This window comes from Aulostomus chinensis, chromosome 13, assembly GCF_037954235.1.
Source record: "Aulostomus chinensis isolate RoL2024-O1b breed Wild chromosome 13, RoL_Achi_v1.0, whole genome shotgun sequence".
Taxonomy (NCBI): Eukaryota; Metazoa; Chordata; class Actinopteri; order Syngnathiformes; family Aulostomidae; genus Aulostomus; species Aulostomus chinensis.
Window position 1 is genome coordinate 1,681,442 of NC_141332.1, and position 72,089 is coordinate 1,753,530.

A 72,089-nucleotide genomic window follows, 5' to 3' on the forward strand; every position below is an offset into this window, starting at 1 on the left:
GGGGCCCTGGCCGGTGCTCTTTGGGGGGGGTGGTCCTCCTCCCGACATGGTGGTTGGGCTGGGGTTGGTCGCAAGCCTTGCTGTTGTGCGGTGGATCGCTTGCTGGCGGTTTCACTAAGTCTAAGGTGCCCTGGACCGTATCAGCATCTATGGAGTACTCAGCCACTGTATGGAGGAAGATGAGGGTATTGTTTTGTCTGGGGGTGGCGGTCCTGGGCGTGCGTGTCTTCGGCTCACCCCGGCGGGTGGGCTGGGCCTCTCTGGGGAGTGGGGGGTCCTGGCTGGCTGGCTGGCTGGTGGTGCCCTATAGCCTGAAGCCCACCTGCTCTGTGGGGAGGTGGAGATCAGGGGATGGGTGGAGGGGATGGGGATTGTGGGTTGGGGGGGATAGCTCTGTACAGGGGTGGTTGGCCTGGTCGTTGTGGTGGGCTGTGGTTGCCCCGCCTGGGTGTGGGATGTGGGTGGGTGTCGGCCTTGCCGCTGGCCCAAGACCTCTTGGGGGTTCTGGTCGGGTCTCGGGCCAGAGAGGCCCTGTGCCCCTGGGCTCTGCTCATGCTGTGGGTGGGGGGGGGGGGGTGCCCGGCGGGACCGGGGTCATCTCTGCCCCGTCTCTCTGTGGGTTGCTTCCGGGTGGGGGTTGCTGCTCCTATGCTTTCCTATGGGTCCTGGCATGGGTTGGACCTGTGGCTGTTTCCTGGGGGGAGGGGTGGCCTGGGGCTCCCCGTGTCCTGGGGGTTTCTGGGTGCTCTGGTGGCCTGGTCCTGACCTGCCTGCTATCCTGGACTGGGGGCGCGTTGTCCTGGCCCCCCCCACATCAGCTACAGCCAGCTACGCACACCATCTAAGACAAACCGTAGCACACACACATACACACGCGTATACACACATACACACATGCGGTGCACAATTGACCCATAAACACACACTCAGACATTTATCTAAAAGTTATATTAAACCAAATGGTAAGCCTGCACCGGAAATTCTGCAACCAATGTTTTTTCCTTTTTTTTTTCCTTTTGTCCTCTCTGTTGTTGTTGTTACTTTTCTTTGTTTGTTTGTTTTTTTCTGCTATTGCTGTTGTTGTTTTTGTCTCCCCCCTCCCCCTTGTCTTCCCTATCCTGTCCTTGTTCCCTTCCTATCCGCTCCTGAGCCTCAGTCCGGTAGCTTTATCAATGAACCAATACCATTCCTAATAAAATTAAGCATAAATGGGAGGAGTTTATCAGATTCCTCCTATGCAGAGTAAAACTGCTTCAGTACAACAAGGCACCAGGAACATTGATGCTGCTTGTCCCAGCTACTGAACAGGACAGGTTAAAAAAAAGAAAAAAAAAAACAAAAAAAACCCTTTTCATGTCAGGATCCCTGTCTTGTGCTTCCTGTTTTATTTTGTAGTCATGTCCTGTCTTCCTGACCTCCCTCCTGTGATTACCTTATGTGTCTCACCTGGGTGATTGCACCACCTGTCTTGTTTTCCCTTATGTATTAAACTTCTGTGTTTCCCTTGTTTCAGTGCTGGTCCACAGTTGTGTGTCACGTTGTTGCGTGCTGTTCTTCTGCGTCTTGTCGTTCACTTAGATGAGTGTTTATCACTAACTGTGCTTCTCAAGTCTCAAGTATCTGTCTCCAGTAATCAGTCTCAAGCCAGGTCATCAGTTCAAAGTCAAGTCATCAGTTTCAAGTACAGACATCAAGTCTCCAGCCTCACATCAAGTCTCCAAGTTTCCCCGTCTCAAGTTTCCCCATTATCAATAAACCTTTTTTGTGCACCATCCTACTGTCTGCACTTTGGGTCTACTTCCCCACTTTCCCCCTCACCCACTACTCATGACAGAATGGACCAGCCAAGACCCAGCGGACAAATTCCCCCCCACGCATGACGACTCTCCTTGAGTATTTTTGCTATTTGGCCAAGTAAACGGAGGAGAGACGGCCACAAAGCGTGGAGGACTTCAGGGGCACCTGGCTGGCCTTGGGAGGTCCTCGCTCGGTGCAGTGAGCCCTCGGGCCAGCTCGGCCACCAATCCGGGAGACCCAGGAGTTCCCGCCCTGTGGGCAACAGAAAGGATAGCCGCCCTCATGCTCAAAGGCGGTCAGATCAAGCCCTCGCCCCAGCTACGCAGCTGCCAACCACGGACACCATTCCTGTCTCGGTGCTGAGGGTTCTGTTCAGCGCTACTCCTGCTCCACCGCCAAGGGTCCTGGCGGGCGCCACTCCCGTCTCGGCGCCGAGGGTTCTGGCAGGCACCATCCCAATCCCAGCGGCTCCTACACCTTCCCCACCACCAAGGGTCCCGGCGGGCGTCGCTCCTGTCTTGGCGCCGGGGGTCCTGGCTGGTGATACCCCTGCTCCGCCGCCAAGGGTCCTGGCGGGCACCTCTCCTGTTCCCGGTCCAAGTGGATGCCTCTCCTGCTCCCGCAGCTTGTTTGTTTTGGCTGAACTAACTTTTGTTGCTTTTTATTCTTGCAAGAAGGAGAGACAGATGTAGAGTCAGTTGAACATTGGTGGTCATTGATCCATTGTTGTTCAACATTGGCAATTAGTAGTTTGTGTGTTTGTAAGGGACCAAGCTGGTAGACAAAGGAGACTTAGGTGGTTTTGAAAAAAAGGTTTTATTTTACCCAAAAATGAAAAAGGAAATACAAAATATATAACTAAGGTTCTGGGCCCATGAAAGATGTCAAAGAAACATAACTTAACTCTACAAACAGACCTAACAAAATGAACACAATGGAAAACATATATACTGGCAAATCAGGCCACACAGAAACAAAAAGGGATGACCACGACAAAAAAACACGACGAACTAAGCAATAACTAACAAACCTAATAACCCCCTTTTAACAAAGATTAACTCAACTAATTTTAACCAAACCAAGAATATCAAAACTAAGTATTCAGCAAAGAAATAAACAATGTAACTAAACTGAAAACAAACAGTTCCTCCCTATGAGGTTGCCAGGATTGGTATAACCCAATCGGCCACTTCCTGAATTTAGCTGCTCCTCTTCACTGATGCACATCCAATATCCTCCCGGATAAGCACCTCACACTGGTAGCTTAAAAATATACATTAGAACAACTTAAACAAGTGACTGTACAGTATTTTAAACAAAATCCAGTATGTTGTCATTTATTGTTTGTAATGTAAAATCTGATTAAGTTAACTAAATGGGGGGAAAAATAAACTGCTAATGCAAAGACACCAAAGTGTGAGTGCAGGCTCAGATACACACTTCATTGGAGCTGTGTGGCTGTAAGTGCGGCCATCACAGTGTTCTCTTGCTCAGCTGCTGAAATAGGCGCTGCTATGCTCACAACTATAGATGTGATGAGTCTCCATACAAAATGATGGTATGGGTCTTGGTCTAGACAGTTTTGGTCTGAAACGGAAGATGTTTCCTTTTAGGGATTGGACGGGCTTGCATCCATGTCATTTTTTTCAGAAACTGTCATAGCAGTATATGAAATGGGTGTCACAAGAACCCAAATGCAACCCAAAGTGAGACAGGTGCAGTTGGTAATAACTTAATATACTGATGAGCAGGCAATGAGAGATGCAAACAGCGAGTCTTTACAGTCCTTCAGCTCTGTGGCAGTCCAATTAAGCTTGAATCCAGAATCATAATGAGCTGGCTAAATCAGAACCACTCCCTCGCAGGAATGTACCAAGCAGCCCAGGTAAAAAGGAAGAAAGAACATAGGGAAAATGCTTGTGGTCAAGGACAGAAGGCTGAAGTGATTACCAGGGAGGGGATATGGAGGGATGGTTTGAGACAGGCAGAGTTGTACCTGGGAGAGCAGTTTGAAGCATGTGTGTGAATCTTGTATTAACATCTAAGAATAATTTGGAAATGAGTTACTAGTGAGTGGTAGTGTGTATGTATATCAAGTTGGTGATAAGGAAGAGCTGTGTGCACAGGTGAATGGAGTTGGCTGATGAGGAAGGAGTGGCTGGCAGACATCACCACAAGAGATGAGGTGAGTACACTGCAGACTGTTACATTATACGGTGTCAGTAGCACTTGGCAAGGAAATTTCTAGCGCTTTCCTCTCCAGTGCTTCAGGCAAATGACTTTTAGGCAAGGCAAGGCAAGGCAAGGCACACTTATTTGTATAGCACCATTCATACATAAGGCAATTCATAGTGCTTTACAGAGGTAAAGAGAGAATTGAAAGTTAAAAACAGTTTAAAATCCAATAAGAGAATTAAAACATTCAAAAGTCATTTAAAATCAATAAAACAAGCTTAAAATCAATTTGACAGCAGACAAATATATTAAATCAATCCATCATTACCAAATCAATACACGATAAGAAGGCTGCAGTAAACAGCCTTGTTTTCAGCCCTGATTTAAATGAGCTGACAGTTTGTGCACACCTCAGAGGTTCAAGGAGTTTGTTCCACAGGTGTGGACCACAGAAGCTGAAAGCAGCTTCACCCTGCTTGGTTCTGACCCTGGGGACGCTGAGTAGACCTGTCCCTGATGATCTGAGGGGTCTGGATGCTTCATACCCAGTCAGCAGCTCTGACATGTATTTAGGCTCAAGCCCATTCAGTGACTTATAGACCAGTAACAGGATTTTGAACTAAATCCTTTGACACACAGGGAGCCAGTTCAGTGATTTAAGGACAGGTGTAATGTGGTCCATTTTCTTACTGTTGGTCAGGACTTTGGCAGCAGCATTTTGGATGAGCTGCAGGTGCTTGATTGATTTTTTACTGAGACCTGTAAAGACACCGTTACAATAATCTAGCCTACTAAGAATAAATGCATGGACGAGTTTTTCCATGTCTTGTTTAGAGAGAAATCCTTTAATTCGTGCAATGTTTTTGAGATGATAGACCTGAATTTTAAGAGCCACATAAAAACTATCACTTAATCAGCCTGAGTCCATAACAACACCAAGGTTTCTAGCTTGGTCGGTGGTTTGTAGTGTCATTGAGTCAAGTTGGCTGCTGACCTCAAGCCTCGCGTTTTTTGGACCAAACAAAATGACTTCTGTCTTTTCTGCATTGAGCTGGAGAAAATTCTGGCCCATCCACTGATTGACCTGTAGGAAACAGTCACTCAGTGAATGCAGTGGACAGTAATCGCATGGTGACACTGTAATATGAAGTTGTGTGTCATCAGCCTACGAGTGGCAAGAGATGTTATAGTGCTCTATGACCTGGGCCAGTGGGAGCATATAAATGTTGAACAAAAGTGGCCCAAGAATAGAGCCTTGCGGGACCCCACATGTCATTTTGTTCGCTCAGATTCACAGTTCCCAAGCAAGACAAAGAAGTCACAATCTTCTAAGTAAGATCTGAGCCAATTTAGCATCGAACCAGAAAGTCCAACCCACTTCTCCAGTCTGTCAAGCAACAGGTTGTGATCGACTGTGTCGAATGCAGCACTGAGGTCTAGTAGTACCAATACTGATATTTTAGATGCATCAGTATTAAGGCGTATGTCATTTAACACCTTAAGTGCAGTTTCAGTGCTTTGGTGTGGTCAAAAACCTGACTGGAGAGCATTGAAGAGATTGTTTTGGGTCAAGCGAGTGAATTTGTTGATAGACAACTCTCTCAATGATCTTTAACAAGAACGCAAGGTTAGATATGGGTCTGTAGTTACTTATGACTGAAGCATCCAGATTAGGCTTTTTTAAGAGAGGTTTATTACTGGAGTTTTCAGTGCCCTGGGAAATTGACCTGATTGAAGAGAAGCATTTACTATCCTCAATACATCTGATGAAACACAATTACAAAACCTTTTCAGCAAGCTTGTAGGCATCATATCTTGGCAGCACGTCGTGGATTTTAAATTCTGACCTGTTTCTGTCAGAGTTGCATGGTCTATGGGTTGAAATGTTTCTAGATTTCTGAGAAACTGAGGAGGAACTGGTGACATAACTAAGTTGCTTTTGGAGGAGCCACATACTGTTTGTCTTATCTTCTGAATTTTATCTGTAAAAAAGGCTGCAAAGTCATTGCATGACTTGTTGGACACCAGTTCAGCAGGAATAGATGCCGAAGGATTTGTCAGTCCATCAACAAAAGTGAATAAGGTGCGGGCATTGTTGCTGTTATTTTTGATCATCTCAGAGAAAAAAGACTGTCTTGCCTTTTTCAAATCTTGGTTATAAATGTGAAGGCTCTCTTTATATATGTCATAGTATACCTGGAGTTTGTTTTTACGCCATCTGCGTTCAGCCTGCCTAAACTTTCTTTTTTGAGCTTTCACCAGAATGGTGTTCCTCCATGGTGACTTTTTTCTGCCAGATATAACTTTGGTCTTAATTGGAGCAATGGCATCCATAACAGTCATAACACTGAAGCTAAAACTATCAACAAGGTCATTGACTGAGGCTAAGGGCAGAGTTGGTGATGATGTAAAAGCCTGAGTGAATAATGTGCCAGTGCTGTTGTTAATAGACCGCTTTCTTATCACCTCTGCTTCACTTTTGCAAAGATTGGTAGGGATAGTCATTTTAAACTGAACACAATAATGATCAGAACGAGCAACATCACTCACCACAACGTCAGAAATGTTCAGACCCTTGGAGATAATTAGATCTAATATGTGGCCCTTGTTATGTGTTGGATCCGTTACATGCTGGGAGAGTCCAAAGATATCCAGAGAATTTAACAGTGCCTTTGCATATCCATCTTTCACATTATCAACATGAATGTTAAAATCCCCCACTAGAATAACACAGTCAAACTCAATGCAGATAATAGACAATAGTTTGGAAAACTCATCAAAAAACAGTGCATTATGTTTTGGGGGCCTGTAGATGGTTAATGATATTGCACGACAAGAGGCTCTCAACTGAATTGCAACATACTCAAAGGAGTTGAAACTTCCATATGACATCCTACTGCATTGGAAGGTTTCATTAAACAAAACTGAAACTCCACCTCCTTTCTTATCCACTCTAGCTTCACTTATGAAACTGAAGTTAGGGGGCGCTGATTCAGTGAGAACTGCTGCACTGTTATCTTGGCTTAACCACGTTTCAGTTAGGAACATGAAGTCCAGGTTGTGCTGTATAATGTAATCACTGATAAGAAATGATTTGCCTGCTAATGACCTGACATTTAATACTGCTAGCTTTGATATGTTAGAAGCAGTATCTATAGGACCGTGTACTGACTGTGGTTGACATGGAATGGATGTTAAATTTGACATTACCCTGTTTCTTGGCAATTTAAACATTCTTTTTCTATTGCCAGTCATAACGTGAACTGAGGAAGCTTCCAGTATGCTGGGCCCCGACTCTCGCTGGGAATAGTCAGGAGTGACATCATCGGAGCCTGGACCCAGAACACATCAGCAGTCAGGGACAGAAAGATCTAAGTGTGCTGAACTCTTATCAGCTTGCGGAGGATGAGTCTGATGCCTGTGTGTGGAGACGGTGGGGGTGGGGCACGTCTTAACTTCACAGAAGGCCGAGGGTGTTGCAGGGGAATGAGAGGAGAGAACATTGCAGTGGGGCGGGGGGTGAGTTGTGTCCCAGCAATGACCAGCTTGTTCATGTGGTCAGTGAAATCCATGAGGGGGGACGACAAGGGTGACAACGTGCTCACAGTGGATGGTGACCTGGGTGGAGTTTGGAGGGGTGTAGAAGGTGGACCCTAAAAGGCAGTTTTTGGTGCTGAAGGCAGAGAATCCTCTTCCTCTTCACCCTGACATGGGAAATTATCCGCCTGTTCACCCTTACGTCTCCCATCACTGGACCTCACGTCAGCTTGAGGTTGTGCTCCTTCCTGATGACATTTATCTCTTGTGTGTATCACCTTGTCCTTGGTGGAAGGAACAGATTGGTGACGCAGGCAGAAAGATATGTTGGACATACCGTAACTTCCAGATTGTAAACCGCTACTTTTTCCCCCTGCTTTGAACCCTGTGGCTTATACAACGGTGCGGCTATGTTTTTTCTACAGCTAACGGCCACTAGGGGGCCTTCTTTGGTTTGAGAGTGGCTGACAAAGCCATCCCGAGGCTGTTCCTTTCCGACACTGAAGATGAGGACTTTGGTGGTTTTAGTACGCAGGAAGAAGACGAAGATGAGAATGGTTGACTGACTTTTCTTGTTACAGCCGCATTACTGGATTGATGGATTAATAGATTAATGGACTGGACTTTTCTGGTAGGCTGGTTATATTTTAAGCAGACGTTACTCCATCTTTAGGCCTACTGCTGTGTTACAGGCACTTTTAATTTAGCACTTTTAAAAAACACATTTAATTTAGGCATTGCCTCGTCAAGCGCTGTAAGCTTTGTTTATGGTACGTGCGCTGAGAGTGCACCGTTTACTTCTGCACAGTAAATACGTTTCGAACGCTGTGAAAGTTTGTGTGTCTGAAACGCTATGTGTCATGTGATACAGTACAGTTTACACAGCACGGTACATGTTCCGTACTATTGCACTAAATGGTAACACTTGAATAAGTTATGCATATATGCAACTTGTTGTTTGTAGGACATGTTAATAAATGGGGAGCTTCCCCAAACAGCCATCGCTTTCCTGACAATCCCCTCTGTGCACGAACCCTTGCATATGGTAATTAAACATTAAAACACCTGCAGCTTATAGTCCAGTGCGGCTTGTATATGTACACATTTATTTTTTTTCCTAAATTTCGCTGTTGCGGCTTATATTCAGGTGCACTTTATAGTCCGGAAATTACGGTAAACAGTTTGACTCCTGACCTGTTTAGGAAGAGTACATCTCTCTTGAAAAGATGTCTGCGGTCCCAGAAGAAACTAAAATTGTCCAAAAAGTGCATGGAATGGACATCAGATGCTGCAGATAGCCATGTATTCAGAGCCATCAACCTGCTGAATCTCTCAGCACCTCTTCTGATAGATGGAAGGGGGCCACTGATAAAGACCTTGACACCCAGAGAGCTGACTGTGTTCTGCAGATAAGTGTGTTGTGCCAACTCAACCAGACCAAGAGATGAATTCAGAGATGTGACAATCAGTCCAGCTGAAGAAAGGCTTTCGGCCTGTGAGGCCTAACACCCCTTTTCAAAGCCTGAATTCAAGTGACCACATGTTCTTAGACAAGGGATCGTATAAGCGGGGGTTAGGACTCTGGCCACTGGCCCCCCTCTGAGAGCCTGGCCACTGACCACATCCAAGAACCTGTCAAATGCTATTGGATGAGAGCCAGTATCATCCCACAGGAAGTGACATCATCGGCCTCCACATATAAAACTTCAGCGTGAAGAAGACTCTCTCTCTCTCTCTGTGATTTTCGCCTCTCGGTGATCTTCTTCTCTCGGTGGTTATCTTCCCTTGGGTGGTTTGCAAGTCTTCAGAAGAGCCCACCCTCCGGTTCTCCACCTCGGACCTCGAGTACAGTGTAGCGACGACAGAGACCCCAGAAGGACAACTCTCTCCCTCCTGTCCACTCGTCCAGAGAAGCCACCTTGGAGCCACGCAACCCGCGTGAACTGGTCCCAGGTGAAGGAAAGCTCAACAGCTTCTTCATCCTTCCCACAGTAACTCCAGCAGACCCTGCAGGCTGCCCCGCCACCGCTCTGCTGCCTTCCGAGTCGAGCCGAACCGCGTTCCGGAACACAGAAACTGAATCCCTTACCGCTCCACCGGGTCAAGTAAGGATTCCTTTAACTAGGCATTTTCTGGGCAGAGAAATAGCTTAGTGTGTTGTATAATGTCTATGAATGCTCTGTTTATGTGACGAAGTCCTGTAATTAGCAGAAATTACATAGAATTATACGTTATTTATTGATGGGTGTTATTAATAACCGTGACCTCTCAAGAAGGTGTTACCGGTTATTAATACTGCACAAGTGTGTTAACACACATTTTTGGGTTCATCTTTGTTCTTCCCTCTCTCTCTCTCTCTCTCTCTCTCTCTCTCTCTCTCTCTCACTAAGTGCTCCGCTTAGTTATTAACATTCCGTAAGTTCTACCTCCACGGTGCTAACTAGCGGCTAGCTAGCCTCAGCTAACTAGCCTAGCTTTTAGCCCTGCTGCGACGCTAACTGGTTGCTAGGCAACCATACTCCCCCTCTCCTTCTTCACTCACACACACACACACGTTTACACACACACGCGCACACACACATATTATTACTTGTGTCTTTCGTTAAGATAACAGTTGTACCAACGTGTTGCTGATTGATTGATACACGGTGTTAATAAATATATTTTTATTATATGAGAGAAGTCGTAGTGTCTTTTGTGTACGAACTTGTGGTCACGTGTCTCAGCTATAGCCAGTGCTCGGATCTCATCCTTCAACATCAGAGCTGTCCCAGGTAGTTAATGTTCCAGAATATTGACTGTTTAGCAGATAAACTCTGTTAGAGACTGATAACTGTTACAAGTTTGGTCGTATTATAGTTTCCCTGAACTCATCAGGGTGGTGCCCCGTATAATTAATATTAATATTAATTATTAATTTATCATTATCTTTGACCAATTCGCTCTTCAGCGCACAACAAGTGAAATCTTGTTTAAGCACTTTAGACTGCCAATTCACAATGTCATTCATCCCCGCATGCAAAATAATCTTTTTAAGAGTCGTATTTGCTGCAACAATACCAGGGATTTTTGCTGTCAATCAGGAACCATATCTCTCGGAAAACAGAGAACTTTTGTGTTTTTACTGCACATGAATCTCAGATCTTTGACAGCGGCATCTCCCACAATCAGAGTTTGGGGCCCAGTTGTTAGCTTGGCCTGCGGCCTGCTAGCTTCTGATTTATGTTCAGATCTTACACTTCTCTGTGGTGATGAGAGGTTTTCCAGTTCATCAGATGGAGATGCAGAGTCTTGCAGTAGTGCAGCCTATCTGTTGTGGATCAGGACAGGCTGTTGTACGGGTTGCTTGCTTTTCATCTTTCCTTTAGCAGCTATCCATGGCTGTGTCCTGCTCTGCATCGGTGTTGATGAGGAGGAGGTAGATGGTAGTGCTGGCCAGCCGGTAGCATCAGAGATTTCTGGGTGGATGGTTCTGCCTGTTAAACGTCCTTCCATGTTCAAGGGAGCAGATTCCTTCTTTAGCTTCGCTCCTTGGCTGTTCCAGGGAGGACTTCCATGTGAAGATTTACTTCAGAGGTCATAACTCTCTGGCTTCTTTGCTGTCTTATCTGAGCTAAGTAGCTGTTTGATAGCATTCTCTTGTCCACTTGTTTGTGTAAAATGCAGAGTGGTTTCATTTCCACAGAGTCCGTTAACTTCCACATTTACTTCTAACCTATGGATTTTGGTTTCCAGCACAGTGATCTTCTGCTCAAGTTTGTGGAAATCATCGGCGGAGAAGGATGGCATCCTGATGCTAGTTAGCTTCGGCTGTATCCACTCACTGTAGTGTAGGCTTGAGTTGATGGTGGGCCGCGTTCACTCACTCAGTCGTAACCTTTGAAAATGGCCTCAGGCAACTTAACCCACAAATTCCAGATGATATACAGCTATCAAGTCCAGAATTCCATAAAAATGAAAAGATAGCAGCGAAAAAACAAATAAAGCAAAGCAGAGAGCAGGAGCAAAGCAAAAAAGTGTCTGGTGTCAGAAGACAGCAGAAGTAAAGAAAAAGACATTTTTTTACCACCACAAAGTCACCTGGTTTCAAGTCATGAAGTGGTCTGTCTGCTGGAGTGGGGAGGGGTGCTAAAAACCTGCTTTCTAATATCTGTCAGAGCATTAGAAAGGTTAATGCAATAAATCAGCATAGTATTACAATGTTGTACTCTAAGGTGGTGTCACTGGTGGGCTCACTCCCACTTGAAGCCATTCTTTAAAGAGACACTCATAGGGATCCTCATTCTACATCAAGACATTAAGCAGTGGTTATATCCAAGACAGTCGCATAGTTCACAGCATTTTACCAGTTTATGTTTCCAAGGAAAATTCTCTCTCTTCAAAGTTATGGATTACATCTAGTCCATTCTTTTGAAACATCTGGACCTATGTGAGGGCTAAGCAGGTGCCAAGAGGATACTTGGCCCTTTGATTGGGGAGCTTTGGGACTAATCCACAGAGGTAGAGCCTCTGGATTGTGGGGATCATCCACACTCAGGCAGAGTGACGATCCCTGCTGAGCTCCCAACAGACCTGCCTCAGTGCACACACACACACACACACACACACACACACACACACTCACATTGAGAGACAAATTCAGATAGCTTGCACATTCATTGGCAATGCAACACTTAAAAAGAAAGTGTCAGAATGTACCAGAAAATACATCATGCGCTGCAGTTTGTGAGGCACTGGTGGTACATTTACGTATCCAAGAAACTGTTCTCAAAAGATGCTCGGTCTATGCATGTTTGGTCAGCCAACACTCATACCCCATTCACATTGAAACATGCGTGTCAAAGCGGGTTTTTGTAACCGTGTTTGCTCGGCATTAGGGCGCATTCAAGCTTCTAGCAGATGCGGGGTCTGAGCTCCTGCTTTTAGGGCTGCGTGCCTGTGTTTTTCTCTCTCGTACGTCATCAAGCTGACAACATCATCATTACATATAAAAGTGCACTGTGTCCGTGATGGTTCCAGAAATGTGCTGCTGGATGTGCTCCTCTTCACCGCGGATGGCAAACAGCTTGCAGACTTCACGATCTTGCAAGTGCGCTGTCAAGATCGATAAAAAAGATGTGCAAGATCGCTATACAAGCTGTTTCTAAACACGGTCGTGCTTGCGCAGTTCATGTTAGGGTTCCCTGATTGGTGGGAGTTCCCAAGCATAGATTAATTCATGTAAGATCATACACATGTAAATTGTTTGAAAAAAAAGGAGTAAAATAGAGTCTCGGGGACATCAACAGGAAGACTGATCTTATGCCAGAGGACCAAAACTTTACTGAGAGATGAGTGAGCAGCTCTCGCAGCGCAGCCGAGTCCTATTTATTTATTTATTTATTTATTTCCAGAGCTTCCACAATGACAGCCTGACAGGCGGCACAGTAACAAAATCAGAATGCGACAGGAAGGTTGCGGGAAACCTGAGACAATGTGGGTTGCCTTTTTCACACTGCAGGTGAGCCAAGCAGAGCCGAGGTGGGCCGCTACACGCCTGGGTCGCTTGGAGGGTCGGTGGACGCGGGTTGAAATGCAGAGTCAACCCTTTCAGAGTGCCCAAACACCTAGGTTTACCTGCGTTCTTTGTGCAGTGTGAAGGGGGCTTTAGAGGTGTAATGGTACATGTAATCAACCTGAAATGTGGCTGTACCAATGTTCATGCAAGTCATTCAAAAATACTATGCTTATATTTGCAAGGGCAGGCTGTAGCAGTTCTGATCCACATTATGATCAAGATGGTGGCTTAACATTAGTAACTACCATCAAATAAAGAGAAGTTGAGCCAAAACAGGAGCGAGTGTCCTTGGCAAATTCAAATTACATAAAGGAGCTGAAAGTATTGCCTGCTTTATTCAACTCCGCACTGTGGGGAAATTTTGGGTTCCCACTGAACAGCAGCAGTGGAGACTGTACTAGACAATGACTTTACCTTCTGTTTTGATTTTCTCTGTCTTTTTTTGTTTGGTTTGGCTGACAGCAACCCTTCATCCTAAAGGCGTAAGTATTCACACCTTTACGGACCTGTTCTAAGCATGGCTCAAACTGGTGCTTTTCATTGCTGGTGTCAAGCTGGCACGTATAATGTTTTCACAACAAGCCCCCTCGCTCTTGAACTTGCAAATGATCTTGTGCTTAACCTGTCCTGACAGGTTCTCAAGTCTGGTAATGAAGTGTTGTCTAGCACAAACATGGCTTATTGCTATTTTGGGACATCAGAAAATATTTGTGGCATAGACCAAGAAGGCTGGTCTTTGGTCAGTGGCATTGGCCTTCATTTATCAAAAGAGCGTACACATCAAGTCACTGATTAAGATTTGTGTGTCACAACAAATCCTTATGGTAAATATGTTGGCCATTAATAATATTTTTTTTCGAAAATATCATTGTGCAGGCTACCCAGTCACCCTTTCAATTTGAATACTTGCATTGAACACTGCTTTAATTAGGCATAGGTTGACAATTCTGTAATTGAAAAGCAATTATTATATTAACAGATCTGTGATGTGATAGGTGGAACTTTTGTCAGTCATCTATTTAAATGACAGCTTGGGCTGTGATGTGCTTATGGCCCAATGACGGCAGATGAGGCTCTGTTAGAGGACCTTAATGCATGCATCAGGCGAGAGAGGGTTTTTGGGGACAGCCAAAATTCATTCGAGGACAGTGATGAGTGGCTCATGAGTCATTTCTGTCTCCCTAGGCATCTCCCTCTGAAGTTATGCCACAACCTGGAACCCTAATTAAGGAGAGAAACCAAGCGTTCCAACACCATACCTGTGCCAGTGAAGGTGCTATCCATCTTGGGGTTTTTGGCCACCAGGTACTTTCAGCGGGAGATCAGTGATAAGTCTGGAATAATCAAGCCGTCCCTCAGCTGAACTATGCCAGCAGTTTTGAGGGCAATCATTTCCCTCTCTGCTTAGTATATTCGAAGGGAATTTCATGAGATTTTCAACTGTGATTGGAGTGATTGATTGTACCCATGTGTGTATGACACCACCATCCATGAATGATTGTGCACCAATCACAAAAATTACCACTCAGTTAATGTTTAAGTGATCAGTGATGCCAGAATAAGTGTTCTGAATATGATAGCCCGGTGGCCTGGAGGCACGCACAACTCGCTCATTTTTCAAAACAGCCACGTAAGTGCTCTGTCACAAGATGGTGCACTGCATGGTCAACTCATCTGTGAGTTATGCGCAGTTATTATTGTAATTGTTGCACTATGTAACACATAGCATGGCATAACAATTCAATGTGATATATTTAGGTCAGACCATTTCCTCTTGACCTTATTGCAAATAAAACAGTTTTTTTTTTCTAAGTGGATAAAATTATTCATCCATCCATCCATTTTCTTCCGCTTATTCCTGTTAAGGGTCGTGGGGGGTTTGAGTCCTGGCTCGGGCAAGGGATCTTTCTGTGTGGAGTCTCCATGTTCTCCCTTTGCCTGCGTGGGTTCTGTCCAGGTACTCTGGCTTCCTCCCACAGTCCAAAGACATGCAAATGGGGACTAGGCTAATTGAGTACTCTAAATTGACCGTAGGTGTGGCTGTAAGTGTGAATGGTTGTCTGTCTCTATGTGTTGGCCCTGTGATGGACTGGTGACCTGTCCAGGGTGAACCCCGCCTCTCGCCCGAAAGCCGCTGGGATAGGCTCCAGCCCCCCCCCCCCCGTGACCCTTAACAGGATAAGCAGAAGAAAATGGATGGATAGATGGATGTTTTATTAACCATCACAGATGTAGAAATTTAAATATTCTATAGCAGCTGTAATTTCTCTCCACACCAATTTTTTTTGCTTGCCTTTTTTATACACAATTTCAGGCTGCAAAACAATACAAAATGGTGTGTGTCTACCAGACTCGTGAGTGTCTCCACTTCAGTCTTTGAAAAGTTTTTTTTTTCTGCTGGCTTACATCTCTCCACGTCATAAACACTAGGGGAGGTCCAGATGATAAGTGTTCAATTCTTCCAAACTAAGATGCATGGGCCACTGAAATACCAACATGCCAACTCCTGATGCACCCTGGGCTTTAAAGGGAGTGACTCAAGGCACTCTGACTGGTTTGATTGATGCCACACCTATGAGTAATTAGGTTTCTAATGACCACCTTACACTGTGCGTTGTGGTTATCCATCTCATTAAGCACCTTCTAAATTCCAAAATAAAGCAGAACACGCCCCGGATGCACGGCACACATCTATCGCTGTCCACCACCTGCCTGGCACCATAGATTGCTTGAATATGGCTGTAAGTGTTTGGAGCTCATGTGACTCCAGAATGCACAAAGAGCTGGTTTGGTGCTAGTTCATGTTAATGCCAAACTCTATGTATTAAAGTTTATTTTGAGCTCAAATCAGTGTGTTTGTGGATTACTGAACATACAGTTAGATAAAGACATGGGTTGTATCAGACAGTGCAATTGTGAATTTGTAAAGGGAAGTTTTTGAACATTTTTTTTTTTTGCTGTTGCTTTGTTACTGCATCTGTTACTGTTATTGGCCATACAATGTGATAGTCTATATGTCTGACACGTGCATGCTGGAACCTCAAAAAAGTAATGCAGGAGGAAAGACACCTTTTTGACCTCAGGCAATTATGAGTACTTGAAAGAAAAAAAAACACTTTTTAGATGAATTATTTCAATGTAGAATATAAAATATAGCTTAGGTAGAACAAATTGTAACACACGTCCCACAAATGGTTATCAGTTTTGTCATCTATATTGAACAAATTTTTAATCTACCCTCCATATAGAATAGGTCTTAGGCCTGAATGCATTGAGATCCCTATTTACTGCATTCTATCAGAGGCTGTGCAACCTCAGAGGGTAAATGCGACATGTCAGAGTACTCAGGGTACACGCTTTACCTTGTGTTCATCATAGATTTAAAGACATCTTGGCTTATGCATTTTGGATTTTTGTTGCATTGTTTCATTGCACTTAATTGTATCAATCCCTGATCCTAAAACCAAGGTGTGCACCATTAATACTTGCGAATTTTTACACACCTGCCAGTTTACATAAAATCTGAATTCTCTTATGTGACATTGTTTTTTATATCCTGTTGTAAAACTCTGAACTCTCATTTGAGATGGGGATGGAGACACCTTTGAACATGAGGCACAGGCAGAGCAGTCTGCTTGATCTCTTGGATGTCATTTAAGAGTTGATTCTGGTTATACCACAGAAACACATTTCTTTTGCTGTGGCTGCATTTGAATAAATTCATACAAACAATTTGGGTCAACATCTGCTGCTGAATAACCTGTTTACTATGACCTGTAGAAACCAGCCATACAAGTAGTAGCACACTGCACCAGAAGTGAGGACCACAAAGAGACAGTGGATTATTATAGCGAGAGCAGATGTGTAGGTCAGAGTAGTTCCAGAAATATTACTTTATATCAGTTTTCTGTTTGTCAGCTGTGGCAACTTTGAAATTTCCAAGAGAAATTAAGTGTGTGTGTGTGTGTCTTTGTGTGTTCATTGTATATCTTACTTATTGGCTCTTCATGAATGTGTGGATTTATGTGCATGCTTTCCGTGTCATAATGGCCTCGTCGGCTGCAGGGTCCTGGGTCTAGGTACAACAACATCCATCAAATCTGACATGCAATCCATGCAAAGAAATCACTGCCTTGTGCAGCAGGGATAACCTCGCCTGCTGTTTATACACACACACACAGCATTGGCATCATATTATCTCATTTGGAGGGCCCAGTAGTTTACTTGGGGACATCACTGGGGGGCAGTGAGCAGTAACTTCCATCTTTATTATCAACAGCATCATGGGATTATCAGAATGGAAGGGAACACTCATAGAGGAAACACACAAATATCAACACAAACAGCCAAGATCCCACTCAGATATAATGTGGTTGTGCATTATACACACAAACTCACACAATCATGTTCGAGCCCATACTTTATCATTTGGAAGCTATTTATATGGGGCCAGCCAGTATTCTGCAGTTAAACAGGATAAATGGTCAACTCATACATCAATATTCAAATACAAAATATCAGCCGAGGAAGGCAGGGACACAGACACACAAACACACACATGCTAAAGCTAATACATGCTAACGGTGATGATAAAGGTGTTAGGTCATCTGCTCAGTGTGAAGAATGTAAATAAATAGGACTTAGTGCATTCCTACGGTACAAAGCCAAAACACCCTCACATCTATTTGAGCCAAAAGTGGTGCTTTAAAGCGGTTAAATCATTTCATCCCTTGGATATCCTTCTATCATTCATGCTTTCAAACTAAACCTTAAGATTTAATGTTCCTCCACCAGTAGAGAGCATATTCCAATACCCGAGGCTCCCTGTGATGCCCTTTCAAAATTCTTCGAACAGTATCATAAATGCAGTGGCCTCCAGCTAAAACAAGGGTTCTAGAGATAAGAGGTTTTTACCTGACAGTGGTAAAGAGTTGCCTAGAGGAGTCCATGTACCTCTGTGCAGCTTCATAAAGTTTGAGTTGTTTTCCTCCTAAGTATCTCAAAGGTGATGTGGAAAATCTTTCGCTCTTTCTGATTATAACGCAGCATCAAGATCAGAGTCTTCTCTGATATGTTGCTGCTTCAGTCCATTTCAGTCTGTCTCTGTATATTTTTCCTCTTAATCTTTCCTTGAAGGATTGCTATGGCACAAAGATGTTCATGGTATGTTTAAGTTTTTCATGTGGTGCAATATGGGAGTCAGGTTGCCTGCAGGATTGCTGCAAGAGGCCTGATCAGGACATGGATTACAAATATCTGTCAAAGTCAAAAGACTAGAAGAAATTCAGATCTAAACATATAAGGTATTGTTAGCAAAGCTGACATCCATTGTGGACAACCCCATCACCCTCTGCATGAGACTGTGGATGCGCTGAGCAGCTCCTTCAGTCAGAGACTGAAACATCTTTGCTGCAGGAAGGCGCGCTTTCGCAGGTCATTCATCCGAACAGCAGTGAGACTCTACAACACTTCATGATGCTGAGAGTCACTCGGACACTTTTACCTCCTCCGTCAACCTCCCCCCACTGTAGTCACTTACGCACAAACAGTGCACCCCCCACGCATATATTTATTGTACATATACACACACATCTACAGCTGATGCGCACATATTTATTTATTTATTTATTATTTATCTAAATACCTCCAACACTCCACCCATAATTGCAAACCGTATATATTTTTGCGTCTTGTATATAGTGTTTTGTACATATGTAACTTTGTGTATAATGTTCTTCTTTTCTTTTTTTTGATATATTTTAATTGCTGTTTCTTTCTTTCTTGAAATTGAACTGTGGTAACACATAAATTTCCCCGTTGTGGGATCAGTAAAGTTTTATCTATCCATCTCTCTATCTACCTAAGTGTGTGTGTGTGTGTGTGTGGGTGATGGTGGATGGGGTAGTCAGCACGAGTGAAGACAAAGGGAAGCAGTTACTATCACTACTATAGCCACTGTAAAACTATTTGATGAAACAAACCTGGTTGCCACTTTAATGTGCTTTACAAAACACTGCACAAATACTATGATGTCTGACAGGTGGGAAGGAAATAGCAATAACTAATAAACCCCAAGAAGGTGCAAGTGGGTTTCTCGCACCCTGCCTGTTGTAGTCTGTTGCAATTCGGTGGACATCGCAGGCTGTGGAACCTGGGAACATTTTGATTTCCCGCAAAGGAGCAGGCTAATGTGTCCAGTGTGTGGTAAAAAAGACACTTCCGGCTTCCACCAGGCAGTGCTACAGATCGCTCACTGATCAACCTGCACCCTGGAACATTCTGCCCATTTGTACAGTGAAGTCACAGTCTATTGGCAGATGTTGCTGGTAATTACCCTTTTATGCTAGATGCATGGTAATGCCAATGCAGGTTGGTGGTAGTGGTAAATTATAATGGCGTTATTTATCAAATATACCAATAACACAAATTAACATGAAAATGCTATATGGTTCTTGTATGCAAAGCTAATGCTAATTAGCATTCTCATGATATTGGTCAGGATGTGATCATATTCCAAAGGCCTCCAAAAAATGCAAAATTAGCATTCGTATGCTAAGGCTAATACAAGCTAACGGTGATGATAAAGGTGTTAGGTAAGGCATCAAATACACCAAAATTAGATTTAACACTACATGCTAATGTAAACTAATATATGCTAGCAGAGGGTCATGTTTCTGGAGTGAAATACACCAAAAATCAGCATTGGCATGATAATGCAAAGCTAATGCTTGAGTAAGTTAATGCTTAGCATCATGGTCATGTTAATGTTCAGGATGTGAGTTCATTCCTCTGGTAACCAAAATTCTGAAAACCTAAATAAGCATTAGCATGGTAATGCTAACACACGCCAATGCTAGTTGTTGGTAATGATTCAGGCATCAAATCCATCAAAAGTTGAATTTAGCATTGGCATGCTGATGGTAGGGTAATGCCTGCATGGTCATAGAAATCCTCAGGGTGTGACATCTTTCCTCTGGCCTCCAAAAAATGGAGGAGAGAAAGAATAATAATCCTTAAAGTATGAGGGCGCTGCAAGTGCTTGGGCCCTAAACATCACATTGAAATTGTTAGAAATCCTGAAAAGCCTATTCAGTGGCTGCTCACTGCACCATAGAGGACAAGTTAGATGCAGAGGACAGATTTTGCTGTACATTGTATATGTGACAAATGAAGACCTCTCCTTCTTCTTCTTCCTTATTATATGACTATAAATACATGTCTCGTAACCCTTTATAAAGACTATTCTCAGTGTCTCTGCACTTGATGCTGCAAATTTACATATCACACATGGATATGTTGAGCTTTGGACAAAAATCAGCTGCAGTAGTTTTTTACTGACAAATTGTGCTTATGGGACCTTCTTAAAATCAGATTTTCACTGTGCGTGGAGAAAAGAGACACTTTTATCAATGAATGTGCAAATAAGACTCTAGTGTCGCACTGCACCAACATCATTCAACACACTGAAGCCAAATTGAACTGTGAGAAAGAAAAGAAAAACCCATTTTTGACTGGAAGGGAACTTAAATAGCAAAGCAAGTAGCAATATCAATGAAATCCTAAATATGGGATGGCAGTTTGTTTGTTTGCCAATACTCTTATCTTACAAACCAGACATGTCACTGTACCTGAATCAATATTTAGATTTTCAAACTAATTTCTTAATAGGAGATCACTCTAGTCAGAGACAGAGTAAAGCCTGATTGATGCTTCTGCGTCGTGGCGATGCCGTACCTACGCCGTACCTACGCCGTCAACGCAGACACCTACGCCGTAGCCCGACGTGCACCTCCAAAAAATCCTGACTACGCGTCGCTTCGTGTGTAGTAGTGACGTGAACGTCAACGGACTGTGATTGGTCCGCTCACACAACGTTTCCGGTTCAGCACAACAACACCGCCATTTTTAAAGTTTCTGTGGTGAGAGCAACACGCAAAAATAAAAATGGACCAAGCCGAAGAAAGAGTTATCGAGGAGGTTCGCAAGTATGACCACCTTTACAACTTCCATTGTTGTCTCTGTCTCTGACCCATGTGCTATGACCGGAAGAAAACTAAGGAATTCGACAAGAGTCCCCCAAAACCATACGAAGATAAAGCCACACCCCTCTAGTGGCTTGGCGGTGAATTACAGAGCAACGTGTTCCCTCGACGCAGAACTATAAATGCACAATGACGACGTAGGGGCTACGGCGTAGGTACGGCGTGGCCACGACGCAGAAGCATAAATCAGGCTTAATGCTGTCTTGCAGCCACAAAAGGGAAGCTGCCTATCAGATAGAGCTGCTCTGTCTGCAACCTCTGAGGAATACAGATAGCTCCAAAAAAATGTCATCAAGTTTGTAAGCTGCCTCCAATCAGCGGTTGCTATGTATGGCATCCCAAGCAATGGTGTACTTGACAGAGCAGCAGGTCTCTCAAGAAATAAACACTGCTGAATTGACCAAACATACCTGAAAATACAAGGGAGCTGTACAAATAAATAAATAGATATATTTGGTTTACTGAGTCCTTGTTCAAGCCTTTATTTTGAAACTTGACTGTCATCAAAGATTGGGAGATAAAGCTTGAACAGGCTGTTTGGCTTCTGTGGATGGAAATCACTTCTTGGCAGAGTCACATTTTGGCAGGAGACCTGCACACTAACACCAATGAGGAGTAAAACAAAAACACTGTTCACTCCAGGAAATGCCTCCAGTGCCATTCTTTGCTCTTCTTCAAGATAAAATTCCCAGCTCTGATAAACTGCATATTGCAGCATCCATGCCACTATTGTTTTCAAGCTCACAGGCACTAACCCTGTTTTCAAAAACAAATAAACCATGCCCTCAAAATCCTCAAAGGATGCTAATTAGTCTGCACACTCTCAGGACGATGAAAACGTTCTCCATGGGCAATTTCCCGGATGGAAATGTGGAATACATCCCCTTGGATGAATGCATTATTCTATCTAGCAAGCCAGGTTAGCTTCAGCAGCATCCTTGCTTCATCACCACCTGGATGCAGATGGACGCTGTAGGAATTTTTCAACAAGTCACCATTAATCAATCAGAAGGACCCACAGAGTATATATTGACAAGTTCTGGTTAGTTCACAAGAATTTATTCAGATCAACAGAAAAGAATGCAGAGCTCTGGAGATCGTCTTCCCCTATCCTGGAGTCAGCATAAGCAGTTGCGTCGTCCCTGGTGTTGGGGCAGGAAGTCCAACGATCTAACTATCTTCCAGTATTTATGTGTTACAGGGAGGTGCTTATGTGATCGCTTATGTGTGCAAGTGTGTATTTTTGATCTTTGTTGTCACCAGGCAGATTCTTCTATCTGGTTGGCGTGCCAGCATCATCTGTTCCTGTCCCACTTCTTCTGATAGTCTCTTTATCTGTTTTCCTTGTTTCATAACTCTACTCTGTCCTGTCTGTGTCTGACGCATTCTGTTGATTTCGCTCGCTCTGTCATGCTACTTCTGTAATTATTATGTCTTGTAAGCTGCAGGGGAGGGGTGATACCTGGGTCAGAACATCCCGTCCCGCTTGGTCGGCTTTATACTAGTTCATCTGGTTATACTGAGCTGAGCTGCTACTACGCCTTGCAAATGACAAATTTATGTACAACACACATGCTTCACCATGAAGGTCATGATCAAACATCAAACTCACATTTTTGGGGAGCCTGTCATATAATTGTGAGCAGTAAGGTGATAATTTACACATCATTCAAAGCCATTACAACATGATATGTTTATATTTTGTATATAGTTTTGGATTTAATTTTTGAAGTCACCCTGTTTGAAGCAGTGTTCTGATTCTGATTCCAAGATTACACGGATCCATTCATTCATTCATTGTCTTCCTCTTATTCCTTTCTATTAAGGGTCGCGGGGGGGGGGGGGCTGGAGCCTATCCCAGCGTCTACGGGCGAGAGGCGGGGTACACCCTGGACAGATCATCTCTGTATGTTGGCCCTGCGATGTACTGGCGAACAACCATTCACACTCACATTCATACCTACAGTCAATTTAGAGTGCCCAATTAGCCGAGTCCCCAATTGCATGTCTTTGGACGGTGGGAGGAAGTCGGATTACCCAGAGAGAACCCACGCAGGCATGGGGAGAACATGGAGACTCCACACAGAAAGATCCCGTGCCCGAGCTGGGACTCGAACCCCGAACCTTCTTGCTGTGAGGTGACAGTGCTAACCACTGCACCACCGTGCTGCCCTTACACGGATCTAAACTGGGAAAACTAAACAAACATGTATGAGCCAACACCTCAGGTCAAGACTCTGCTGACCATTTGAAGGAGAAGGGGCATTCCTTTGAGGACAGTTAGGTACACATCTTGGCCAGAGAAGACAGATGGTTTGGAAAGGGCAATCTACATCAAACAGGAATGGTCCTCCTTTAACAGAGGAGGTAGCCCTCGTCATTACCTGTCACTCATCGACAATTCCCTTGGAACTCAACAGCCATTTACACTTGGATTCCCCTGGCCCTGATGACCCACATGCATAACGGCTGGACCAAACACTCTCATGTGACCTCAATGACTCTGAAACCCGAAGCTCACATGCAACCAATGACTGAGGGTTACAGGTGCACAGCATTATAAAAGCCTCCCCACCAGTGACTTCGAACTGAAGAAGCCTTTTGGATGTGAGCTGAAACATTTTCAAGGAAACTAAAACAGTCCAGCTGACAATGACGCAGCACTGATCTCAGTGTGATGTAGTGACAACTGCCGATAAAACTCGGATTGTGTCAGGACAACATATTTACCATGCATGATGGTGTACATGTAAAGGGCCCTTTTTTTATTGAATAATCAAGACAGTACAGGGAAAGTGTGATAGTTATCCAGCCTCCAGCTCAGCTCAAGTCGTGTTCATGCAAGTTCTCCTCCAGGTAGACCAGCAGATAGTGGGGTAGCAGATTATGTTGGAGAATCATGAGACTTCAAAAAACTCAGTCCAGCTGAGTTCAATTTAAGGAAATAAATCAACTACATCACTTCTGGAAGGTGTTGCTGAGGGAACAGATGATTAGATTAGATTTCATGTGATTTGACTGGGACAAAGCAATGCAAAAAAGCAAAAGGGAGCAGTGCAGTGCTTTGTATATATGTATCTAATATTTACAACCTAACTACCCTATGGTGGCCACACAAAATGACATAATTTCTTGCATAAATAATCAATCAACACCACCCTAAAAAAACGGAGACAGATAAATATTAAATGTGAAATTAATGTCCATTTCTTATTTTTATTTGCAAAGGTACATTTGAGATACTACTCAAAATACAGCAGTGATTAAGCTTGGCTGGCTAGAGTAGGAAATCTATTCAAAGGTATTCATTTTCCAATATTTACATTTCTGGGATCCATGACATATCTTCACATGAGGAGTCGGGCAGTCCCTGCTCGAGATTTATATCAAAACACAGACAGTGAGAATTTGTTTAATGTAAACAAAAATAAAAGGATAAAGGAAATTAGAGATACCACTTTCCCTAAAGCTGTTATTTGGCTTTTACAGTTTATTTTGGTTGCTTCACAAAGACAGACAACTGACAAATCAAACATATTCAATCAAAATCATTAAAATTCTGATATATTTTGGAGCTGTCCCTTGTTTTGGATCTTTCTTTTTCTCTTCTTCTTTTTTTTTTTTTTACTCCTGTTTGTTTTCTACTCAGGTTGAGAAAGTCTGAATCACTTTCTTATTCAGAGATTGAAGTATAATTTTTTTGTTTGAAATTTTACCTTTCATATTTAATTGTTGTCTGAGACATAAATGCAGCATAGTTATTACTTTGTGGAGTCGCAATCTGCAAAACAAAACCATTTTTTTAGTGCAGGTACATGCAACAGAAAGCTCTTTTTCACTGAAGGTGTAAATATTGTTGTAGCAGTTTGAGAAAGAAGTGAAAGCCTACAGTATATTACAACTTCAGAGCAGGAGATGACAGCCTGTCACACATCATTCCACTATTCTAACATACTTACTCCCTCAAGAGAGAGCATGAAACACCTACACGTACACACAGATACAATGCTACAAATCCAATGAAAAAATTAAATAGGGCAGAATACACGACACACACAAATGCTTACAGAAACTTTTCACAGTGGAGTCCAGATGGGTCCATGGAAAATCTTTGTTTGGCAAATTATAAATATTGTAGGACCCAGGAAACAACATTTGGGCACGGTCGTGACGCCAGACATAACATAGCACACCAAAACTATAAAAGCCATAGCTGAATTGCAGGAATACAGTCATGCTGTTTAACTAGATAGTTGAAAATGAACAAAAGATTTCCACAGTGATAAGCCTAAGTTTTATGATAATTAGTGCTATCTGATATGAATAGACTGGGTACAATTAACACTTTGAATTCCATAAAATTTCTAATTTGATGTGTTGAGTAACCTGAAGTGTTTGGGGAATCACGGTGATTTAAGTAAGCTCTTCATCAGACACACATCTGAGGCCTCATCAGCCCAATTCAAAAGATGCACTGCATGAAAAGTGGGATATTTGTCAGTATGTGGCACTGTAAATTGTTGTGGAAGTTCAGGTTTGGCAATTCACAGCAATTTGCAGGTGACACAGAAAACTATCAGAAATTGACGTGGGCCTTGTTTGCCCCCCCCCCCCCCCCCCAAAAAAAACCTCTGTAGGAGTACAGGGTCTTTCCCTGCCCTGTCACTGCAAGGTGATGCTGATGCAGCCCTCTGATCATTCAAGTGGACTTTTATTCAGTTCTTTTTCACTGTCCATATACATCATTTGTGTACACTTCTTTTTGTTAATATTGTTTAGTGCAGTCCAGGTGTGATGTTTTTGGGGTACTGGGACCTTGAAATTTACCATTGGGGACCAATAATCTATCTGTCTATCTATCTATCTATCTATCATCTATCTATCTATCCATCTATCTATCTATCTATCTATCATCTATCTATCTATCTATCTATCTATCTATCTATCTATCTATCTATCATCTATCTATCTATCTGTCCTTCTGTCTGTCTGTCTGTCTGTCTATCTATCTATCTATCATCTATCTATCTATCATCTATCTATTATCTATCTATCTATCTATCTATCTATCTATCTATCTATCTATCTATCATCTATCTATCATCTATCTATCTATCTATCATCTATCTATCTATCTATCTATCATCTATCTATCATCTATCTATCTATCTATCATCTATCTATTATCTATCTATCTATCTCTTTTTTATCTTGTTTTGAGAGCAATATACTATGCAAGCACAGAATGTGTAAGATTTTTATTTTTGTTTTGAGAATATTTGTCTTTTTATTTCTTAGTTAGTAAGTAGATCCTAATACTACATATTTTTCACTGAAAGTATGCGGAATTATGTCAGATACTCTTTCATGACCACTTCTTAGCTTAGAAAACTTGTTTCAAGACCTTCCAGTAAACATTCACACACACTCGGGCCACAGTTGTAACGTGTCTATTCACATTCCTTTCAATGTTTAAGCGCAGCAACATCACCAAGATAATATATTGTCAGAACATACGTGGTGTTTTTGAAACTGACAGGGTAATATGATGTATGATCCACTAGCTTTTCAGCATCGATGAACTCCGTTGCTTGAGCAAGATTAGGCACTGCAACTTCATAGGCTAAAAGATCTCTATTCCAACCCACTGTCTCATAAAGCTGGTACTCAAAACAATACAATGAACTGTCTACCATATAGATGTTTTTTATAAATCCGAAGACAGGCACTGTCTCATTTGCATTGGTGATTATTAGAGACCTGCCACTTATGTACTTGTTCCCATTGAGAATAAGCCACTTTACTTTGACTGTGTGTTGTATGCCATCAGTCCCCCAAAAATCTCTCATCTTTGTATTAACATACTCCACATTTGCTACTTGCTACTTCTGAGAAAGGACCCAATTCTTTCTCATGCAAAAAGATTGGATGCTCCACACCCATTTCATTTTGACAGCATTCAAAAAGCTGATTATGTTTCACAAGTGACTTACCGACATTTCTGAAGTTCAACTTAGATGACCACTGCTTGAAAAAACAGTGCTTTGACTCAAATCTCATGCACATATGTCTTATCATAGGGCCCAGAGAAAGAATTTGGGTAGGGAGATGCAGCAGGTAATGTTGCTTAGGAATTACATTGTTCTCAGGAAAAAGTTGCTTGAACTGTTTCAGATGCTGTTCAATCATACTTCTCAGTCACAATACAGTCTGCACAGATAAAACAGGAGCAAAAAGTATCTGAACTACCTCAATTAAGTCCAAATCAAACTGAACATACTCATTTTCATCTACAGTATTCATGTAGATAAAGGCATGATCTTCAGCAACATCAGCATTTGCCCTGAGGACTGTTTATGTTTGTTATCATTTGACACTTAATGGACAGGGTTTGTCACGTACATCTACTGGTGACAAAGGAAAACTCTGCATGGCTGAATTGAACACATCCAACTCCATCTGTCCAGAGAGAACGAGGTATTTTAACACACACTTCATTTCCATGGGTGCAACACCCTCAAGAATGATGTGCATTATGTCCTGTGGAGTTTGCTGAATGAGGTCAAAGGCTGGAAAATCAACCAGCTTGCTTCTTCTGTTTATACCATAGGGGGTTTTGAGGGATGATTTCAAGAAGTCTGTGCTGGCCTTTTCTATTTCACGGCACTGCTGTATATGTTTTTCCAATGTCCTTTTTGTAAAGCTGTCTTCATTAAAATTAATTTGCATTTCATCAAAGGTACATTCACAATGCCTACACTTACTGTATGCAAAACCAACTCCTTCCTTGAAACCAGCAAGCTCATGCTGCACAAGTGTGTCACCACACACTGAAACTACAGCACCAAATAACTCGAATTCACCAATCTGTGTTTGGACTGTGACACCATTATACAGCAACTTTAAGTCTTCATCAATTCTTTGTAACACAAAATCAACACCACACTTGTCAATATCATCAGCTTTTGCTATAGCAAGGAGTCTGATTGCAGCCAGTTTTGACCTAAACTTGGGGTCTATGTTTCCTAGAGTATAATATACCATCAGTAATTTATTTACTGAAGCATGTGACCCGAGGGGATTGCAGATCTCTATTTCGTCAGTGTATAAAATAACCTGTAAAGCAGAAGATTTCACTGAAAACAGTGGGTGGGATTTGAAAGGACTCCCATCAACAATATCATACAAAAATCCATCTTTGTGGCAACTCTGTGGTGTGGTGCGGATCATATCAAAAATCCTTGAATTGGACAACAGCTGTTCAAGACTCTTAACCAGGGATATATAGTAAAAACTTCTGTTTTTAATTCCAAGAACTCTTGATTGTCCTTTCTTAACTCGACAAACCCTCTGAGACATAACTACCTCCTCTGGTTTAACAGGGTTAAAAAGCCTCTGGATGGTGCTGTCTTGCATGTATGTAGTGGCCATCAAGGAGACAGGATCTTGAAAATTGTCTAACGTTGCCAGTACTTCCTCTTGTAGCTGCTTCACGCTGTCTGACTGTCTTTCAAAGATCCTCTTCATTGTGTCCCTCAGGGTGCTCAGAAGAGTAGGTTGATACTGCTGGACAGTTGTACGTTTCAGATAGTCTGTGACCGCAGCTCTGTGTGTTGATGAGAGGGAGGCCTGCATGATGCCACGTAGTAGATAAACCTGGTGAACAAGCAGTGAAAGATAACCTCTTCCACTCACAGCATATTTTCAGGAAAAAAACGCCTAAAAAGACATACCCATACTAAATGTGTAATTACTACACTTTACTAAAGGTTATATGCATGTTCTTTGTGTCCTTGGACATCTAGGGACTTCACAGACTGTGTTCCAAGTGTCATAAGTGTTGTATCCGTCATTAAGCCTGAGTAAACTGGAATAAACCAGAGGAAATATTAAGTTTTTTTAGTCTCGCCAAAATATTTTATTTTTTTGACAGAGGAAAACACTATGCCAGCAATGAGGATGAGAATGCCACTTTACCAGACAAAGCTGGTCCTGGTGAAACAGGAACTGTGTCATCACTTCAAGGATCACCTCCAGTATCCCCCAGCAACACTGGCACAAGATTCTTCAACAGATTGTATTCCAGGCTTAAAGGTGTTCACTGGACCAGAGTGTCGTCTGTATTTATGACTTCTGAAGTTCTCATAGACATTAGTTTTATAATCACAGTTTTCAAACACACATGTTACAGTCTCCTTATTTTTAAGATGCTGATAGATATGTTGGACAAATTCCCTTTCTGTGGAGAGTTGATTTTGGCCACAAATATGGCATGTGAACGTGGACACAGCTTTGGTGACTGCTTGTTGAGCAGGGTGACTTCTGGATAGATGGCTCAGTGGAGCATTCCAAGTCTTAAAACCACATGCACAATTTAAATAAGTGCATGGATAGGGATGGCCCCAGCCATAATATGAATCAGCTTGTAGTGTTTCAGCAGTTCAGACCTTTTGGTTATTGTTGTCCCATAGTCCTTGCATCGCCACATGAGGCAGGACACTAGAAAACAAAGAGATGTGCTTTTCTAGGCTTAAAAATAAATCTGGAAAAATATACAGTAGGGTTGGGTAATACTGCAATATAAATATGGTGATATGAGACCAGATCTCGTGTCAACTTTTGGATATCATTAAAAAGATTTTGTTTTCCAAATTGCCCAACACAAAGTAAATAATTAAAATACAAATTTCATTATGTAGTGACTGAATTATACTGATCAAGTAGGATCATGTTGTAGTCACTGTTACTCCTGAAATAGAGACTTTTTTTGTCCACATCACCACCAAATCTGAAGTAACCATCACCAGTCATGAAAAAACAGGCCTGTAAGAAAATAAGTAAAGAATTAATAGTAGAGAAAATCATTAGCTCCCATCTAGCTGATTTAGGACAGGGAAGACAGGAAACACACAAGCTGGGAAACACACCAAAACAATCATAATGCCCAGCATCAATGCGGAGGCAGCCCGTTCGCTGATCTGTGCGTGACCCTTTGTCGGGTCCTGATTTGGTTGACCTGCACTGGGTTGGAGCTCTCCTTTTCAGCGTTTTACGATTGAAGTATGATGCGTGTAGCTCGCAGATTAACTGGCAGCTGGGCAGGAAGCAGAAAGACGTATGGTGACAGCACTGTCAGGTCAGCCATCACCCCCCCCCCCCCATGCCCCCCTCCCACCACTACCACAATGACGGAAACGTATGACATCTTGTGCTTGAAATGTTGCATGATAAGCTAGCAGCCGAACAGGGAGCAGACAGCAATGGCTGGACGGCGCTTTCGGCCGTCACCATCCATACTGAAGAAAGGTCATGGTGCGCACACCTTTCGTAGTCCGAAGGAAACCGCGGACCAGCTGGCCCTAATAATGTGCTCATGCTAATGAATATCTGTCAACAGTCACTAAGCCGACTCCAACACACTGCATGGATACACAATTTATGTTACCATATTAAAAGAAGAGAGTCTTACCGGGAAACTGTCAGAGCACAACTTTGCTAATATTAGCAAGACTTAATTCAGGTTTGGCTGAGTCTGTTTGAATACTAAAAAACTTAAACAATATAGTTGGACCATTTTTATTGAAAATATGTAAATAATTTTTTCTACATTTGACTTACCTTCAAAAAACAGTGGAGAGAGTCCAAAGAGAAAGTAGTTGTCGTAGTTGTTGTAGTTGTCGTAGTTGTTGTAGTTGTCGTAGTTGTTGTATTTGTTCAATATTCCCGCTTTGCAGAGGCGGAAAAATGGCATCTCAATGGCGAGGAGAAAATTTAAGAGGAGGCGGAAACGTCATGACGTCAGACGCAGTTTACTGTCGCAGTGGTCACAGAAGCGCCCAGGTCTTCTCTTTGGTCTTGTGACCGTCATCGTTCAACTGACGAGTGAAGAAATAAACCCTGTTTTGGTTTAGAACCGTATCATAATGCTGATCTCACTATACAAGCTCGTCTTGTGAGTTCTTCCGGTGTAACGATGACCTCGGATGTGATTGTCCAATCACGTGTGAGGTCATTGTCGACCAATATGGAAGAACTTGCAGGAAGAAGATATAAACAGATGTTTGTACCTCTGTATTTTTCCCATTCTTTCATGCTTTTGCTGCTTTGTTTGGTGTTCTACAACAGTTGGACGGCATCTCACTTTCATCTCCCCATCGACTCCCCTGCATGCATGTGACCAACCTCCTTCAGCAATTCTGAAGGCCGATGAGAAAAAAACTGCTGAACAGCATCAGTGGGCTTAGTCACCAGTTTACCCGAGAGAGAGACAACGGGTGCACAATCCCAAAATTGCGGTAATTGCCCAGTCACCTTGTATAAGAAAAGGTGAGCAGAACCATCCATCCATCCATCCATTTTCTACCACTTATCCTGTTAACGGTTACGGGGGGGGGGGGGGGCTGGAGCCTATCCTAGCAGTCTTCAGGCGTGAGGCACGGCACCCTGGATTGGTCGCCAGTCCAATGCAAGGCTAACATTTATAGACAGACATCCATTCACACTCACACATTCAGTTTAGAGTATCAATCAGCCTCATCCCCTCTTGCATGTCTTTGGACTGTGGGAAGAAGCTGGAGTACCAGAGAGAACCCACGCAGGAACAGGGAGAACATGGAGACTCCACACAGACCCCTTGCTTGAGTAGGGGCTTGAACCCACAACCTTCTTGCTGTGAGGCAACAGTGCTAACCACTGCACCACTGTGCCGCCCTCTGCATATTTTCACCTTCTTACAATAATTGCCTAAGTAATTTTTGATACATTTTTTTTGCCCAAAACAACTTGTGATTTTTTTGTCTTCAGTTTTTTTGTGTTTTCTGAAAAACTTGAAAAATTGACTTGTGCCATTATTTTTAGAAAGTGATGACACTGACTTTGAAAGCAAAGTGAAAAAGTGAATGAAGGATAACAGTGGGCCAAGCTTCCCATGTGGACTGCTAGAACTTTTAGAAGGGCTGAAGAGAAGCACTTCAATTCATTCAGCATGCAGAACTTTTAGGTTATCCGGTCTTTCATGTCCTGGAAGTTGTCCAGTGGACTCTGTATCCCTCATCAGGTGCTTGATGTGGTGCAGCATCAGTTTTGAGCTTTTATTGCATTATTACTCCTCACCAGTTTGAGATTAAACTCAGATCATTAATGATGAGACATACCTTGTCTAGCTTTGCCCATTGAACAGTTGAACTGTTAATAAACTGTGTGCAATCAAAGAGTATTGCTAACTTGCAAATTTACAATGAAGCGAGTGGTGTGTGTGTGTGTGTGTGGGGGGGGGGGGGATCACAGACAGACATCAGTGCCTATGAAGTGGCAGACCAGCGTGATCCCAGTGTCTTAGAAGTGCTTGCAATATAAGATGATGCAAAGATGCAAACTAAAGTGAAATACCAGGAGAACCCACTGTGCACTATGGAATAGGCAGAGGAACAGAGAGCAAGAGAGAGACAGAGAGGCAGAAAACATGCAATATAGTTTCTCCTCATCTCCAACCAACCTTTAGTGCAGCACTACAGAGATGGATGATTTTTAGACTGGGCATCAAGAGGCATATTTCCATCCATGTTGCTATGTCTGGGAACGAAAGAAAAGTTGGTCTATCAACACAAAATGTAATGCAAACAAACACTTCATAAATAATGATAAGGCATATGACTTGAATTGTCCACTGAGGCTTCCATTGAAGAGAATTAAAAAAAAGAAGATATTAGATATGAGCGGCACAAGGAGGACACAAATCAAATGAATTCATACAACAAATACATCTGTGAGGTCCTCATTTTTCATGGCTCTTTTAATTGTAGTCTCAAGTGATTCTTCTTTCTATCTACAATGGTTTGATGGCAAAAAATCCAGTCACATTTGGATGACAACTTGGCTGTGCTTTCAGTGTTATTCAAATTTGATTCATACAGGGGTGGTGCAGTGGTCAGCACCACTGCCTCACAGCAAGAAGGTTCCAGGTTCAAGCCCTGGCTCCAGCACAGGATCTTTCTGTGTGGAGTCTGCATGTTCTCCCTGTTCCTGCTGGGTTCTCTCTGGTACTCCAGCTTCCTCCCACCGTCCAAAGACATCAAGAGGGGACGAGGCTGATTGATACTCTAAATTGACCGTAGGTATGAATGTGAGTGTGAATGGTTGTCTGTCTCTATGTGTTGGCCCTGTGATGGACTGGTGACCCGTCTAGGGTGTAACACGCCTCATGCCTGAATACTGCTGGGATAGGCTCCAGCCCCCCGCAACCCCTTAACAGGATAAGAGGTAGAAAATGGATGGATGGATGGATGGTTCTGCTCACCTTTTCTTTTACAAGGTCACTGGTCTAGCTTTAGCTTACTACAAGCTTACATTATGGCTACTTTAGCAGAACTCCTGATTCAACCTGGCAAACTTGGTCCCTAAAATATGAAGAGCCTGATTTCTATCTTGAATGACCTCCATAATCATGTTGTGCCTGCAGGGAAGAGAGGTCAAAGGACAGGAAACACAATATTTTTTGTTGTGTGGGATAATACTGCAGCAGTCACTGACTAGTTTTCAGCACATCCCAGGATGTTTGTACTTTTTTGCCTCTAAACTTCAAACTTACCCTTCCTAAACCCCATAGAACAGACTTTCTCTGCAGGGAGGTGGAAGGTTGATGACCACTTCCCCCATGACTAGCTATCCTTGCTTGATGCCTTGAATATAAGGTGTGAAGATATTTCTCCTGAAGCCTGTCATGGTGGGATAAGACATTCTGATAGGGTCTTCCCATGGTGCATTGCCAGAGAATACATAAGATGGGACACTGATGAAAACATGCCATGTGCAGAAGGAAGGGAGTGAATTTTATACATGTTTTTGGGTCCTCTTTTTATTTTTATTGTATCGATGGCATTCTGTGAAACTGCATTTTTTTCACAGTAAACCTTTTCTTTTTTTTAAGTAATGTAATTCACTATGCAAAGATATAGAAAAATAAATGTAATTAATGCATTGCTGGCTCATCCTCGTCTCAATGTAGAGTTCATTCATTGTGTACACTCGGTAAAGTAAAAACATCTTATTCTGTGACAAAATATTGAGTTATTTGAAAGAAATGATCGAACCTTAAAAATGCAGACTGTGTTTATAAATTTGTTTTTGAAAAATAGTTTCAGGACTGACTAATGCTTGTAATGTTTTTTTTTTTGTCAATTGCTAAGTCTCACACTTTGTGCACCGAGCCATCATTCCTTTACAGGAAAAAAAAGTCAGAGTACGAACCAACATCAGGGTCTTGTCACAACTCTTTTTCAATTTCCTGGCTTGACAGTTAAGCATCCAGGTAAATGGTTCTTATTTCTTACTCTTCTAAAGTTAATTTTCATTGGAAATGTGATCCCATTCACTCAGTCTCTCTAATGAGGCACGTGTGTGCGCGCATGTGTGCGTGCGCACTTGTGCATGTGTGAGCCGAGGGAAAAGGTTGTGTCTTTCTAAAGTCTTGTGCAGTAACCAGCCTGTTTTCAATAAAACTACAGTGGTAAAGAACAAAAGACAAGAAAAAGAAACTATGGATTGCCCAGCTGAAGGGACATCAGAGGAAAGGCTGGGACTCCTCTGGTTCACCCATGACTGGGAGCTTCTACACCCCTGCATTTACATGCAGCTGAAGCAGAGGTCATACTACAAAGCAGGATTAGAGGGTTAACCTGGTGTTTTCTGTACTACAAAGGTGGTTTGCTATTCACTGGAGAGTCTCACCACAGCAACTTTTTTTGAACAATGTCTTTGTTGGTTTTTCATTGTACAAACAGCATATTCATACTGACAAAGATTACAATGCAAGAGTTGTTTTTTGTAAACAATAATATGTATTCATTAATATTCTTATGATATGCTATGATATTTTTTTATCATGGAATTGTTATCCTGAGGACTACACTACTATTACCACAAAGGAGTTTATTGAGGCAAGGAACAGTGAACAAGTTTATGCAAAGAAAAAGGTTTATTGTCACAAACGCACAGAACTATGATCAACTATTTACAAACACTCAGCTTTTAATATAGGAACCCACACAACCTACTACACAAGAAGCCTAAAATTTTACAACACCGTAAACTTGCAGCCTTGAATGTGTCCATTTTGTCTGCACTCAGTCATCTGTGGTGCGTTGTGTTGTATTTTGGGTTTGCTTCCAACCTGGACTGCAGCCTAGAGCAGAGTTCAGATAGCTCCTTGCTCTGAGAGGATGGAGGTCGCACTATCCATCCCGGCAAACCACAAACAACGGCTTCTTCCTCATCCAACATTACATCCACGGTCGTGCACTTCCAGAGCTCCACCTAATCATCTGCTAGCACACTCCGTCTCATTTCCAGCAGCTGGAAAACAAATCGATAAATATAATCAGTTCTACACGATGCACTGTTTAGACACAACACATATTAATGCACCTGAATTGTCGTCACATTGACCGACAACCAATGTAATCTAATAAGTCTTACCCGCTGTCTTCTCAAAAGACTCCGACCTGAACTCCTCACAGCTTCTGCTTGCGCTGCCATTTATGGCTTACTGAACCTGAAACTCCTACGCACAGTCTCGTATTAGGTTTTACAGGCAGCTGGAAAACAATTAAATGGGAGGGGTATGAATTAAAATTGTAAAAGCCACAGTAAAATTAAACAAGGGATGAGGAAACAGTGAAAGCTACTTACACACGATGTCATCATTCTCTGTATCATCTAAATCTGGAATTGCCAACAGCGCTCCAAGCAAATACGAAGTCACTGCTTCTATATGAGGTGAGGTCAGGCTGTGAAAACAAAATGCACGGTTGAGATTGGCATCTATTAACGTACCTATTTCTTTATACAGCAGAATGAAAAGATAAATCTTACCCTTGCTCCAGTTCATAGGATTTATAATTTGTCGCCGCATTGTGTAGTAGACATACTGCTTCCTGTAAATTACAAGACTGAAAAAAAAAATTAAAATTCCCTTACATTGTTTCTGCTCAGAGGGCGGCACAGTAGTGCTGTGGTTAGCCTCGTTTGCACACAGCAATAAGGGTCCCGGTTCGAGCCCTAGCTCGAGCATGGGATCTTTCTGTGTGAGTCTCCATGTTCTCCCTGTGTGGGTTCTCTCTGGTACTCCAGCTTCCTCCACAGTCCAAAGACATCAAGAGAGGATGAGGCTGATTGATACTCTAAATTGACCGTAGGTGTGACTGTGAGAGTGAATGGATGTCTGTCTAAAAATGTTAGCCCTGCATTGGACTGGCGACCTGTCTAGGGTGAACCATGTCTCACGCCTGAAGACTGCTAGGATAGGCTCCAGCCCCACCGGGACCCTTAACAGGATCAGTGGTAGAAAATGGATGGATGGATGGTTCTGGTCACCTTTTCTTATACAAGGTCACGGAGCAAACTTTAGCTTATTACAACCTTATGTTATGGCTACTTTCGCTGAACTAGCCACCAAACACAGTCTTACTTCTAAAATAGCAAGCCACCAAACATTTCTTAGTTTAGTTAGTCACCAAACATATCCTTACCGCAATTTTGGGATTGTGCACCCGTTGTCTCTCTCTCGGGTAAACTGGTGACTAAGCCCACTGATGCTGTTCAGCAGTTTTTTTCTCATCGGCCTTCAGAATTGCTGAAGGAGGTTGGTCACGTGCATGCAGGGGAGTCGATGGGGAGATGAAAGTGAGATGCCGTCCAACTGTTGTAGAACACCAAACAAAGCAGCAAAAGCATGAAAGAATGGGAAAAATACAGAGGTACAAACGTCTGTTTATATCTTCTTCCTGCAAGTTCTTCCATATTGGTCGACAATGACCTCACACGTGATTGGACAATCACATCCGAGGTCATCGTTACACCGGAAGAACTCACAAGACGAGCTTGTATAGTGAGATCAGCATTATGATATGGTTCTAAACCAAAACAGGGTTTATTTCTTCACTCGTCAGTTGAACGATGACGGTCACAAGACCAAAGAGAAGACCTGGGCGCTTCTGTGACCACTGCGACAGTAAACTGCGCCATACACAGTACTTTGAGCATGGAAAGTGCTTTTTTTAAAACGTGCAATTTGCAGATTAATTCAGTGGTAAAGGCAGCCTTTACCATTTATGAGATTACATGAATGGTAAAGGCTGCCTTTACTTCATAACCCTTTGTTTTATTTGGAAATAAGGAAGTAGTAATCCATGCTTTTATTATCCCCCAGAATGAGTACAACAACTCTATGAGTGTGTGTGCTAGTCAGTCTGCTCTGTCTGCAGGATAAACCTGAGCTGCACCCATTGGCTCCCTCTCAGGTTTAAACCGTTTACACACCAGATGTATTTTTTGGGAAATTAATTTACATGTGAATACATTTTTCGAACTACTGTGTTAAGTCTTATTTTTTTGGAACAAGGTTTATTTTTCTGACTGTCAGTCACAATAACAACAAGGACGGACCTGTTGACAGACTGCTGGATTGCTGATCTGGGTCAACAGGATCCCAGTATTTGCTCTGCCTCCTCAGGCAGGAATGGAGCACATTGCTGCTGATAAACACAATCAACTGTTAGAAAATCCACATTTGCTTTATACTTTTGTGTGCACAGTACCATTTTTTTTAGCATTATTTAAAAGTATGCTAAAACAACATTAATGATTTATATATGGATAACAATGATCTTGAGCCTTTGAGAATTACCTAGGAGCACATCGTGACGGTAGCCTTTTGCTGTTTTTACCATGATGAAATCAGCCGGAAGAATTTAGTGACATTCCTGGGGTTCTGCACAATATTGCTCTAAACAGGGTGTTAGAATGACCGGCTTTAGCGGCCTAACTCCCCGGACAAGAGACTCTGAGATGAGGCACCGGTGTAACAAAATTAATTTATTTTAACAAAAAAAAAAACCAAAAAATACATGACAAAAAATAAAGGCTATTAAAATGAGCAACATGTGTGTGGGTATATCCTCTCCTAGATCCAACCGACAGCACTGTCCGAATGGAATTGGCGGCCTGGCGGAGTGCTGAGCTAATGATCCAGGGCTATCACATATCAGAGGGAAGCTATTGCAAAAGTCCCTTTAAAAGATGTATTGCACTTGACCCATCAAAATATGCTTATATCAAATCTTCTGTTTGCTCTTCTCAGGTGGAGTCATCAAAACATTCCCTCTCTTGCATGTGCTTTGACTGGCACAGCGAGAGTCAGTTACATCCACATTCAGTATGTCCTGTTAATACAAATGCAAGAAGATTTAACTTCTCAGTAAATAACAGTCACTTTATCACCACCTTCAATAACATCTTTTTGGTTGAGTTAGTCTGATCAAGGCCTGAGCACTGGGACAGAGGAGGCATTTCCATTTCACAGGATCAAACTGAGTAACTAGGTTAAAATCCAAACCACTGTCTGAGGATTTTATGAAATACATGAGAATATTACTGCTTGGAAACTAACTGAATAAAAAATGGAGAGATTGTATGATTTATATGAGATCTCCAAGTATTTGAAGGCAATTCTGAATCAGTCATCAAATCAATTTTTGCAATTTCAGTTTTTTTAGTAGCTTCAGGTATGTGATGATTATAAGAATGTACCCATTATTTTTCTCATGTTAGCAGTTAAAAGTGTCAAACAGTCTGTTAAAAGGCACCAGTATACAGGAAGTAGCAAGTTAGATGAAACATTCAACCTGCCTGAGACACTGACACTTAATTGTCAGTAAACAGGAAAGTGCAGGAACAAAAACTCTAATTGCCCCTATTTTACTATTTCCTCTAGTTCTGATGATCCAGACTTATAAGGCCATCCTGACTTTAAGGCTCAAATTTGAACGGAAACATAGGATCTTCAAGCTGCCTTAAATAATCGTCTTTCTCAGTTGATTCTATTTATATATTTGTTTACTTGAATCTCACCTGTCTACATATTGGAAGAGAAGAGAAAAAGAAAATGTCATTTTGGCTGAAATGATTCCACTTCAGTGAGTGTCTTTGTGGTCCATGGATTTCACCCCCATTATTGCTGTTAGCAGTCAGACTTCTGTCTTGTATGTGCATTCGAGGAGGCCTATTTGTTTGCTTGTGTGTGACTGTGTGTATGAAATGAGTGCCACCGAAGACTCAGGAGACACCAAAAACCTTTCAAGGGCCCTGAGTACTGCTGTTCAAAGGTCTCCATTACCTCCCTTTCTCTTTCTGTTTCAATCACATGATGTTTTTCATCTTCTAGCCTTTTCTTATTTGCTCTCTCTCCTGGGGCCTCTGTGCCCTTTCCACTCCGTCTCTCAGCCATCAACAACACCAACACTAAACAACAGTCACCTTTGTCTCCAACTGGCTTGAACTTAAAACACATCATGTGTCTGACAGGCCACAGTGAGCATGCAGCTAATGCTGCTGCAAGGCATGAGGAGGAACTAATTACATGGTAAAGTATAACTCATCCAACTGCAAACAAAGCACTACTCCAACTCCATTTTGATAAAATTAAGTTTCTTGTTGATTTTTCCTTTGCTCTCTTTATAACAGCAGTAATGCTATTGCATTTTTCACTACACATCTGATTATTAATTAATCAATAAGATTTTAAAAAGTATTTAATACAGAAGGTGTTTATACTTCTGTGTTGCTTGGAAACATGCAAAGTGGAGGTCATTTGTGATGACATGAATACATGTTATATCTCTTTTTCAGGCTTCATGAATATTTTCTCTTTATTCTTATCTGTTGTTGGCAATTCAAGAAGCATGACTCACGCCAGGTTACTCATTAGGCTGGGTACTTATCTGCATTCTGATGTAATGTCTCGTCCAGGTCCAGGTCGCAGGGGCAGAAGCCTCAGCAAGGAAACCTAGACTGCCCTCTCCCCAGCCACGTTCACCAGCACTTCCCAGGGAATCCCGAGGCATTCCCAAGCCATCCGATAGATATAAATCCTCCAGTGTGTCCTGGGGCGGCCCCAAGTATCCTCCCAGCAGGACATGCACAGAAAACCACCCGAGGGAGGCGTCCAGGAGGCCCCTAACCCTAACCACCAGAAGCCCGAACCACCTCAACTGACTCCTCTCAACATGGAGGAGCAGCAGCTCTACTCTGAGCACCTCCCGAATGACTGAGCTTCTCACCCTATCTCTAAGGGAGAGCCCAGCCATCCTGCGGAGGAAACACATTTCGAGCGCTTGTATTCGCAATCTTTTTCTTTCGGTCACTATGTTACGATCTGCTCTGGAGACAAAGGCCAGGACCCGGTAGGTAGAGACAGGAGTAACAAAGTTTATTCAGAAAAGTGCAAAACAAATAGTCACGTGGGACAAGTATCAAAACAAGACTGGAGAACTTCGCCTGGAAAAAGGTTAACATAAAGCACCTCACAAAAAGGTGAGGGAAAAGACAAAACCAAAAATACCTCTGAGGGATAACAAGACTCAGCAAAGTACCAAAGCAAAACTACTACCGGCAAGCACACAGCGAGTGGTAGGTACTGGTAAGAGGACTGGAGCCGAAAGCACAAGGAGATACGTGTAGTCAGGAGATGGAATCATCCGGCACTGAACCACTGGCAGCGCCGACAGATATAGGCTAGCCAAACGAGCCAAATGCAATCAGGTGTGAGCTCAGTGTCACCTGGCCCCGCCTCCTACCAGCCTCAGAACTGCAAGAAAAACAAACACTAACAGAAACACTGGATCAAAAAACACAACACTAACAAAACAAAACTTGGAACACAACACACTACCCAGAGCTCATGACCACAGGTGAGGGTTGGAACGTAGATTGACTGGTAAATCAAGAGCTTCGCATTTTGGCTTAGCTCCCTGTTTCCCACAACAGACCAGTTTAGCGCCCCCATCACTGTGGATGCCGCCCTAATCTGCCTGTCAATCTCCCGCTCCATCCTTCCCTCACTCATGAACAACATCCCCAGATACTTAAATTCCTCCACCTGAGGCAGGACTTCCCTTCCAACCTGGAGTAGGCAAGCCACCCTTTCCTGGCTGAGGACCATGGCCTCAGACTTGGAGGTGCTGATCCTCATCCCTGTTTTCCTTTTAGTATGATAATAGGCTAAGCTACAGACTTGACAATTCAAATGTGCAAGCCACAGGTGGGGAGTAAGGAGACCCTCCATCTTTCTAAAATAAACGAGTACATGGGTTCTGTTCTTGCAAAGAGAAGGCCCTCTCACAACACTAAAGTTGCCTTTGTAGTCATAATGCTCAGCCCTCTGAATTCATCACACAATTAAAACAATCACCCCATCACTATTATTTTCACTCATATATGAAATATATAAATTGACCTGTAAAAATGAGGGGTGCTTTATGTCTATAACAATGTTACATTAATATCCTGTATATCCACACCTTCATGTTATTTGCGACTACTTCACCATCAGTCTGCAGCCAAAGACACATGATGTGATGAGTGGAGGAACACATGTTCTCATTACATAACATTTTAAAATTCCTATTGTTCTATGTGTGTGCATTTTTGTGTCTTGTCACATCTAGGTTCTGTTTTTTGTGCTATTTCAGATGATAAAATGAGAAATCTTCCTCAGATATCTCCCCTGAGTGTAGACACAAAATGTAAGCAAGAGAAAACTTAATTTTTGATGATGTGTATGTGTTAAGTAGAGTCATAGTCATTTTTTTTGGCAACCTGAATTCCATATCTCTTTTACATGAGACACAATGATGGAGTGACCATAACATCACCACCCAGATATTAGAAGGAGCAGGTATCTTTGGTCATTGGTTGGAGTTTGCAACTTTGTAAATTGGAATATGAAATGTATATTCTACAAGAAACTCATGAAAATACCTTAATCCAAATGGGAGTACATGCGCTCCCACCAGTTTGAGAGTTGGTCTGCATGTGGTCCTCTCAGTTGGGCAGTTGGATCATTCATGAAACAAAAGAGGCTGCTGGAACACCTTTACATACTGCAGTCTTTATTCACATGCATAGCTGGTGTGTTGAAGCAACAGTGCATGTTCTTATGAGCATGTGTTCAATTTCAACCCAAATATTGTCTAATTTACAGTAAGGTTAATAATATATTGCCACTCATATAAATGTTGCCCAGGACTCGCTGCTGACCAGTTTAAAAAGGACCATCCTTTTCAAAGATTCTTCTGTTCTCTTCTAGAAGTGGGCTTAAGCCAAAAAGTAGTTTGTTGATACTGAGGAACACATTCTACTCAAATATGCCTTGATAATCTTCTGATTTCATCATTCCTTTGATACTTCTGGTGCATTCATCACCAGAGGCAACGGAGCAGCATCCCAGCATGATACCTCCACCATGTTTTAGTGGAGGTACAATACAGTGTTAGAAGTAATATACAGGCACCTTTGCGCGTGCATGTGAAGCACATGCGCCCTCATGCGCGCAGTCACGTGACTTGGGGGCGTGATGACGTCGCATTGTGCGTGTGATCAATTGACTTTGTCCATGTGATAACGTCACTTTGTGCGTGTCATCACGTGACTTCGTCCGTCTTTTGCGCGTGCGATCACATGATTTTGCGCATGTGACCAAAGGATTATGGGAGTCGGAAAGTTCGCTAGTGTTTGAGCGTAACTTTGGCTGCGTCCGAACTGCCAAGCAGGTCTGATCGTAGGTCTCAGAGTAGGTCGTAGGCTGTCTGAAACCACAACTGGCACAAGTAGCGACCTACTTCGCAACCTAAATTCCAGCCTAAACACGCCCACATCATAGATCGGTTCAGGTGCATCCTACGGAGCAACCTATGGCCCACAATGCACCGCGGACTTCTTCTTCGTCCCCGAAAAACTTGTGGACGCGCAAGCCAAGTTTGCACCACCAACAGTCTCCCATTCTGATGAAACACGAGCGTCAGCTGGTTGCAGTGCTAAAGCTATGGAGGAGCAGCAGGAGCAGGCAGGACCGCTACAGTACAGATGTAAGTTGCAACGAATTCACTCCCTTATCAATCTGCAGTCATGTCACAATTACTGGTTGTCATATATGCATAAGTCAAGAGTCAACTTACTTGGGTAGACATATGCCTACTCAGTGCACGCCAGTGCTTGGTAGCACAACTACCATGCTTTTTGATCACCACATGAGGGAACAATGCAAAAATATAATTGTACTGCCACGTGGCATCCTTGAATAGCATGACAGAAAGCTAATGATAAACAATCCATAACCCTTACAAACGCCATTCCAATTTTCCAGCGAACACCTGCACCACCTTTTTACAAAGTTTTCAATTCCAGTTACATGTGTGTTTCTTAGGGACAGATGAACAGACTGAGCACCTGATCAGGTGGCGCATCAGTCATGAGCGTCTCTTCACAGGAAGACGGAATACCCATTTCCTTGCTACCTTGTGTATTTTGGATGGAGGAAAGTGTAAATCACAGATGTACCGACCACACACAATCAGTGTCATATGTAATGGAAAAAGATAAATGCTGCCACAAATATGCACTGTTGCCCACACCGAGGTTGGCCCCACAAGGGTCAAAGGTCTTTACGGGCATTAAAACAGTTTGATTTCCCTTCTCTTAAGGCCTGAAATATGAAATGTTTTTACCGAACAGGTTTGGCTACCTTGCTTCTGCAGCCTTCATCAGAGGTGTCGTGTGATCTCATCTGTGGTGTGTTGTATATGGTTTTTCCATCCCACCTGAAATTGTGGGTCTTTACAGGCAATTTGCTCTTGATCATGTGATGAATATTTACAACCATGTGCATCAGCTACAAACTTGCAATAATTGTGATAACTTCTCTGGCCTTAGGAAGTTCTTGCAGGACAGCCCCAGCCTACCAAGGCACTTAACTGCTGAGATGGCCAAAAAAAATTGGACAACCTGCAGGAGAAATATAGGGTATGTTGGGCCAACATTTGTCATTAACATTCTGCTATCCTGTTAATCATTGAGGTTAATATCCATGTATGAATGTCCTACAGTGACTGAAGGCTCCCAGGACGGGTGTAAGCACTGAGGGAGGATACAGCAGCATCCTGGCCATGGTTCACGCTGATGGATGAGGCATTGGGGGAGAGGCCCAATGTCACACCACCATGCCTCATCACCTCAGCTGGCCAGGATGCTGCTGTACCCTTCAGCTCCACTCTGCCCTCCACATCCACACAACCCTCCACCTCCACCCCAGCCTCCACCTCCACCTCCACACCAGCCTCCATGTCACCGGCAGCTGACCCTCACTCCAGGGACTGGTCCCCACAGAGGCCAAAGAGGAGGAGAAGGAGGCCAAATATAGAAGACATTTGGCAGGAGCTGGAGGCCAGAATGGAGGAGCAGGAGAGGGAGGCACAAGCCAGGGAGGACAGAAGATGGAGAGAGCTGCTGGAGAGAGAAGAAAGAAGAGAGAGGGAAAGAGAGGAAAGAAGAGAGAAGGAGAGGATGGAGAGGGAAGCTAGAAGGGACAGGGAGGCAGCGGAAAGAGAGGAGCGTTTTTTTAAGAGTCCTAGAAATGTTAGGAAAAAGGTAAATGAGTAGGTGTTTTTCTGTTTATAGCATTTCTTTTATGCTTTCATTTATATTATGTGGGAAGCCAACATTAATGTTACGGTTTTTAGTTCACAAGTGCCTCTGTTGTGTTTGTATGCTTGAATGTAAAGCACGTTCTTACAATATGGCCCACTCTCCCCGTCCTGTGGAGCAGGGTTTTCAGACTGTTCATGACTGTTTTGAGAGCCTCAGCTCCTATTTAGTATTTCAAGATGAAAATAAACACTGCTCCAATTTTCTACGAGCCTGCTGTCCCCTCTTTCTGATAACCAAGCCACCTGATGTTCCATTGACCTCTGACTTGTTTTCTACCCCTCTTGCTGAGCATGTGTCCTTTACATACATGCCTTTTTGAGTTCAGATTTTCATGTTTTTCACTTTATGACTCTAGGAACGCGTTCTGTGCACTAGTGCTGAGAAACCCGCAATATGGCATATTCGTTAAGTCAATTTTACTTTCATACATCAGTAAGCAGTCTAAAGATAAATGGCAAAATTAAACATGCTTATACAAATGTCAAATGCAAATGTACAGGGCAAGACCAGGCCACCAAGATGATGTGAACGGTCGTATTTTTACGTCTCCATGTATCTTTGCTCATTGTGACTGTGGCTCCGCAAGGCTCCTGTCAGTCTGAGTCCAGCGATGCCAACAGTTTACCTTTGACCTGAATAAACTACTGTGTACTTTTGGAACTGAGATTCTCTGAAGAGTTTGTGTAACGCCAAGAAAGGAACCCAACATTAGAACCTTGTTAGGAAACATGCGTGAGAAAGAAACAATACTGTCAGATACAATTTTACATCACAGTTTATTCATTACAAGAACAAAAATTAAAATACAAACCAAAAAGAATTCAATCATAAAATGGCAAGCTGAACACCACCATGCCCAACATTCAGCAGTTAATGGATGACCCAGTGAACCTGAACCCCAATCTTCACCTCTAGCATCTCTCTCTTGCTACCTCAACTGCTGCCCTCGACCTCAACGTGACCCATGACTGGTCGAAAGACATTAAACAAAAAGACAAAATCAGTTAAAGCTGCAAGCAGCGTTGTTAGGGCCTGAGCCCCTGCGCGCCTGCAGCCGGGTGGGCACCGTCGGCCCGCAACCAACGGTGTAAGTGACAAATCCCTACGCCTTGTAGTTTAGGAGATACGAGCCTCAGTGCGCTGCACAGTGTGAGTGCTGAGCTGAGAGCTGGCCCTTTAAATAAACCCTCCCCCCCTGCTCTCTACCAGCTTTGTCAGACTGGAGAGCAGAAGAGGAGTGAGACAGTTTTACTGTTTCAAAGCCTAATAACTCCTCAGATCCTGTCATCAAATAGCACAGTCTTGTAGGCATGTTTGTCAGGAATCCAACGGTGTGTTTCTCTTAGCTATGGGACTTGTAGTTTAGATGTGATCAGTGATTGTTTGAGACTATGTACCTGAGAGGAGTTCTGCTCCCCATTGACTTCCATTATAAGTGAAAAAAAGTGTCCCAACTTTGAGGGCTTATAAAATGGGAACAGTGTGGGTTATGATGTAGCCTTTCTCAACTTTTGATCCTTAAAGTGTCTTGAGTCATGTGTTCAATTTTCGAAGCCATCATGTGAACGGTCTAGGAGGAGATAGATTTTGTTTGGGGAGTGTTATCGAAATCCAAAATTGGACCTTTGTGTCCAAATTGTGCAAATCTGGTTAGAGTTAGAGCAGTGGTACATGTGTGTGATTTTTCGGTCTCAGCGAGACGAATCCCACGTTGTAGGTCCCGTGTCTCTAGGACATTCCTACGGTGTGTTATGGTGTTTTTTGTGTCTCTAGGTGGCGCTATTGAGTTTTTCCAGATTTTTTTTCCAGAATATCAAATTTTTCACCGTCGCATGTGCCAAATTTCGCAAAATTCAGAGCATGTTTAGGGTGTCAAATTAAGGATCGAAGTGACGTAATAAGAAAGAATAATAAGAAAGAAACAAACAATTCCTTGCGAAACAGATCCTCTCTTGCCCCCCATTGAAACCAATGTTATACCTCACCCCCTCTCCTGTCCCCTGACCTGCCTGTGAAATTTGGTGAGATTTGGAGCTTTTTTAGTGTGATTTTTTTAGAGTTTTAGTGCTGACTCCGTGTTTCTCTGCCTTCGAAACATAATAGGGTCTTCGCCTTAAGTACCTTCTGGCTCAGGCCCTAACAATAATCATGATCCTGCAGGACAGCCACTGCAACGACTGGGGCAGAAACTGATGCAGCCAGTCTGTCTCCCCTGACGCCGCATCAGTACAAGGTGGCGGTCCATCTTCCTCAGGGGGAGGATCAGCCTCAAAGAGGTCACCGTTGTCCATGCAGATGTTGTGGAGGATAGTGCAACAGGTGACCACCTCCGATACAAACGCTGACTTCACCTCAAGGGCCCTGAGGAGGATGGACCGAAAACGGGCCTTCAGCATTCCAAATGCCCGTTCTATGACATTCCTGGCCTTCCAATGTGTGGCGTTGAACCTGGCCTGCACTGGGCTTGTCACAGGCTCCCGGTAAGGCGTCAGGAGGCAGATGGGTGCTGCCAAGTAGGGGTAGCCTCCATCCCCCAGAATGCACCAGCCCTCCGGAGGGTACAGCTGCCTGTAGTACACCGGGCTGTTCCGCAGCACACGGGAATCATGTGCAGACCCAGGGAAGCCCACACACACATCCAAAAACCTCCCCTGGTGGTCGCAGATGGCCTGGAGCTGGATTGAATAGAACAGCTTGTGGTTCAGGTAGTCCTGCCGATGTGCAGCTGGTGGCTTGACTCGCACATGGCAGCCATCAATTGCTCCGGCGACTGTCCCAAAAGCTGAATCCAGCGCCGATGTTCTCCAGCTGGTTGGGAGTGGGGAAGTGGATGATGTGGCCCAGGGTGGCAATGACAGCCTTGCTGACCCTGTGGACAATGTCGTGCACAGTAGATTTTGATATGTCAAAGGCCGCACACACCAACCTGTAGGATGTGGCGTGGGCCAGCCAAAAAACAAGAACTTCAATGTCCTTTGTCCAGCCACGGGTCATGTTGAGGTCAAGGGCAGCAGTCAATGCAGCAAGGGACTGACGAGAGAGGCAAAGGTTGGGCACAGGTCCACTGTGTCATCCAAAAATTGCCGAATGATGGGCACGGTGGTGTTCAGCTGGCAGTGTGGGCCGCGGGGTCCACGCTGGAATGTCAGTGGCAAGGAATAATATCATTATATTGAGTGAATGTTGTAAAGTCATTACATCAGCTGTGCTCTAGGCTACGTTGATGACAACATCTGGTTTGCAGGTGCCAAACCTCAGACACTCCAACACATCCTAAACATTATGTAGGGTTTTTTTTTTTTAATCCCTTGGGTGAAAAAGAAACATGGATAGGCTGTATTACTTGCAGGCTTGTGACAAGCTGCAGACATTTTTTGCTCTTGTCTGCGCAAACAGTTTTCATGAAGTTTAGAAGCCGGTCTCCCTTTTTTTCAACATTCCTGAAGAAAGTCTCCTTCAGTGGTACTCCAGTTAGCTCCTCAAAGAGGACTCCCATTTCAATCCCCTGGAACAAAAAGGGCCAATCTTCCAAGAGAGTTTGCAGATCGGTCCCCTTGTTTATTTCTTTCCGTTGGGTGTAGTAAGTGCTCTTCATGAGACTTCTCACCTCATTGGAACAAGGCTTTAACTGTTCACTAAGCATCTTCATTTCATCTTTCTTCTTTTGCTGGGTTTCTGCAGTTTCACTGACTGGAAGAAACTTCATGGCCCATTTAACGCAGCCGTAAATATCTTGAACTGCTGCTCTTTTCTCGGGTGGGATCTCCTCCGTGTCATACTCATCTGACCCTTTTTGTCGTTTAATCATCATTGGTGTTGAGGACCGCTTTACATTCTCAATCCTGGTTTGTAACTGCTTAACTAGGGAGTGATAGCCTGGTCCCACCACATCACCTTTGATGACATCTTGCAGTGACTTCGGATACTTTGCCAACATTTTCTTGGCAACCTCTACAGAGGCTTTCTTGCTCGGAGACGGACAGACCTTCATCATCTCAGAAATGACGATGCGAATCATTTCTCTACGCAACTTTTCTCTCTCTCAAAACACTGAATCAGTTCTTCAGGAAAATTCTTCCATGGAATCTCAAAGCAGTCAGTCCAGTCTGGACCAGAAGTCATGCAGCTGGGTGAAGCAGAGGCCAAGAATGAGGAGCACGTCAAGGAAGCTGGAGAGGATGATGGTGACTGGCTTTGGAATTCAGAGTTCTGTGCTGTAAAACAGAAATAATGACATTAACAAAATGTACTGAATGATGTTTTGTCCTTGGTTATGATAAAAAGTAAACTTTGTCAAAATGCACTTACTGGTTTGTTTCCAAGCAGACACCAATTTCCTCGCTTTAACTGGTCTGAGTACTGTCAGCAGACCGCTTTCCTGGATAAAGGTAAAATCCTCAGCTGTCTCCACCCCCCAAGTGATTGTAGGGTCTCCTCTAAAATATCTAGAACTGAGGTTGGGAGTTCTGGCAGCATACGGGTAATTGCACTGTGAATGCTGCTATGATGTGCATCATCCATTTCTGAGTATAAAACAATGAATAAAGCTCAGTTAACTCCAGAATGGCAGCCAAACACATCCTTTAGTGTGACACCACACTGTGTTTTAATGGAACCATTTGGTGTCCTTCCTTTATGTATGATGGCAAAGGACAGAAATCAATTAAGTCACTGATTTTCAGACATTTCATCTTTTCTGTGTCTTTCCTGACTGAGTACACACTCAGGATGGAGTTCTGCTTTGTACACTGACACCAGAAAATGAACAGTGTCATTTTTTATCAAAATAAGCACCAGTTCACCAAACTCAATGGATTCAATGCTCCCTGTGATAAGGAACTGTCTTTTCTTGTATGATGTTCCCTTATACAATATTTCTACCGTGACCTTTGTGTTGGTGTCAGTGAAGTCAAATTGTCTGACTGCATCTTGAATGCCTTTGCTGTACAGTACTGAGTAAAATGGAGAACTATTCTTAACTTGCAAGACAGCTCGACCCATTGATCCTGCTGAAAGATAAACCTGCAACATCTGATGTCTTTCAGAGAGTGTGTTGCAGAGGTTTTTAAAATTTTTCAAATTCTTTGCACATATCTTGAAGTAACTGTGCTTGCTTTCAAAGCACATTGTCCATAGCCTTATTAGAGGGCCAAATTTCAGAATTAGAGCTGGGTAATGACATACGTAGTGGTGCTTTGGTTTCAGGTTACTTTCTGGGAATAGAGCTTTTCTTGACTCTAAATATTCTTGAATAAGAACATCAAGATATGCAACCTGAGGCACAGAGATGGTCTGGGCACATATCATCTCCACGATGTCTTTTAGCATGCATGGTCAACTGCCACACATCATCTGTTGCATCTTTTACTCTGTCACCAATTATGAGAGGCAGCAGCCTGAGAAAATTCCAATTCTGGACAGCCTGTCCTGAGAGTTTAACTGCTTGAGGTCTGACCTCACATGGCTTTGTAGAAGCATCAGACTCACAGTATTTGAACTGTTTAATGCGCCGATTCAAAGTGGAGTTAGTGAACCATGCCTTTTTCTTGATAAAATATTTGAGATACAGTGCAACATCGTAAGACAAAATGACCTCGAAGATGTCATGTCCTAGACAAGGTGGTAATCCTGGCTGACAGACATTAAAGTGTTTCAAAGAGTTGAACACTGACCTGAACTGTACTCCATCCACAGCCTGAGTATCTTCAGTCTGGAGGCGATCAACAGCAGAATTGTAGTTCTCAGGCGTACGCTCTGGTCCGCAAAGATTTGGATCACCACCCTGAAATTCAGATAGGATTATCAGGCAATACCTCCAGAAGTACTCTGAGTGACTAAAATTTTCAGAGAAGCCTCCAATACAATGCGAGCCCAAATTATCTCTCACAATGCAATACAAGGTTCCTCTGATAACTGTTTCATCTGATACTACTATACCATTCTCCTCTAATTCCTTCAAGCCTGCGAGTAATTCAGAGAATACCTTCACATGCCCAAATTCTTTGAAGTCTTTCTCTCTGCACAGTAACACAAGAAACATATGATCTGTGTCTGACCGTACATGAAGTGCAGGTTAGCAACAGATACATAGACAGCTAACACCTTGTGTCTTGTCTTTGCAGAACCTAAAGGGTTTTCGACTTCAAAGGCATCCTGGTATAGTAATAGCTTAAGACATGATGGATTTTGAGCATAAAAATCAATTTGATTTGAATATCTGTCCATCGCTAATGTCACTCAGAACATCTGAGGGAGATTCAGCCGAGTGCCGAGAAATGAGACTCCAACAAACATTTCAAATTCTCTCTCACAGGCACATCATAGGCAAACCTATCTCTCCTGTTCTCATCTTTTCCTAAAAACATTTTCTTAGGCTCCACATAGTTAAACTTTTTTTTTTGAAAGTTTGAGCTCTTGAGTATATAGTCCTCATTGGCCCTGTATGACATGCAGTGAACAGATCAGATTGCCTGACAGACTCACAAACTTTGGTGATATCCTCATCTGATAATGATGTGTCATTTTTTAGCATTGCCATAAGTTTACTCAAACTAAATGCCTGACTCAACTCCTGTATGTTCTACATTTCCTCAACAATGACCTGAACGGTCGAAGCAGGTAGTAGAAACTGCCCCTGCAATTTCAAGTAGAATAAAGAGACGTTTCTTAGAAAAAGGTCATGGAAATCTTGTGTCATAGCCATGTCACCTTCATTCGTGCTTGTCTCCATACCCACCTCAGACACTTGAGGGCCAGAGTCAACTGAATCAGTTGGAGCAGATGATGACAGAGGAGCAGTATTTCTGTAAAAGTCACTGATACTGCTGTCTGCAAAATCTCTGTTTCCATGACATGTAGGCAGTAAATGTAGATTTGACCTTAAAAACATTTCTGCATCCTGTCACTGGACAACTCACAGCATGCCCTTCCATAAAATGATCCTTCAGATGAGCTATTAGAGCTCTCCCATCTGAACATTGTGGTGTACACAAAGCCACCATGCATTTAAATGCGGTAACGTTAACATCAGTGTTAACAGACATCCCGGCTGTAGCAGGTACATTATGCCTGCGGTAAAAATGAGCCTTAAATGTATGCTTTCAACCAGCTTTGATGCACTTAAATAAACAACGTGGCTCGTTTTGATGGAGTTTGCAATGAAGCAAGTAGCCTCTCAATGTCTTAACCGACTTGCCACAGAAAGTACAGCTATACATTTCCTAAGCTAAATGTTAGCTTAGTTCTTGTTCAACTCTGATTTATGCAAGAGCAAAACAAAACAACCTAGCAAATTGACGTAACTTTAATATTTCATAAACCCGAATGAACATTCAAGAAAGAGCTGACATTAACTAGAAACTTTTGTAGATGTGCTTACCTTAAGAACAGAGTTATATTTCCCCAATTCAGGACATGTGTAAGACTCTCATTGCTGGGTGCGCAGAAATGGCGCCTAGCTGTCAGTCAGAAGTATTCAAAGGTCAACACGTGTTTGTGAGGAGACGTGTCACGACAGCTCCTCTGTTAGCTAGCGGTGTCGAACGGCGGCTCGCGGAGGTAGCTGAAGTCACGTCGCGGCGGGACACGCACTCCCTCCCTCTCTCTCTCAAATTCTAATCCAAAAATCACAGAAGACTAATAGAATGGACATCGTAACGTCCAACGTGGTAGACTTAACAAAATAAAACTCAAGTGAAGTCCGACATTAACAAAGAATTAATGAAAACAAAACATAAACGAATCCAGTGAGCAAAAAGAATTTGCTCTACAAATTGCAGTAGTTTCACTGAAATTTGTTGCATAAGAAAGGTTCTGTTAGGGGATTTCAACAACCAAAACCACCCAGAATGCACTGTGCACCAACCAGAGGCAAGTAGATTCTAGGCTGTTTTAGCTCTGGGATGGATGTAATATGTCACTCCTTTTACTTCTTCCTCTTAAATTTAACCATAGAGATTCCCTAACGGCATAACAGTTCTTAAGATAGCCACATGAACATGAAAGACCTCCTTTTGTTTTTAAAAAATAAAAAAGGTTTGCTGTTTCGTTTTTTTTTTTTTAAACAGGATGTAGCTGCAATGCAGTCCCCCTTTCAAATTACTTCTAATTTGACAGAACTCCATCGATGTATTTTTCAGAATGGGACTTAAAATTCAGCCAAGTGGTCCCACTAGTAAAGTTAGCTTGTTTTAAGGGCTAATGAAGCAAAAATGTGCAAGAAGAAGAAGAAAAGAAAGAAAGAAAAAAACCTTAAACAAAATAATAATAATAATAATAATAATAATAATGTTGACCAGAGTACCTTGCAGTGAGATACAAGAAAGCGGCTCCTTGTAGGCTGTCCAGTAAGTGAACCCAGTAAGACAATAGCCTATGTGTATTGATAAGTAAAAGAGTTGCAGTTCTACCCCCTGCCACAAGATGGCTACAGATATGATGTACCCCCAGATTTGTGTCTGTGTGTTTAAAGTCATCAGTAGACGAATAATGGACATATCACGGTGTAGGCTACCTGTATCCTCCTGACTCACACTGTTAATAAATACGTTTAGTGAAGAACCCAAGTTTCTTATTTAAAATCAGAAACATTACATGTTACCAGGAGTGGTCCAACAGAAGTCATGGAAAGTGTACAGCTGCCTGAACCTCTGAATTGGACTGGAAATATGGACTGTGAATGGCGAACGTTCAAGCAACGTTTCAAGCTGTACCTGCAAGCACTGGATCTGGACAACAAGTCGGACGCGCGAAAAATAGCACTGCTTCTCACCGTGGCGGGACCGCAGGCTGTGGAGGTATTTAATAGGTTCGTGTTTGCTGAAAGGGATCACAAGGAACAGTTCGACAGAGTTGTGGAAAAGTTTGATGAACACTGTTCACCAAAGAAGAACGAGACCTTCAAACGGTATGTGTTTCGATCCTGCATGCAATTGCAAACTGAAAGTTTTGATGCTTTTGTGACGGACTTGAAATTGAAAGCAAGAACATGTAACTTCGGAGAACTGAAAGATTCAATGATTCGTGACCAAATTGTGTTCGGAGTGCACGACAAAAAAGTGAGAGAGAGGTTACTGAGAGAGCCCGAGCTAAAGCTAGCTGAAGCTATTAAAATTGGCAACGCCTGCGAACTTGCTAAGCAGCATGCAAAAACATTCTGTGGGCAGAAGGATCAGGAGAGCGCAACGGTGCCCGTGGCTGCAGTGAATAAGCAAATGAAAAAACATTGTATACAACAGAAAGACACGGAGAAGTTTTCATGCAAAAGATGTGGTAATCAGCATGGACCTAAACAATGTCCAGCATTTGGCAAATCATGTAGCAAATGTAAAGGGAAAAATCACTTTGCTAAGCAATGCTTTTCCAAAGGGAAACAGAGTGGCAGTGATCGAGTCCACACAGTGGAGGAAACAGAGCTTGCTGATTCGTTCTTTGTCGGCATGGTAGCGCAGGCTGAAGATAGCATGGCAGCACAGCCAAAAGACATTGAACAGTGCAAAAATGCAACCTGTGTAGGAAAGGACAAGTGGATTGTGCCACTGGAGATAAACGGTGCAGTTAGTCCACTAAAGTTAGACACAGGGGCAAAGGCCAATTTGATCAGCGAGTGTAACATCAGAGCAATGAGGGTGAAACCACGCATCCATCCCAGCTCAGTGAAGCTCAAAGCCTACAATGACACAACATTGACACAAAAGGCACATGCAAACTAAAAGTGAAAAATTAAAGGAAAAGAGCATCACCTTATGTTCGTAGTTGTTCTGGCTGGACATGACTCATTATGAGGTGACACTGCATGTGAAAATTTAGGCTTAGTGAAGAGGGTTTACTGCATTAACAATGTTAATAGCCAGACCAACGTGGAGTCAATAGTGAACCAATACCCAGACATCTTCAAGGGCTTTGGAGTCTTACCATTCACCTACAAGATACAACTGAAGGATGATGCACAGCCAGTCGTCCATGCTCCCAGGCGCGTTCCAGCTCCCCTACGAGAAAAGCTGAAACAAGAACTGGATAGAATGATGTCACTGGGCGTGATAAAGAAAGTGGAAGAGCCCACGGAATGGGTCAACTCGATGGTGTGTGTCAGAAAATCAAATGGAGACCTACGTGTGTGCATGGATCCAAAAGATCTGAACAACAACATAAAAAGAGAACATTATCAAATACCTACCAGAGATGAGATAACGAGTGAGATGGCCAGTGCCAAATACTTCAGTAAATTGGAAGCTTCTCAAGGCTTCTGGTAGTTAAAACTGCATGAGGACAGTACAAAGTACTGCACTTTCAATACACCGTACGGATGCTACTGCTTCCAGAGAATGCCTTTTGGCACATGCTCCACTCCAGAAGTATTCCACAGAACGATGGAGCACATCATAGAGGGCATTGAAGGTGTACGTGTGTATGTCGATGATCTGATCTTATGGGGATCTACTCTTGAGCAACACAATGAAAGGCTCATCAAAGTGCTTCAGAGAGTCCAGAAGTACCACCTGAAGCTGAACAGATCTAAGTGTCAGTTTGGTGTGAACGAAATCACCTTTCTTGGTGATAAGTTGTCAACAGCCGGTGTTGAGCCTGACAAAAGCAAGATCAAAGCAATAGTGGACATGCCAAGATCTGAAGACAAAAAAGGTGTGCTGCGTGCGTTAGGCATGATCAACTTCATTGGAAAATTCATACCAAACTTATCCTCCAAGACAGTGCACTTAAGAGAGCTACTGCGTGACAGGTGTGAGTTCAAGTGGACATCTGAACACGAGGCAGAATGGTCCCGTCTGAAAACAACTCTCACCACAGAGCCAGTGTTGACGTTTTTTGATCCATCTAAAAGGATAAAGATATCCACAGACTAATCAAAGGATGGTATTGGAGCTGTTCTGCTACAGGCAAGTGGAGAAGACTGGAAGCCTGTCGCCTATGCGTCGAGAACAATGACAAGTGCAGAGTGCCGCTACGCTCAATTTAAAAAAGAGTGTTTGGGGCTGGTGTACGGTTTCCAGAAGTTCCATGGCTATGTGGCCTGCCAAAGTTTGCAGCAGAGACAGACCACAAACCGTTAATAGCCATCATCAAGAAAAACCTCAGTGAAATGTCACCACGCATTCAAAGGCTCATGATGAAGCTACAACACTATGATTTCAACCTGATGTACACACCTGGAAAGCACATAGTGCTAGCTGATGCTCTGTCTAGAGCAACCACACAGAACGAGGAGCAGGCCGAGTGTTCCACTGAAAATGAAGTGAATCTTCATGTCAACCTGATCACTGTGACACTGCCCATGTCTGACATGAAATCCAGGCTGATCACTGATGAAACAAAGAAGGATGTCGTCCTGCAGAGAGTTGTCCAGCTGATGAATGAAGGTTGGCCACGGGGTTAGTGTCATCAATATTACAACATTAGAGGAGAGCTGAGTTTTGTTAATGGACTGCTGTTGCGAAAGAATAGAGTAGTCCTTCCTTCTGTCTCTGAGACCAGACATGCTTAAAAGATTACATGAAGGGCATCTGGGCATGGAAAAGTGCAAGAGAAGGGCTAGAACATCAGTCTATTGGTCAAGCATACATGCTGATATCGACAGGATGGTGTCAAGATGTGCCACGTGTCTAAAACATCAAGCAAAGCAGCCAAAAGGCCCATGGCAATCACAGGGATACCTGACGAGCCCTGGCAGAAAACTGGGACTGATTTATTCTACTTGGATGGAAAGAATTACCTGCTTGTAATCTACTACCTGTCCAACTATCCAGAGATTGCACTGCTCCCCAACATGTCAGCCGCCTGTGTGATTAAGCACATGAAATCTATCTTGGCCAGGCACGGGATTCCTCAAGTTGTCTACAGTGACAATGGTCCATCCTATAGCTGCAAAGAATTCCAGGAGTTTACACAAGAATATGACTTTTATCATGTGACATTTAGTCCCCTATATGCCCAATCACATGGAAAGGCAGAGAAAGGTGTGCACATAGTCAAACAGCTGCTCAAGAAAGCACAAGAAAGTCATTCAGATTCATATTTAGCTCTGCTGTGTTATCGAGCTTGGCCTCTTGAGCATGGCCTGTCCCCTGCAGAAATCCTTATGGGACGCAGACTACGCACCACACTTCCATACACCTCTGAACAGAAACGAAAGGAAGTGAAACAAAAACAAAAACAACTTCAAAAGAGACAAAAAGCAATTTATGACAAGTCAACAAAAAGCTTAGAACCACTGCCTAGGCATGACACAGTGAGAATACACGACTCCAACACCTGGAGCAAGAAAGCAACAGTTCTGGAGGAAGTGAGTCCAAGATCTTATAATGTTAAAACAGAAGATGGTCAAGTCCTCAGAAGAAATCGACAGAGTCTACTAAAAACACAAGACACCTGGCAAGAACAGACAGATTAAGATTCTTCAGGAGATCCACCAGCCACCACCGCATCAGATGATCCACCGCCTGATGATCACCAGAGAGCTGTAGAGACTGACTTGAGGAGATCAGCGCGCACTGTCAAAGCACCTGACAGGCTGAATCTATAAGGACTATGAGCTGTATCCTTTTCATTGAAATTTGAGTTTATGTTTATGTTTATTAAGTAATGTTAAGTTGAAAAGAAAAAAAAACAATGAGTTCATAGTCATATGTGGATGCTAAAAGAAATATAATAATACACAGATACAAATTGCTAGATAAAATTGCTAGTTATGAGATTGCTGGTAAAATAGTTTGTGTGTGATGTTTTCATCTCAAGAAAAAGGGGGATGATTGATAAGTAAAAGAGTTGCAGTTCTATCCCCTGCCACAAGATGGCTGCAGATATGATGTACCCCCAGATTTGTGTCTGTGTGTTTAAAGTCATCAGTAGGCGAATAATGGACATATCATGGTGGAGGCTACCTGTATCCTCCTGACTCACAGTGTTAATAAAAACGTTTAGTGAAGAACCCAAGTTTCTTATTTAAAATCAGAAACATTACACTATGAAAGACAATCTATAAGCTAATTTTCTATTGCATAACTAGATTCATCCTTACAAGGACATTAACATAAAATAACAGTAGCTGATATTATGTCATTGTAAAATATCGTTTTTCTTTAAATCAGCAATATATTGATCATTTTTTTAACATCTTGTTTCTGTAGAAATGATGGTATGTATTTTGCTGAATGGTTAATGGTTTTCTACTGTAAATTTAAATGTACACATCAGTGAAATCCATAATTTATACTGAATATCACTGTAAATTTTAGGATTATTACCCAATTTTGATTTTACGGTATTTTCTCATTCCTTTTACAATTTTTGGAAAAAAATCACAGTGAAATTGTACCTGTAAAAATTAGACTTGAAAGTGTTAATTAAGTTTTACTCTTTGAAGAAAGTGACACTGTTGGTGTTGCTTGTATTTAACACTAAGTGGTTTTAAGTGTTTATCAGAAATTACTCTTGTTTATTAACTCTTTCCAAGTGTTAAACTTAATTCACTCCAAGTATTGTTTGAGAAATGACTCTCTAGTGTTGTTATATAACCTTTTCCTACTGGTGTTAAATAGTTCCCCTCTATATATTTACTCCCTGTAAGTGTTACCCAACACCTTAAATATCAAAAATTACTTTTTCAGTACAGTGCAGACTTACAGTGGCAAATTGTGATTTTCTCCTTAACCATCCACATTTCAAGACTTTTAAAGGTGAAAAACATAAACACCACAACATATATTCTTCATAAAAATTTATTGAACATAAAACCTCAAGGTTTTAAGTTTTAAATGCAATACCTTCCAGAGACATTGTGTGCAATCTGCAAATCTTAAAATTTTGTCCCATCTCAACTTTGGAAATACATCAACTCCATTAAACATCGTTTACACTGCTTTTGATATGAAAACACTCATCTACACCTTCATAAGATGGCAGTAAGGAACGATAAAGAGGGAGGATTCTGTTTCTCCATATGCCATCTGAACATCCTCTGGTTTAAAGTAAAACAACTCTTTAACATCAAACACCCAAAGTGCCTGGAATGGCTTTAACAAGACTTTAAATGGATAATAATGTTCTACAAAACAAATAGTTTCCACACCTGAGCCAGTGAGTACAACATGTTCATCTTTTACAATAATATTATGAATCTTAAAAAAACTGGCATTTCATCAGCTACCTCAACACACACTAGTTAGCCAGGTCGGTATTCTGTGCCGAAGTGCTTTACCCAGTTCACCAACAGCACATTTGTAGATTGTGGAGCATTTAGTTTAGCAGCATGTGGTGAAGCATGTGACTATACCTTATGCCAAACACAAAGTGTGTCTTAAAGAGTTCATCAAACGCTCCAAGGGAACTGTTTGACTTGCATGGTAAGACCTGCTTATCCAGAATGATGAAGAACTCATGAATTGTGCTCCTTTTCATCCCAACAGCAAGTAGGTAGGGCTGAGTGCAGCTCTTGATGGCATCAACATGTTCCAGGAGGCTTGTCCTGGTCTGACAGAAAAAAATGAAACATGAATGCTGGATATCACAGATTAGGTGCTTTAAATCACAACAAAAGTTATCTCATGACACTTTACAGGTAGAGCAGGTCTAGTACCACGCTCCTTCAATGAATCTACACCCAACAATTCTCCATCAGCAAGCACATCCTGCAACAGTGGTGACGAAAACCTTCCTTTTAACAGACAGGAACGTCGAGCAGACCCAGGCTCAATGGGGACGGCCTTCTGCTTTGACCGGTTGGGGGGATTGAGAGCAGGAGAGCAGGGCAGAGACAAAGACAGATAATGGAGGAAGACATTCATGCAGAAGGAAAGAGTGGGACAGAGATAAAGAGAGAGAGAAGGGAAGAGACTGATGGACAGACGAGGACGTGAGCAGGTGGAGCTACGGGTGGTAGCTTGAGCCTCTTCAGGTCTGCAGCCTCCTCAGCAGCACCCGGGATCTGGGATGAGGGGAGCCCGAAGGCTCCGGAGAAGAAGATGAGTTAGTAATATGTATGAGTATGATTTATGTATGACAGAAGCCCAATGCACCATGGGAGATCCCTGGCAGTCTAAGCCTATAGCTGCATATCTAAGGGCCAGCCTAAGCAGCCCTAACCATAAGCCTGATCAAAAAGGAAGGTCTTTAGTCTGTTCTTAAAGGTCGAGAGGGTGCCTGCATCCCGGACCGAAACTGGGAGACGGATCCACAGGAGGGTAGCCTGACAGCTGAAGGCTCTGGCTCCCATTCTACTTTTAGAAATTCTAGGAACCACCAGTAACCCTGCATCCTGGGAGCGAAGGGTTCTAGCTGGATAATAGGGGACTAGGAGCTCTGACTTGGAGCTTGGTTGTTCCTTAAATTGACAATTTCTCTGATCTGAAAAAGGGGAACATCTCTGTTTTACTCCTGTGAAAGATCCAACACCTGACCTACTTATTAAAAACACCCATTATTTGAAATGTCTTAAACATAAAAACAGATTCCTGAAAACTAAATTGAGTTTCTTATATTTCATGAGCATCTTTGTTATTATGTTTTTTCCCTGAATAGTACAGAGAAGAAGAATGCAATAAAAACTACAACCTCCAACTCTCACTAGCCTGCGAGTTCTTTAACCACATATTGGTCCCCTCTTCCATTCATTTATTGATCAATTTATCTGTTATTTGCCTACTCTAAAGCTTGCTTGTGTACCTGGAAAATGTATCCTTCTATTCATTGGCAGTTTTGTTACATACATTTGTTAAGCAAATCCAAGAAAATTCCTAAAACTCTCTTCCTCTTATAATAATAATAATAATAATAATAATAATAAATAATAATAATCGTAAAGTAAAACATAGATGTTCCCCTTTTTCAGATCAGAGAAATTGTCAATTTAAGGAACAACTAATAATGTCAGTCTTCCCAAAAAGCATCAGAAAATGTCTAGTCAGAAGCATCATATATATGTATATGAATATATCTATATCTCTATCTATATCTATATATATATATAAATATATATATATATATATATATATATATATATATATATATACACAGTATATGTTTGTCATCTCAAAGCGCTTCTCAGAAAATCTTTACTACAATTTTAAAACCATCATTTCCTGAGGACCTCAAAAATGGCCACTAGAAGATGAGACCTCTACTGTCAGGCCCGAGGTGAAATGCCTGAGCAACATTTTGCTCTGAGACAGCAGAATGATGCTGGCCCTCAACCAAATATAAAGGGGATCCTGAAATGAAAGCAATTTCGTATGGCCTGAATGAGGAAATGAGACTGGCGTTATGAGCAGAGTGAGTAGGTGGTGAGATACGAAAAGAAAGTCAGCTGAGGTAGAGAGCAGCATTGTTGGTGGGTTTATGCTGAAATGCTTCTTAAGCCCTCACTCAACTCAGAAGATATTGCATCTGTATAAGGATGGCATTGCTGCTGCACTTGCTTGACTGATTTAGCTCTTCAGCACAGGTGCGGCAAAGCGGGAACATAAGCTTGGCGTGGGCCCTGTAAGGGAGGACGGGATGGAAAAGCCCTCGCGGTGGCAGCACAACGCATTTAATTAAACCGAAATATTTTTCAATGTCGTCGAAGTTGTTGTAAATTATTTGAGGATGGCCTGTAGAGTACTGTTTTTTAGACTGCACTGTAGAGTAGACGCTGGTGAAGTCATAGTCATGAATTTTTTCACCAGCTGTGCATTGATGGCACAGTTTCATCGCATTTGTGCAGCCGCCAAACAGTGCATCTCTAGGGTTTAGAAGTTCAGCTTTTTGTACGTGGATAGAAAGCCCATAACGGTCTGGTCAGATCTACAAAGAGCAGCCCACTCACACTCCCACATCACAACCACCCTCATGCCATGCTGCAACCTTATGGTTGACATGCATTCGGCAAACTGATGGAAGAGTTCCCCAAAAGAAATTTTGGATGCTGGGTTCCCCTCACTCTCCGGATAGCATTTGACACATCCGTGGTAAAAACACCCAGCAAAATTATAACACGTCTTTGTAGACTTTCAGAAGCCATCCACAAAGTATGGACCGATCTTCTGCTCGTCCCCGTTAAGAGCGTGTTGAATGTGTGTGTTCTCAGTGCGGGACACATACTCCATCCACTGAATGGATACGTTGGAGCAAGTCTTATTTTGTTGCACGTATGCTCCAACGTATGTAAGCGCCAGTGTGTCGCGGGGTAAAAAAAAGTCTTTTATAGACACCAATGCAACTGCCTGCTAGTGTGGTGAATCTGTAGGGGTCTATTTGCGTACAGTCTAAAAACACGTTGCGGTAGATTTTGCAGGCCTTTCTCAATACTTCCACATCATTAATGCAGTATTTGCGTCTATGTCCATTGCAGTATTTGCGTCTATGTCCATTGCACATACAAAACATGCCTCATGCTTCCCTTCATAGTAACGAGTCTCGAAATCATACAGGATGTATTTACTCTGGGGGGTCTTTTTTTCCCCCATAGGCTGTATATAGCACACATGCTCAGAGCTACCGTTAATAACACATTCATGACAGTGTTCACATTTTGATGGCTTGCAGACATGTTTTGTTTTTTTTACCAACTTTGTAAAATTTACCACACCTGCTGCAAAATTTTAGGTTGTGGCAGGGAATCAGGTTGTGTGTTTTCTCAGGCTCTTTGTGTGCTTTGTAACAAAACTCTGATTTACAGATGCGGCAACAGTCCGTGCATTTTAAAGTGGTCAACGCTCGTTCTTTGCCATATGTAAAGCATACATTGCACAAATATTTGCAGTTGTGCATTGGAGGAGCATCATAAGTGCTGTAGCAGTAATTACAGACATAAGCAGCACAGAAAAAGGGTTTTACATTGGTGATTAAGTAGTAATGATTATCGTGTAAATAAAGCCAGGTTGTGTTTGATTTTGGGGTGGTGAAAAGTTTACGATCCTCTGCGTGGTGGCAAATCACTATTCTGGCGTTTACTACGGATTCAAATCTGGACATGTGTGAATGAAACCGCTTGTGAGGGGTTGAGACCTACTGACGCATGCAGACGCTCAGCCCGCGCCAGTCTGTCTGGATCAGACGTCGAGGCATTGATGGCATGGGTAATGCATAAAGAAAAGCAAAGACTATTGTCCTCTATACGGTTGTTGGGGTTAAAGAGGGAATTTTCCTTTTTAGACAGAATCTCATCATAGAACACATTCCCCAATTTCAGACGCCCAGCCCCGGAGTGGTTCTGTGCAACTGTAACAATAAACTCCAATTCATCGTCAGTCATGGATGTGTCATTACTCTGAATAGCCTGAGCGACCGTTTCTATAAATATATCTTGGCTGTATTCGTCGTCGGATTGTAATACAGCTTGCACGTCGCTAGCCAGGGACGGCTCTCTCAAAACAACATTTAAAACACTGCCAGGTTGTGACATTTCGAATGCCTGGCCAATCACCCCGGATAGTTTATCTCTAACAATGGATGGCACATGGTCGGGGCTGTCGACAACTACATTCCTGAAATCAACCTTTTGACGCAGTTCTACAGCATTAAAAGGCCTGATTTCCCTCACATCCGCTTGACCATAGACACTTTGTCTGGCAACGCTTGTAGAAGGGATGTTTGGTGTGTTAATACTGCTACTAGCGATGATGAGTTCAAACCCCTGTGAAATGACAGCCTGTTCACCCTTGTGCTCCGGGCGTTTGTCTTCTCTTTAAACTGAGCCTGTTTTGGGCCGTGCTGCTTCTGCAGTGTCTGTTAGCAATTACTTTATTAATTAATTAATATAAGCCTTAAAAACCATATGGGAATGTTGGTTAAATTGTTTTACATGCATTGCTCCAGAAGGGGTTGTGGTTTTGGAGGTATGATTTCAACATCCGCAACTATAGTCATGACTTTTCCTTAACAAAAATGTTTAATAGCATACGAGTTATTTATCATGGGGGCGTGGTCAAGCGCAAAATCACGTGAGCGCAAAACACGGATGTAGTCACATGATCACACGCACAACGTGACGTCATCGCACGGACAAAATCAGGTGATCACATGCACAATGCGACATCATCGCGCCCCCAAGTCATGTGACCGCACGCATGGTGATGTCATCAGAGCGCGCTGCGTCACATGACCGTGCGCACGATTACTACTAGTGTTCTTTTCCTGAAGGCCTCCTTTAAGCACCTTATACACAAACGCATGTACTGCATTCCCATAGAGCTCTTTTTTCTGCTTCTCCCTCATGGTTTTTCCTCATGGTCCAGAACACTAAACCAGAAAGACTTTGGCTTACTTATCAAAAGTTAACAAACATTAGTCATACCTTTTTTGCCTCTCTTTAGTAACCCAAGTAAATTTGGAGTAGAACCACTACACATTACTCCATGATAGCCCGAAGCTCTTTGTGTCATGTTTTGCTAATGTATGCCCAAACCTTTACAGATTTCCCAAACTGAGTTTTTTCTTAAAAACATCCTTGATCTGTCTTAATTTAATCGTTGTGAAACTTCTTCTGATTATGAACTGTTCAAAAAGAGTCATTTCTCAAGATCATTTATGATGAATGACGTATTTATGGTGGTAATTGGTTCAAATTTATCACAATTCCAATCATCACACATACATGTTACGACCTGGCAAGTGATTTGATCACAAGTGGACAGACTTGGCTCAAAAAAGCATCTCTATTACTTGCTTTCAGATCTTAAGTATGTGTCTATATTATCCAAAGAAAAACTGACATTATCAATTTAGTTTTGAGCTGTTCCAGGCAAACTAAGAATTTTGATGTACTCCAAGTAAATCTCTATGAACATTTTAAATGTGTCACACTTTTTGAAACTATAAATTATTATTGTGGGATAGCACAAGGAAGCCAGACAGTGACTTTTGGGATATCTATTTTCCAACAAGATTCTGAACACCTGACACACAAATGCAAGACAAATGGTTGTCCAGCTGTGCATGTGGACAAATGAACAGAAAGTGTCTGTTCCCTCCAGTTAGCAGATAAGAAGGACTAGACCAACTTCCTCCAATCTAATTCCCTCCAGCATTCCTTCTAATCCATCCTTGTTCTCTCCTCCGCAGTCCTTGTCTCTGTCCTCAGTCACTCCCCCCCTTCTTACCCCCACCTCTTTCCTCCAGCATCCAAAAATGTCTTTCTTTTGAGTGGCTTAGAAAAGCCCAGGCTGGAATCACGGTGATGGTTACAGTGAGATTCTGGCAAATCCTGGTATGATACACCATTTTACCCCTCTTGAAAGACAAACTGTATAAAGCTGTTGAAAAGGGAGGGAGCAAAAAAGGGAGGAGGAGGGTTCGGAGAAGAAGTGAGACGGACTCAATCAATCAATATGTTTTTTGTGCAATTTGTAAACTAGGACAGATCAGGAATCCTCTCATAGTGCTCCAAACAGCAAACTACTCACCCACCAATGCAGCTGCCCACCCATCACTCTGAGGCTTCTGGTTTCCACCAGGGGGACACAACAAACCAGCAGCAAAACTGTTAGGAACCATATTCAATGGAAGGAAAGGGCAACTGCTGGATTTAGATCTCCAGGGATTGAAGAGGGAATTAAATGTTGAGTCATCTCCATATGGAGTGAAGTAACTCAGTGTGGGCTCAGTCTAATTACACTGTATCATCAAAAATATAACTAATGGTCATTCAAACAAATTCATTTAGTCATCTTTTCATCATTTAGTTAATCATTTTTTTTGTAAATTATATTTCAGTTTTGAAATTATTTTCTACCTTGAGTTGGGAGAAGGTTCACAGAGCAATTTTGTGAGCGAAGTCACAAAATGAATGCAACATATATATGTTCAGAAGAAAACAGAGCCCCTATCATTTGCTGCAAAGACGAGCTTCCCTCAGTATACAACACTGCTCACCAATCTCCATCCATCCATCCATTTTCTACTGTTTATTCTGTTAAGGGTCATGGGGGTACTGGAGCCTATCCCAGGAGCCTTCAGGCGAGAGGTGGGGTTCACCTTGGACAGGTCACCTGTCCATCGCAGGGCCAACACACATAGACAGACAACCATTCACACTCACAGCCATTCCTACAGTCAACTTAGAGTATCCAATCAGCCTAGTCCCCATTTACATGTCTTTGGACTGTGGAGGAAGCAGAGTACCCAGAGAGAACCCACGCAGGCACAGGGAGAACATGCAAACTCCACATAGAAAGATCCTGTGGCTGAGCCGGGGGTCAAACCTGTAGCCTTCTGCTGTGAGGCAACAGTGCTGACCACTGCACCACCGTGAAAGGAGTGAAATAGAGTCTCTGGGACATAAACAGGAAGACTGATCTCATGGCAGAGGCCAAAACTTTATTGAGAGATGAGTGAGCAGCTCTTGCAGCGCAGCCCAGCCCAGCCCAGCCCAGCCCAGCCCAATTTTATTTATTTATTTTCCGGAGCTTCCACAATGACAGCCTGACAGGTGGCACAGTGACAAAATCAGAATGAAACAGGAAAGTCACATGAAACCTGAGACTGCAGGCGAGCCGAGCAGAGCCGAGGCGAGCTACTAAACACGCGGGTCGCTTGGAGGGTCGGTGGATGTGGATCAAAATGCCGAGTCGACCCTTTCAGAGTGCCCAAACACCTGTTTTTTTGGTGCAGTGTGAAAGGGGCTTGAGAGACTGGTGTTGAGCCACCTGAAGGACATCACGAGACCCCTACTTGACCCCTGCAGTTTGCCCCACAGGGCAAACAGGTCGGTGGACGATGCAGTCAACATGGGATTGTATTTCACCCTGCATCGCCTCGACTCCCCAGGGACATACGCAAGGGTCTTATTTGTGGACTTCAGCTCAGCCTTCAACACCATCATCCCTGAAATCCTCTACCAAATGTTCGCCCAGCTCACAGTGCCTGCCTCCACCTGTCAGAGGATTACCAGCTTCCTGATTGACAGGCAGCAGCAGGCTGGCCGGCATTACATCGAGCATCCGGACCATCAGCACTGGCGCCCCCCAGGGGTGTGTCCTCTCCCCACTGCTCTTCTCCCTCTACACAAATGACTGCACATCAGGAGACCCTTCTGTGAAACTCCTGAAGTTTGTGGACGACACCACTGTCATTGGTCTGATCCGGGACGGTGACGAGTCTGCTTACAGATGGGAGGTGGAACAGCTTGTCCACTGGTGTCAGCAATAACCTGAGACTGATCGTTTGACAAAACTGAATTACAACGAGTGGTGCCCCCAGTAACAACTGTGTTAAACATCCTAAAGATATGCCATCATCGTCATCTTATCAAGTCACTACATTTCAAATGTATAAAATATTTCTGAATAAGAAATAAAGGTATACTTTTTCCAACAAAACCCTCTGGAGCTCTTGGTGCATTTGTTCTTGAATCTAATCACCTTATCGTCCTCATCATCCTCCTCTGTCTGGCTGGTCAGGTTGTAGGTTGCTACACACTTGCGACCCTTATCTAGACGTTAAACAAATCACCTAGAAACAAAAACAAAAACATCCTACAAAATTTTGACATGGACATGTATTTCATTTTCCACTCACCTACAAAAAACTTGTCTGAAGTAATCTTTATTTTGATCAAGGAGAAGGTCATCCAATTATCCCAGGGGTTAATTTTGTTCTTAATTGCTTTTTCTGTTTTTGTTATGCTCAATTTATGTGGCCATCTGACAGTTTTCATTTCGCTGTTGATACAACTGTCTGGAACGACGAACCCTCTCGGGTACCCTCCAAACAGCCCTTGTGTAGATGACCTGGAAGGGAAAGCATATGAGTGTTACTTTCAGCATATGAAGCTTCTTTTTGTTCAAAGTTCAAAAAGTTTGTGCATTTGGACATTCACAGAAGAATAATGAGTGTTATATTGGGAGTAGGATAATATGACAAGAGGACAGAGGCCAGGGGAGGATTATGGATGCAGTGACATGCAGGAGTCACAAAGCAAACAAATGGGTGGAAAAAGGTCATCAGCTATGATGATCCCTGATAGAATCTAGCTGAATGACTTAAAATTCACCCTTAATATGTGTGTTCCAGGCCCTGGTGAAGGGGTAGGAGGACGATGGTTGCGCCTCAGTGTCACCCCTTGTTCCGTCTCGAAGACTGTCTCCAGTGATGACACCAGGCGTGCTGGTGGTCCAACTTCACAAGAACGGGATCACCAGACGTAAGTAATGGCTGGGGCTTTGCTCCATGTCAAAGATTGAAGTAGAAAGCTTGTTTCTCCTTAGCATCCTTGTTCCTGACAGTTTTCAGGTTAGACCAATGAGAAAGAAGGTTTCTCTCAAGTGTTGGAAGTGTTGTCTTAATCTTGCAGCCCATAAGCATTTCAGCTGGGCTCACTCCAGTAGTGGAGCATGGTGTAGAGCGGTAACACATGAGAGTTACTAGAGGGTCTTTCTGTTGGAGAATCATCTTTGCGATTCTAACTCCTCTCTCTGCATGTCTATTTCCTTGCGGATTATGGGGACTTGATGTTACTTGCTGAAAGTCGTACTCTCTAGCGAAATCTCGGAACTTCTCACATGCAAATTGGGGCCCTTTGTCACTCACAACCTGATCCGGGTTACCAAATCTGGCAAAGACTGCTTTTAGCTCTAAGCACCACCTGCGAGGCAGTGTAGGCATGTGGAGTTTTGCAAGAAACCTGGAGAAGTAGCGTGACACAATGAGGTAAGTGTGCTTGTTATGATCACACAGGTCAATAACAATTGATGAGGGGCTCTTTTCGCTGCATGTATCTCATCTCGCAGCAAACCTGACAGGACAGAACTTTGATTTCAGATGAAATGCCAGGCCACCACACTGATGTGTTAGCCCACTCTCTGCATTTTGTCAGACCCTGATGTCCATCATGGATCCGAGCTTGGGATTACCACACGACATCCTCTTGTGACAATTCCATTGTACTCAGATAATTCACTCCGTAAAGGGAAATAGTCTCTGATGGCTACGGGAACATTGGCCACGTAGTCTGGCCATCCTGATTTGACATATTGCAGCACCGTTTGCAGGTTATTGTAAGCTGCTATGGCTGCTCTTATGGTCTCCAGCTTTTGTGGTGTAGCTGGCATGTTATTGACAAAGGCTGCAATGTAACATGCCGCATCTGAGTGCGAATGAATGAATGAATGAATATTTTGTTTTCATGTCTGGACATTGGCATGACCGCATAACCCATCCCATATGGGATTATACAGACACAAATCTAACCAAAAAATAAGGTACACATTCCGGAAAGTCCTCTTTACAAATACTCTTCCAGATATCAAAACACATGAGCACACAGCCACTTATTGTAACCTAGGGACAGAGAGAGGGTCCAGAGGTACAGAGGACACCATTTCAGTGCATGTCGGGCACCTCTGTCATGCACTGTAGTGGACTACTTTAAGCTGGTTGACTTAATCCTCTCCAGCACCTTACTCAGATACTGGTCATGCTTCCATACACCAAAATGCCGTCCATAAAAATGGCTACTCCATCAAGGTCGTTCAGAGTTTCAGCCATTTTCCACTGAAAGATTTCCAGAGTACTTGTAATGCCAAATCTGACCTGCTTGAAGGAGTATCCCCCAAATGGTGTTATGAAGGTGGTTAGCTTGCTGCTTTCTGGGTGTAGAGGTATCTGCCAAAACCCTGAGGCAGTGTCCAGTGACGTGAACATTGTTGTGCCACTCAGCTTTGCAGTTATCTCCTCAACAGTTGGGAGGATATACTTTTCTCTCCTTACAGCCTCATTTAACCTTTTCAGGACTTTGCCATTCTTTCTTGGAACTGGCACCATCGCTGCACACCAGTCAGGAGGCTCTGTCACCTTTTCAATGATTCTGTTTCCCTCCATACGCATGTAGCCCAGGCTTTGTGTAAGCGTCACAATTCATTAATTTGAATTCAGAGTTAAAATAATGCGTTGGAGGGGGAAAGAGCACCGAGAGCCATTCATTGAATCCGCGGTGAGTAAGAGTATGACCTTAGCTAGCTACAGGTCTAACTATTAGCCAGTCAGGTGTACATTCAGGTGGACTGGGAAAGCAGAGCTAAAATGCTAAATTATATTTTTCAATTGGGTGTGTGTTTATGCTTTATGTTTACTGTATCACTGTAAACGATTTATTGTCAAATTAACAGTAACTTATTGGCAACAATTAACCAGTAGTTGTTGTATTTCAGATTACAGTAACATTACTGTAAAAAAAAACTATAGTTTTTAACATACTGTAAAATAAAGTACAGTATTGTACTGTTACCCTTCTTAGCATATTATTAAAAAAGTACAGTATTATACTGTTTTTTTTAAAACACTGTAAAATAAAGTACAGTATTATACTGCTATGGAAATGTTACTGTAATTTATTTTACAGTGCAACTGTTTAACCTAAAGCATATACTACTGTATTTATTACAATCAACTACTGTTATTTAGCTGTTGGTGTAAAATAAGAAAAATGACATTTTAAGACTAACTATGAATAAACTTTATTGTGCAATACAGCACACAATACAATACAATTCAATACAACACAACCAGAATAATACAAAAATAAAAAACATCTGTTCACAAGACTAGCAATGGCAAGTCTGCTATCAAATTATCATTTGAAAATACTTGTAACAGGGACAGGTAAAAAAAAAGAGATTGGATAAAAGGTAAAACAATGGAATAGATGCATATTCATTCGAGTAAGCAATCTGTAATTAACCACGTTTTTTATTAACCATTAACTAAACAAGGGTTCTTTTCCTCGAAGAACAATTATTTAAAATTCAACAACAGCACATTTATGAAAGACATTGGAATATGCAGGGTGGTGGTGATGGTGGGGGCCAGATGAGGAGGGTGGTGGTGGCAGCGGCAAAGATATGAGTTGACAGCACTTGTGATAGTCCTGCAAAAGTGACAACACAAATCAATCACTGAGGCAGGAAATTAATCTAAAATGCTTAACATTATTAAAAAACCTTTGAGAGAATCTGCAAAGGCACAGGAGGGCTCTTCTGCACTCTGATTACACTAGACATAGGAATTTTTAAAAGGCTGAGTGTATGAAATATTACAACACAACCAACCCAATAGCAAAAAAACAAAAAATTATCTCTGAACTCAAGACTTACAGACTGCACTGTATTTACAGTAGCACTGTGAAATACAGGTTTTATTTTGGTTCCTCTGCAGGGTGGCTGGGTCAGCCTTAGAGATAGGGTGAGGAGCTCGGACATCCAGGAGGGGGTCAGAGTAGAGCTGCTGCTCCTCCACGTCAAGAGGAGTCAGCTGAGGTGGGTCGGGCATCTGGTCAGGATACCTTCTGGACGCCTCCCGTTAGAGGTGTTCCAGACAGGTCCCACTGGGAGGAGGCCTTGTGGCCGACCCAGGACAAGGTGGAGGGATTATATCTCTGGCCTAGCCAGGGAACGCCTGGGGATCCCCCTGGGGGAGCTGGTGGCAGTAGCTGGGGTGAGAGCCGTCTGGGCCTCCCTCCTGAAGCGCTGCCCCCCGGACCCGGATAAGCAGAAGACGATGGACAGACAGACATTTGCACCATTATTTAACCAGTGTAGTTGATTAAGTGCACATTCCTATCTACCCAGTTAATGCTCTTACAATTAATACTCTTACCTTAATGATTCTGCCAAAAATATTCAGTGAAGTTCCTGATGAATGAAGCGACGTGTGGATTCAGGGCCACTGTCTTCCTCTGTACCATTTTGAAACTGTGACGAAGTTGTATATTTGTCTCATTAAGAATAAATAAACTTTGGATCTAAATCCAAGTCTGATGTTGTGCAAAGAAACTATCGCATCTCTGTTTCTACGTAAACTTCTGGTATGTCAAGAAGGCTGACTAAGCTGAAACTAGAGCAGTGAATGTGAGTGTTCTGTTGAAGCGCATGTAGTCTCAATTAGCTCTGTACACATTTCCAGAACTTGATTAATTAATAGAAAAAATACATATTGTCACTTACATTCTCATGTGAGTTTGAGTCTGTGTCTGTCTCTTCATGTCCTAGTTTGGGATTAAATACATCTTGTGTTAATTGTGGAAGAAGTCAGGCGTTAGTCTGGTGCAAGTGCAAGTGCAAAATATCTTGTGTTAGCCTAATGATTGTGCAAGTAAGTATAGAAATCTGACCTTGCAGGATTATCCTTGACATGCTGGGCAGGGAAAGCTGGGTCTCCACATCTGCCTGGGTGGAGGTTACCTGTATGAACAAATAAACATGAAGGGGAAAAAAATGCTCAGATCTGAAATCACACAAAGAGAAAATGCAAATAAAAACAATAAGAACATGGGATTTTGTAGATTTAATTGAGAAATTTACAAATCAGTAATACAGAAGCCAGAGCTGGAGCTGAATGTTTTGATTTCTTAATTTCTCTCTCCTAACTCTACAACAATCTAAACAGTTGAAGTGTGTCCCAATTTCCCCACAATGAAATACTAAGAAAACACTCCATAAACATCTAAATAACCTGCACCTTATCAT

At 42.7% G+C, this 72,089-nt stretch overlaps 1 long non-coding RNA gene and 1 pseudogene across 1 annotated transcript in view; both read right to left on the reverse strand.

Annotated features, from left to right (window-relative positions):
* Positions 1–7,223: 7,223 nt before the first annotated feature.
* On the reverse strand, positions 7,224–28,353 carry LOC147250476 (uncharacterized; annotated as a pseudogene).
* Positions 28,354–71,587: 43,234 nt separating this feature from the next.
* LOC147250477 (uncharacterized) overlaps positions 71,588–72,089 on the reverse strand; it is a 592-nt gene continuing 90 nt past the window's right edge. Inside the window, exons 2-3 of the long non-coding RNA XR_015119055.1 lie at positions 71,735–71,804; positions 71,588–71,608 (exon numbers count right to left, since the gene is read on the reverse strand). This is a non-coding gene — a long non-coding RNA (uncharacterized LOC147250477). The remainder of the gene's footprint in view (positions 71,609–71,734; positions 71,805–72,089) is intronic.